We start from the raw sequence: 72,089 nt of genomic DNA, 5'->3' as shown, positions 1-72,089 counted from the left end.
CAAACAAGACACTCATGATAAGAGTACAGAAATTCTTTATATGTATTTGAAAGAATCTAAGATACTAGTGGAAAAAGTGTCTTGAGCACGCGACTACGGAGCACATTTCTTTTGAATATATGCCGAACATCCCACTTCGTCATATTCTAGTCAGTGATTTCCTTACTAGCGACAACTACTGTTATGTTTCTAGAATACGTCGATTTACGGATGATGTTCAATTATTCCACTCTCACATTCAACTCTTAGACAAGAAAATTCTAAATGAAGTTGTCTAATTTCTTGCCCTTTTACGAGTATGTACAATAACTTAAGCAACATCATCAATTAACTGTGTGTATTGACGGATGAAGGTACTTTAAAATTTAAAAAAATGTCTTGTGATTTTTTCATTCTATTGTGAATAGATGCCGTTTTCAAAATTTGAACCGTGTATAACGAACACGTGGGCTCTCACATCTTCTTTGCTACAGATAATTTTGTCTCTGGTGTAGTTGGAGGAAAAGGAACATAATGTCTACACTGGAGAAGAGTGGATTCATAGTTTATATTCATATTCTTTATCGAATGCTACGTATGATAAAGACAATCAAAATTTAATGAAGAATTAGAAAAAGATCTGAAACCTGTTGAAATCATAATAATACAATACAGTTGTCTGTAACGTCTTACAAATGCAATAGAGTAAATTATACTATTGTAACTACACCAAAACGAGCCAGCAATATACTAATCGAAGTTTTCAAGTTCAAAGCTTGTTTTAACATTTAACAATTTACATTCTAATACTGCCCTCATATTACCTCTCAACTTGCGTTCTAAAACCTACCGCGGGCAATATTTGTACCTTGAACAATAATATGAAAAACAACATTTGAAGCATAGTTCATAACGGAAGAATTTTTATATTTTTTTTATTTTTTTACAGGCTAGCCTGATGAGCTAGCTGCATTTCGGAGGGTTACGCCCTCTTTTAGGAACGAGATTGGCGGTTAACAATGGAATTAGTATGTTGTATGGGCTAAGTAATGTTAATCTTTATTAACAGCGAAATTGACATAAATATATAATTTTGAAGGTTGAGACTTAAGGAACATTAATCCTTTACATTAGGTGCAGGTATAAACACAAAGGAGAAAAGAATACAGTATATTTTAAACAAATAAACTATAACAAAGTGATAGCAGTGGTTAGGTATAACATTTATGATCTGTACAAGTATAGCAATGGGCGTGGCAGATGTGGTGACGCATAGACAGGACAACCCATGGGTGACGTTAATGAGTCAAAAGAGGATATCTTCAGCCTAGGGGCTACTCTAGGTAATGATGAAAACGAATGAGGCTCATGTTAGTAAATAATGGTAATCACTGTGCTGGAAATGATGGATGAATGAGAGAAAGATGTTCATGAAAGACGTAATCTGTGATGATAATTTGCTCGGGATCTAACGGTGGTAGAGTATAGTGATATAGTGTAAAGAGGTGCGAAAATGGAGGATCATAATAAGGGCGAGGTGTTGAGTGAAGTGCTAAATATCGCATTGTATCCTGTAGTAAATGATATCGTGATTCGAGGCGTTTGGTGATAAATGTTAGCCACAGCTTTTCAAGGTAATATTGTAAAGACGGAAAAGTGATTTTGCGGTATAAATTCTGTGTAGGACTAGGTAGCTTAATGCGGAACGCTTTACGGAAAGCATGGAGTTTTAGAATTAAAGTTTATTGTAGAATTTAGTTGGGACAGCTATCCAAGCAGTAAACCCGTAAGTAAGGAGAGGTCGTAAGGAAACCTTGTATGTATTTAGTATGGTGTGTGCTTTAAGGTCCAAGGTTGTACCAGGCAATCGTTTCAGGAGATAGAATCTATTATAAGCTTTAGTGGTAATGGTTGTCGGGTGTTGCGACCAAGTGTTATGGTGATCATAGGTAATTCCCACATATGTGACAGTGTTACTGATTTGAAGAGGCACCCCATCAACATACTTGGTGGGTTCCGGCGGATTGGGTGGGTGGTGAGAGATTGGGTGGGTTCCGGCGGACTTTGTAAGTTCTTCCAGGTGGTAAGAATACAATGGCTTGTGTTTTAGCTGCGTTAATAGTAAGCCGGCACTAAGCGCACCAGACGTAAAAGCGATCGATAGCTGTTTGTGAGATAATGTTAAGCTAGAGGATAGTTGTTCCAAGTGCGAGAAGCGCTGTGTCATCTGCATATTTGAAAGGGTGGACCTTAACTGGCAGTCGTGATATATCAGATACATACAGCAGGTATTGTAAAGGAGACAAGGTTGACCCTTGTGGTACTCTAGAGAACAGAAAGATAGGATGTGAGAAACAGCCTCGTACTGAGATTAAGGTGATACGATTTGTAACGAAATGGTAAAACAGACGAATGTAGGAGATAGGAAGCTGAAATTGCAGAAGTTTGTATTTGAGTCCATGGTGCCAGACTTTATCGAATGTTTTCTCCAAGTAAAATAATACTAAGTAGGAAGAATGAGCTTAATTATAATACTTAGTAATGAGCGCTGTGAGTCGAAGTAGTTCATCATATATAGAGAAGGCTGGCCGAAAACCTGCTTGTGTGACTGGAAGTAGGCTGTGATCTGATATTAAAATATGTAAATTTACCAGGATACGTTCCAGGATCTTACTGAATGTGTAAGTGAGTTGTATAGGCCTATAGGATGCAACATTCTGGAGATGAGTATGTGTTTTAGGAAACATTAGCGTCTTAGATGTTTTCCAAGCTAAGGGAAAGAAGCCAGTGCGCAAGATGAATGTATAGATATTCACAAGAAGAATTGATACTGAAATAGGTCATTCCTTGATGTGTTGATACGTCACGATATCTAGGCCAGATGCAGTATTTCTTTTATTATGGAGAACTTGAGATATTTTGTGAGTTGTGATTGGGGCGGATACAGCAACATTAGGGGGTAAAATATGAGTAGTATTTTGTTACAGTTGTGGTGATGAAATATTGAGTATTTTTTGGGATGAGGTGCTTTCTCAATTGGCTGTGTGGAAATTCCTTTTAGGTGATCTGCAAAAGCATTCGCTTTATTGCTATATGTACTAACAGGTATGCCACCCAATAAAAAAGGATAGGGTGTAGTTGAGAATTTGAAAGACAGCGCATTGAAGCGAGCACAGAATGTAGTAGCGTGCGATGTTTCAGACAGAGCGTTGCATGTCTTCAGCCAGCACCGGAGCTTATAAGCTTTGATGTAATTGTGCACTGTACGTTGAAGTTGATAGTGATGTCGGAGTGTTTCTGGGTTGCGAGTGTGGAGATAGTCTAGATAGAGCTGGCGTGAACGTTTGATCATTGCGAGATATTGTATCAGAAGTTTAGACTGATATGGAACCAATTGTGTTGTTGGAATATACAAGTTGCTGGCTTCCTGAATTGCGGATGTAATGCGATCTACAGTCTGGTGTAAATCTTCACTTGTGGCGGGTTCTCTTAAATCACTGGTAATATCGGAAATATGCGAACGATATTGATCCCATTTATCTTTATCGTAGCGCAACCTCACCCGAACGGGTTGTAGCGGAGTATGTTTTTTTTAGACAAGCTTGGTGGGTGCATGATCACTACCAAGAATATCTAGAATTTCTACAGTGCAATATGAAACAAGATTTGAGGAGGCAGTGACTATGTCAGGCTTGGTGTTTGAGATTGGGCGTGTAGCTTGTGGAAGATCTCCAAGTATCCCTGTAGTGTGGGTCGTTATAATGTTAATGAACTTTATCCGGTCACCATTGCTGCGGCTGTGCATACTGAAATCGGCAATAATGATGTATCTATTGAAAGTATTGGAAATATATTGAACTAACTGCTGAGGCAAAGGATGATTTAGTCTGATGTATATAGTTGCTAGGATGATGACGATATTTTTTAAATAAGCTATGGCAAGGGCATGTTCGGGAAGAGCTGTTGCAGCATACTGATGCTGGCTATTTGGCATGTCAGGGGAAATTCCTATATCTACTCCCCCATTGGCTAGAAGTGCAGGTACGTTGTTTGCAGGATGTAAAATGGTATATCATTGTAAACGGCAAGTACAAGAGTTTGTTAGAAATGTTTCATTGAGTAAGGAATGCAACATGTTCCTCAAGAAGAAGCTTTTCAAATAAAACTATATGTTTTGGTAGACATCGGATGTTCAGGAAGAGAAGAGTTAGAACTATGACGTTAAACAAGTGAACCAGCATGGGATTTATGAAAATGAATAGTATTGCCAGAATAGGTTGCAGTAAAAGTAACATGGAAAGTGGCTCTTGCTGCAACAATGATTTGTTGTAAGATATGAGGCCTAATGAAGGGATGGATGTTTTCCAAAGCTAGCGTTAGAAACGTCAATAGCTGGTCTAATGATACTGGAGCATCAATCGGATCTCGATTGGTTTGTGCTTGCGCCAGCGGTTGCAAAGGAACAAGGAACTCGGGATGATACTGAATACGTCCCGGCTTTGCCTTACAGTTGTAGCTGTAGGCAGGACGTTGTTCGTTACAAGTGGAGCATTTTTGGTGGCAATTGTAAGTCATTACAAGTCCGGGTATCATGTGGACCAGCACAGTAGAAACATTTACTTGAACTGTTACAATCGGACGTATGATGGGAATTCTAGACCTGGCAACGTTCAAAGCGGACTCGCTTTGGAATTGGTGTACGTAATGGTTCTACTCTGTGCTTGTGATTGTAAATGGATGCACCTGATGCTAGTAATTCATCAATGGTGTCTTGATAGTTTGTAGTAACACGGAATATATAGGTAGGCCCTTTATCATTTCGAATGCGTATTACCTTCGTAATGGTGTGGCCCTCTACCTTTAGCTCCTCTAGGACTTCTTCATCTGTATAAGATGGGTCAAATCCCCGAATAACGACAGATAGCAATGGTAATCGTTTCTGTGGTGTAGGCTGTAGAGGAATTGAGTGATTGAATTTTCGCATTTCGACCAAAAGTGTCAATAGGCACTTTGTTTATTATTGTAGCGAGCAGAGTTTGGTCCGGAGATTTTAAGATGTTTCCATTCCTCGTATGAACGATTTCTGAAATAGCTGCTCGAGAGACGTACTTGCGTAGATGTATGTCAAAACCTCGCATTGTTGAATTTTACGTCGAACTCAGTGTGCAACATGGAATGAACTGAAGGTGGAGTGGATCCGTCAGAATAATTTGAAGATGTAGTTATATCCATTGGAAATTGGTTTAGATCTGAATTAGAAGAGAGATGTCGCTTTGTCGTAGGTGGAGATTGCTGAAGATGTTCGGCATAATTGTCTGTATGTTCTGATGGATGTGGCGATCTGATGCGGACAGAACCAGAAGAGATTTACTGAAGTTGCAGAGGAAACTGAGGCTTGAGAACCCGCCGCTGCTGAGATTAGCTAATAGTGGAAGAAGTGCGGGTCCTACCTTTCGGGGTGCTCTCGGAGGGTCCAGGTAGAACTTCAGGAAACCCTGTATGTTTTTCTTTCATAGTTTTGCCTGATCCTAGCCGTGGTTACACCATCGAAAATACGCCCCTGGGCTGATACTCAAATGTAAATGCAAAGATGTGTGCCTATAGATGTGTGATGAATGATTTGGTGATACAAGGTGTAATGATGATGATAGTGTCACCCTCCAGCACTGAAAAGCGCTGTCAATCCTAGTGAGAGCGCATGCGTACTGGTCTTGATTCTGCGTGTGCTACACAATATCCTCGATGCACGTTAACATTTCCCAGGCTTTATACAAAAGACAGCTTGTGACCGTCTGCCCGGCCACAAAACTGTTTTTGGACGACCAGTGTTTTTTTAAACTTTTGTTCATGCAACGAAATTATTATTTTACTCATAGAAATGAAAAGCTATTTCTCTTCTGGTGAGAACTTCAATTCTTTCGGTTGTATGCAGGTGTTCTTCAGTCGTTATCGTTTCTCACGATGGAACAAAGAACTTGTTGTTTTCCAATGCAACTCTTATCGTCTAGACAGAGTGTTTCGTCGCAGCAAGCTTATTTTTTCTTTCCGTAAAATAGTTTCCAACTTATAGTCTTCGTCACTATGAGTGTTCCGCATATACTTTTTTCTTAACAACATTTATTAAGATTGGGAATATTTTTGGATACGAAGTTGTTATTGTGTGGGAATTACATTGTGTTTGTCGTGTTCTCACGCACTCCTATTACGTCATCCTTCCTGCCGTGAGAACAAGCGTTCATATCCTGCAGGAGTCGTAGGTGGAATGACTCATACACACAATTATCATCGTTCGCTCCTTTCCATTGAACTGTTCTATTTATAACAGTAGTGCATAAAAATCGTATAACCATGGAAAGAATTTTCGATTTAGACTGATACACTTTTTCCAGCTATTATTTACAAGCTTCTTTCCCACGGGATCAAATCAAATGTCGCCAGTGTTCTTTATTATAACATCTACCCATTGGCACTGCGTATGAATGCAGAATTTTTTTTAAAAAATTTTTTGATAAAGTGCATTGTAAACCCTAAGTGTTGGAAACAAGTTGTTCCCAATGGTGAGTAGAAGCGGGGAGTTAGCAAAAGAAGTTCGTTATAAGCGGAAGTGATAGTAAGAAGTCATAGTATGAAGAACTTGGTGCTACGTTAATTTATAGGATGTGAAGCCAAAGGACAAACAGATACCTTCAGGATCTGTAGCGTCCTTTTGGAGTCAAGATACTTTGTCCGACATTTCCCCTTTCCCCATGTCATTGTTAAAAAGTGAAAGTCTTGACTCAGTGCGAAGAGCCAACTTTTAGTGCAAGTGATGTTGAAACAAGGGCTATGTTTCTAGTGTTTGTAAATAGTGTGCGCATATCTACATTTACCATGCAGTGTTAAGAGTTTTATTCTCCACTAGCAGCGTTCACCCCGCTTCGCTGGGGTCACCCCGGAACGCAATAAACCTTGTTAATTAGATAATTTTTACTTTTTCGCTTTCAAGTGATATGATAAAAACCATAGTAGATTGCAGTAAATGTTAACATTATATCGCCTGTCATTTATGTTAACCCGCCGAGTGACACGGTCATGCGGGTTGCATATAAATACGTTTATTTTTACCTATGATGAACTAACAAAGGATTTGTACGTTATGGACACTTGAATGGTCAATTATCTCAAGACACTGGCAATTAAAAATTAAAGTGATATGATAAAAACCATCTAGGGTCCAAATCCTAATAACCCCCCAAAAATGAAAGAAATTGGTTCAGCCGTATTAGCGTGATGAGGGAACAAAGGATTTGTGCGTTCTCTTTTATATATAAGATTTTGCTTATTCGATTGCCGCAGCTCAATTTCTTCTGTTTGAGCATTTAGCTCTGTCAAGTGAGAATTTTGTGTGTTGTTAATATATATATATATTTTATTCCGTTCCGTACCCACATATATCCATACTCAATAAATAGGAATTTACCTAAGTAAATATCATCGTCTTCATTCATGTGTGTGTCAATTCCTGCGAGCAGACGACTTGCCAGTTGCGTATACGTATGCGTGTGCATACGCAAAAGTAAGTATAATACAACCTGAGTCTCAAAAGCACCAACGTGGCTCATGTCATATCTTCATATTATCAATCAGCTCCCAAACAAAGTATGAGCCTGGACCGGAATTGTTATCAGCTGTTTTCTTAGGGAGTTCTTCGGGATCCAGCACCCAAGGGAAACGGTAGGTAGCAAGCTTATGACGTTTGGTAAGTGAAGCTGATCGGAAAGTATGCCACGAAAGAGTTTTCATTATTGTTGTATTTGGAAAACAGAAAAAAGCTAGTTATGAACGGGAACTTAAATGTTATCGTCGTGTATCACTATCTTGCAAAGTTAATTTCAAAGAACGTGTGATTATTCACATCAAGCAAATAAAGTAAATAATTTTCCTCTTACTGTATTTTAATTTTCATGAATATTTTTCCTAATGTAAGTTACCAAACTTTGTTGACTATAACTTTGCACGTGTCTGTAACCGTACACAAAATTGAAGTATGAGCTATGTGGTGAAATATTCAACTATTGACGACAATTGGTAAAAAAATACTTTGTGACTAAGCGTTTCGCGTGCACGCCTATGACGTGGGAGGCCAAGAGGGAACGCATTTGGTTCGGATTTCACGTTAGTCAGTAAGGCTGCTGAAACGGACGTTAATCTCATAATCAACTCAAGACAATTTTGAAAAGTGTAGAGACATTACGATTTATAGCAGTGCTAAGTTTATTCTTCCATCCCACGTTTATATAAAAATGTACTATATATACCGACTACTCACTGCATTTCGCCCACTTTCCTAATAATACTTTGGTACACCTTTTGCTCGAAGCATCATCAGGACACGGCTGGTATGGTTTCTCCGAGTTGTGTATATGTTTCCACAGGGAACTGGCACCATATAAGTTTTATGACCTCCCACAATGAGCCCACAAATGTTAGTTCAGGATCATGGAGCAAAGAAACATTGCACAGTTTGACATAAATGTCCTATAGGAATAAGATCCAGTGAGTTATTGAGCAAATTAATTTGCTGTATCTCCATTGAATGTTCCTTAAACCAAGCAAATACAGTACTGGCTCGAAGGAAATGCGAATTGTCCTCCTGGAAAATACCGCCTGTGTGTAGGTAAAAGTGTTCCATTGTATGGGGTAAGTTATCAATAAACACGTGCAGATATACAAGAAATGCCCCACTGTAGTCCAAACAAGTCCAAACACTCAACTATGACAGCCCATACCAACGGAGGCTCTAAATAACACAGTTGCCTCAACTAGCCTGTAGGTTACCCATCTTCCACGAGGAATCCATAGCTTTGTGTCGTTGGAGCCAAACACGCACATTAACGTCCCAGTGGCGTAGCGCAAATCGTAATTCATTCTCTAACACACCCGTTTCCATTCATCCACTTTCCTATTAGAATGTATCTGTGTCCAAGCGTGAATAAGTCATGAGGCTTTGGTGATTAGTGGGTTGTCTGCTGTTGAACTTCATACGTGCCAGTGTATGCCACGTAGTTGCCTCAGATAAGATTTGTACATCCACTTTTTAGAGGTCTTGTAATTCTCGGACAGTGACGGTACATTTCGCTGTCATGAGCAAATTGAAATCACGCTGGCCCCGCGGCGAAACGTTCCTTTCACCCCCGCAGGCCGATCTGTTAGAAACCATGCGTCATTTTATCCAACTCTTTGCACACCTTCACTACAGTGGAACGGGTATTTCCGAGAATTGTTGCTACTTTGTTTATTTTCGCACCTGTTTTCTGGGCACCCCTAACCGCATCCTTTTGGAATGCTAATAAATCGTGCCCAATTCTCATCTTAACAGTGTGCTGCCAGCCAACAAGTAGCCTCTGTGTGGATTTCCTTGCAATACTCTTAGTGGGTTATGTCATTTTATCAGTGCGGTATCTGGTCACGCCTTCTTGTGTGTGAGAGGAGAGTAGCTATTCAGCGAACACTCAGTATATATAAGAAATGGTGTTAATATATATCCATACAACCATCTCTTATGCACTAGTTGCTAGCGCGTACCATATTGAGTAAACCTTCTCGTGTTTCATCCAGGAGTGAGGTTTGAAAGCTTTACGATTTTTTTTGAATTCCAACTTAAACTGCAGTCTATATTTTTATGAAGTTATTGTTGTAAAAATAATGTTAATCTACAATAAGAAAACAAACATCCATACTTTAATTTGTATTATGAATTATTATTCTGATTGTGTCTAACTGTACCACAATATTGTGTATCTTATACTTGCATGAAACGTTTTCTTCTTGCGTATAACTAATTTCAATTTATTTGTGATAATTTTTAATACAGAGCAAAGTGAGTTGCCATTAAATTTCAGTGTAACGTTTTCTCAGAAACGAGATCATATTGAACGCTCATTTACAGATTTAGGATGATTACAGACCAATGTAATGCTTTCAAATTTTAAATTCTAAACTGGTACCATGTGCAAGACCCAGCTCCCACTAGCCACTGGGAAGGAAGAAAGAGCTAATAATAGAAAAATACATATCTAATTTTTAATCAAATGTCATTGTATAATAGAAGAACTAAACGGGTTCACCATTTATCTAAATTTATATTCTCCAATTGTAAGATGTAAATTGTAATTACTTGATGAAAAATCATATCAAATAACAAACTATATTATAATGTTAATAATGAAATTGTTATACAAATTTATTCACACATGCGTTCAGTAAATTGATATTCATTTAATAATGCTACTAGCTACTATATGCAAAAAGCAACAATTATAAACCATACTTTTCGCAAAATGCTTAAAGCATGAAATATTTTTCAATGCTTCACATTTTAAGGTAATAATACTCACAAGATGCATTCACGAAGTATCCCTCTTTATTAATGTAAAATTGAATCAAATGCAGCTTAACGCTTCCTATTGTGCTATAAACGCTATTGTCGTATTAACACTAATATACTAATCTTAGCGGCGCCTTAATTGCCGCGTTACCATTCTTTAATTTGCATATTTATGACGGGAATAACCGGAATTCCATCATACACTACTATGACTTTCGGACACAAAATTGCTTTTAGAACATTTTACATACAACTGCACATCAATTTGGGCCTATGCAAAACAAGTTGGAAATGAAATGAAATCTTTAAGTTTTACCTCCCATGGATATGCCGGTTAGGCTAAAGGAGACGGTGATGATGACAGATGAGTGAAATGGTGGAATGAAGAAAGTGGGAGGAAACGGGAGAACCCCGAGAAAAGCCACGAGCAGGGTGTTTGTCCACGCAAAACAAATTGGATCAAGTACTGTTTCTTTGAAACTTGTTACTCACAATCGCCGCCATCTTGCTTCCTCCTTAATTAATTCAACTTTCGTTTTTTTGAAATAGGAATAGCTGCAAATGATACATCAAATTCATGTATAACTTGCTCAGAAATTCATTGGTGTATTGAATTTTGCGATAGCATTTACCGTATGCAAGGTAGTGTATGTTAAATGTCAGGCACTTCACGAATATTGAACAGAATTAAAAGTTGTGCAGGGCGCCGTGAGTAAATATAGTATTTTAAGTGATTTATCGTGGAAGCAATATTATCTCACCACACAACCCAGAATTGAATATAGAAATGGTAGATATTTACCTAAATCTGGTCGCATCTGCATTATTTTAGGTATTTTCACTATTGTAGAGTATTTCCTTGTTATAGTAACATGGAAGTAATAAAAATCACTCACAGAAATGTAACAAGGTAATGACGCCAATGTTGTAAAGAGTTTGTTTATTGCTACAGTATTTTTTTCAGTTTAAAATTGTTTTGATTTCTCAGCAACAAAATCGTAAGACTAACTGATATTACTCTGCAATGTCTATTCGGGAAGTGTCTGGAGGAATTAACCGTCAATACCTACGAATCGGTAGAAGCTATGGTAAATTTCACTACACCATTGAATTTCCGAGAATATTGTAGATGAATTTGTATCACTTGCACCTATTCCCACTTGAAAAACCGAAAGTTGAATCCAATGTGGCGGATACAAGATGGCCGCCAGGGTGGGTAACATGTGACAAAGAAGCAGTACTTGATCAATTTGTTTCGCGTATACATTCCAGTTACATTCAAAAAATAAAGTCAACTTTGTGTCAGAGTCTTTTTGTAATGTATGATTGAGTTTCGGATATATGAAGCCCATATGAAAATTACCAGTATGAACACCTAAAATTAGTACAAGATGCATTGGAATACGGAGAATTTTTTATTTGAATCAATTCTACAAAGGAGACACTTCGCGAATATACCTTATTAGACGCAATACATAAAGATGTATGTAGAATTTCTGCGCAAAATATAAGTGAATAAGCTGAGTAAGAGGATATGATTAAACCACTGGATTAGTGGATAACTAACTGTTTGAGTTTCTTTTTTCGACAATAAACACATAGTTGTCCGTTACATTCCTAAATTTTCACTAAAGTTCATACTATAATTTGCACTCTAAATCATACGTTTATAATATGTGGTAAGTATCAAAAGGAAGTGAGACTTACTTTACACAGCTTTACGACAATAAAACGCCTCAAAGTAGAAGTGCTTGCATTCTACTTACTTTCAAATTACATTATAGAGAACAACTCACACTTTTCTACTAACAAGGGATGTATGCAAACGGGTAGAGCTAGATATTTATGAAAATTTTTATGATCACTAATTGTTTATCGCTAAAAACCGTGGTGATAGTCACTCGTTGCGGAAATGCCTTGTTTACTTGCTACGTATAATACTTATACTAAGCAGTGACCGGGTGAGGCTGTGCTAAAGTTTGCCCCTAAAAACGCCGGAAAAGTCCGAAAATGAACAAAGTGTGTGCAGATAACCTAAAACATACGGAAGGGCGACACGTGACCAGGAACACGGCAGTAGAGTCATATAAGCATTGTTACTATCGCAACAAAAATTTGTAATTTTTCAAACTGAACTTTTAATATTTTATGGTATTAAAACAATTAGCATAAGACGTCAAAGAAAATAAGCAAACGTTGGGTCATCAGTGTTAGCAAAAGCGGAGATATGATCCTCTAAAGTTGGCAAATTATTTTGTCCGTACAATTTTATACATTATTACATAAGAAAAAGGTTCTAATCAGAACAATAAGCAATTGCAATTATGACCTCTAGAAAGAAACTCGCGAAATATAATTTTAATTATTTGATCAGCCCAGAGCAATAAAACATATGTACTTTGAATATTTACAAATTATAGAAGGTTCATCCGTCTATATATGTCCTATTTTAAATCCTAATGGCTGCTCACAGAATCGAGTGATTGAGATAGTAGATGGCCAGCGGTCTCTAACATGCATCACGTTCGTATCCCTGTTATGTGGGCATCATATTATTCAAGGTGAACAGATATTGGAAAAGCTAGATGGTTTAACTTTATGTGTTCTCTTTCGCTTTACACATTTAGAAACAGTGGCGGAAACGAGATGCACATTGAGGTGAATGCCTACTAGGGACATAAATAAATGATGTAAGCAAAATGACGTTGCAGCACTTCGAACACCAAGTAAGAGGAGTAGAAATCTACCGTGTAATATGATGAATATAGTTGTAGCTTTTAACTAAAGCTAAATGACCTGCAGGCGACGGTTCTACACAACATGTAATGCCAATACTATAGCACATGGCGACTGTTAACTTCAACCTACGTCCAAGTTAATCTCCGGATGGTGTTTGAAAGTCATTGGCATGTAATTACTATCGCCCACCGAAGGGATAGAAACAACCACTTTAGGAGCTTCTACAAATGACATCTATCTGAGTGAAAATTATGGTTCGTTGCTACACTGGATGACATATGGAATTAAAAATGATTGTGGTTAAATTGAAAAGTAACGTGCAAACTTAAATGTGCAAGAATCCCTCATGATTTCATCCATCAGTAGATAACATGATTCTGGAAACGATTTCTGGTTGGCGTTTGATCAGATAGATTCAAAATGTGATTAAAAACGCGAAGGAAACTCGTTATTTCATCAACAACATTCCCATTTGCATAGAATATTTAACTCGTCTGTATGGAAAAGCAATATATGAATACTGTGTACATATGTACAAGAAGTAATATCCTTCAGGTTCAAAAGAGACATTTCTGCATAGTTGACACTAGACACTGACATCGAGGCTGCTACTTTCTAAAAGTTTCCAGATACCTAAGGTGTAGTTGTTACTTATGTGGGTCAAGTGTCAAAGCTGGACAGATATAGGCGGATTAGTCTTGTCCATCTTGCCAGAAGCATAGATAACTATCATTTACATTCTTTTAGCCATGTGACCATTATTAAATTAGAATATGTGTATATGTTACAAACACACATTATATTACAATTTAAGGTTCGGTAAACGCACAAATAGCACCAAATCCATACATTAAATGCTTACGTTTCTGTAGTTATATTGCGACTTTAAAAATTTTGTATTCTTGTATAGTTCAAATTAATACCTTCAGTTAGTTACAGTTTCGTGATTGTACAACCATTTATTTACAGTTAAAAATAGAAAGGAACATTAATAACATTTACTTGTAACGCTACACTAAATTTGTTGCCACCATTTCAATATTTATACCACTAAACCAAAATTATTTACATATCAAAGGCAAGTTGTGACTTTTCATCATCTTTAGTAAATGGTTCCTTATCCAAACAAATTCCTTTTATCCCGTATCAAAATTAGTTCCTGCTCCATGCCGTGTGTGCACTATGTTAGCTCTAGATCCGCATGTTCTGTCCTCCGCAATATTTATCCACTGTTTTTTATGATCTTGTAGTATATAAAAAATGGTCGAATAATGAAAAAGTAAAATATTTCCCCGACGCTCATCAAACTGGCCCCGATGAAGAAACTGAATACTCCAGCTATAGAAACTGCAATGATTAAATATAAATATACAAAACTTAATTAGGTAATAGTAGCATGTATCTTATGCAGTATGATTAACTCAGCTGTATATTGTATGCCTATTTCGCAAATATAAATTAGTTAGAAATATAGAAAACTAAAATAAAAGATGCTATAGACATTGTAAATAAAGTTACAAGAAGATAAAAAAGTGCAACTTAGTTTGACTGAAACTGTTTGCACATCATATGCAAATAACTATATGACTCTTTATATGTTTATTTAAATTTACACCAATGTTTAGCAATGAATTCAGTTTATAATATATGCCTGATAGTAAAAGCGACAAGGTTATGTCCAAAATAATTATGTCACAATTAGTTGTCTTTCATGTACAGGGTTAGTATAAATGATTGATGCGATTTCGAAAAACTCACTGTAGCTCTATTAATTAAGATATTGTAACAGAACTCAACAGAACCATAGAAAAGATCAAAAAGTTTTTTTGTTGTTGTTGTTGCAGGTGTACTTATGATTTCTCCCATGAAATCGCAGCATTATGGAGTGAGGCAAGATTGTGACAGGCGCCAAGAAAGCATTTAATCTCATGGTCTTCGCGCTCTTCTGACCTAGCTTCATGAGAGTTTTTTGTGTGGGGTTATGTCAAAGGTTCAGTATTCACGTCTTTTTCACCAGAAAACGTGTCAAAACTGTAGGCACGCATGCGAACCTACATCAACAGTGCTTTTGAACTCATTGATAGGGTATGCTGCGCCGAGTGTGAGAAAGACTTGATTCTCAGCTTGATACCTGTCGAATAGCTAAAAGGTATATATCGAACATTTGTAATTGTAACCAAAACGTTTTCGAGTTTATCTATGTGTGTGAAAAAATATCGCAATATATACAGAAATACAGTTATTTTGAGCTATGAAATGAGATATTTTCATACAATGATTTAGGAGATATTTCTAAACGATCATAAAATTTTTAAACAAATCATCAATCTTTTGTAAAATTCTAGACGACATTGGTTAAAGTTTTGAAAGTAGAATAATCAATGTTAAATTAAGCAATTACATACACAGAACCACTTCCATACAATGCGTCGATTTCGAACTATATCGTACAGAAACTTTGTCAAAATGAGAGAAAATTGCCCATAAATAGTGATGTAATGGTCAGATTGTGAACCCGTATAATGTAAGAAATATATTGTTGTTGGACCTGTAGATTATACTAATGTAAATATCAATAAACTGAAGAGCGCAATTCCAAAAAGCCCCAGTCAAAAAGTCAGTATTTCAGGAGACGATTTTTTGTGTGTTTCCATCATTCTGTTTCTGTAAAAAAGAAAAGTAATCTGCATAAAAGAAAATTGAAATTGCTTAATTTTTGTAAGATAATGGTGAAATTACCATCTATAGCAAGTGTTATATAAGCGTTTATAGTCATGATTCAGAAAACAACTTCAGAGAATACTGTTGAGTAAGGACATTCTGGAAAACAACACTGTTTTCTTTTGCCTACAATTAATTTGATTTATGGATTTGTGGCATGAAATCCAGTTTAATATAGGGAGATGCTAAAATGGAACTTAATAGAACCAATATCTCAAAATTGAAAAAAAAATGACTTAGTCTCTTTTGGAATTAAACCCTTCAACTGGAGGCTTAAATACAACATGAAACGTATGTCAGTTGCAAAGAAACAGTAATTGTAGACAGATGCATTGATACATTGTTGCAGGACATTGCGAAGATAACATGGTGTGCAATAGCAAATTGATTTAGTTTAGCTTCAATACACGGAGGAAAACATCAGGATGCAATCACTCTTGAAATATACACGGAATGAGCCCTGGCGATATGGCTCGAGGAGCATAATTTCAGAGAAAAGAATAATGCTTGTTTCTTTAGCTTGTTTCAGTTTCTTCTAGTTTTGTAATGCTATTTTATATGTCAAGGTTTTGTACTTTTAATATGAGTGGTCAGTAAGAAGTAGCATGAGGTAAACGGAAATGATACTCGAAAGATTGTTAGTTAATTTAAAACTATCGAACTAATTTACTATTCAATTCAGTCCCCAGAATGACAAGACAAACGCTGATGTTATTCCGGGAGAATTAGTTGAATTATTTTACATCATGCATACATTCCAATAATCAGCTCAGCCTTGGGAGCGGGTCTGAATGTAATCGCCGTTGATTCCGCTCTCAATGACCACACTTCAACTACACGTGTACTACAGTAAACACCGATGTCTCTATCTCCCTATTGTAGAGATCCTGCAAGATTAGATGTAATTGCACCATTATTTTAGTAATTTATATTTCGATTTATTGTATTTGATTTGAGGTTAGTGCCTCTGACAGCAGGGAGGCTACATGAGACGTGTTTTTCCAGCTTAGTGTAAAGTAAAACCAAATGAACTCCAGACAGAAATTGAAGGTCTTGCACAACTGAAGACAGTTGTCAAACCTGGAAGCCCTGCAACAGGATTTTGAGTACTTGATGATTCATGTATAATTGCTGTATTTAAAATGAATGTATATTGTTTTGAAAATTTTACCTAATGACGAACATATAATAATAATATACTCACTTGTTTTCCGTAGAATATGTTATTTCCACATATACTGCATATGCACAGAGAAGAAAGGAACACTGGATATACATGAGTTACAAATTAATTGAAATCAACTCAACCATTAAATAAGTTACAAGTGAAGGAAAGAAGTTCAAAACTTTGTCTTCATTTATTGGCCTCTTCGAATTTATAATCATTTATAAATATAATTCGTCGTCCGAAGACAAAAGATATTGTTAATCACACTAAGTATAGATTCAAATTGAAATTTACGTACAATAAAAGCTCTTATGTGCCGTGATTAGTACCCAGCTATCCTTCGTAGAAATTAAATCCGATATATACTTATTTACGTCAATCAATTGGAACCTGCGCCAAAATAGTATTATCAATATAAACAAGTTACATGTAAAACCAGACACTAAGGTTACAATGATTAAATTGTCGAAGGAAAAGCAAGCAAAGAAGTTCAGCAATCACAGAACCAGAACCACATTTCTTTGCTTACACAAATTCTTCAGCAAAATTGTACTTACTCTTGTTTGGCATTGTTCAAATATTGCGAGGTTGCCGTGGCCCTCAATAGCGCAGTAGCCAACTCTCTCACCTTCGGTGCGAAGTGTACCGGGTTTGATTCCTCGTGGAACACTCGTTAGAAAAATGTAATAAGTTTTTTCAGGCTAACCATACTAAAGCATTTTTCCCTGGGTTTACCTAAGTTATAGGTCCCAGGCCGCTTCCTTCCTTCCCAAATTCTTTCTTACTTTCCTTTCCCCAGATAATGTGTTGGGTGATGGACGTCATCCCTCATATGTGACGTACAGAATACCCGTACATGCTGAAATTTCAGAAATCTAAATTCTCAATCCTAAAAATGCGAGGTTGCACTTAATGCATTTGTGGTTCGTTTTTCTATCACTTCTGGGTGGACACTTCTCGTATATTTTCCTTTTCTAGACTCGATCATCAGGTACGCATTCAACCTTGGAAGCTTCGTTGTTTCCCAGGATCATGTTGATATACTGTTTGAAGTCCCGTTGAAGATTACGCAGATCAGTTATCCTCTTAGGGAGATGAGGGGAAACAAACATCCAGATAAGACTCTTGGTTGAACCATCCGTGTCTTCTAGGTCAATTTTGTGTAGCATAAGTACACTATGTATGAGTTTATACTGTCCATATTTACGACTCTGTAGAAAACTATCTGCCACCTCTACTTTTCCTACATGATGAAAAAGGCACGCTTTATATAGAGTTGTTCGTCATCGGATTTTGTACTGTTGTAAAATGCACTGATTTTCGGCATTATCTTCTCCTCGGTTGTTTCGATTTTAAATGCACACTAGGTACGAGACAAGCAGGAGGAGTTTGTTCTTTTTGGGTTACACAGGGATGAGGTGTACATCATTTCTGAGACCATAGAGTGCAGATACTGCTCGTCAGTTATTATTAGGGAGGAACTCAATTTGTGTATAACGATTCAACTTTAAAACGGTGCCGAAGAACGTCAGCTTCCTTTCACAGAATTTTTCCACTGGGTCCAGTTTCGTAAACCAACTGTCAGTGGTCATTCTTCTGTTGGTTCCTTCAATTGTTTTACTCAGACAAATGACTGACTGTGTTGGTATACTTAGTACCCTTTCACCTTCGGTCATACGAACTCCATCATTTCCTTGTCCCGTGTTAATATAAGAAGGTTTGGTATAGGCCCAACTCATGACCTTTATGCCGTAACTCTTGAGTTTGTTCGGCATGTAAATATTTTTATCTAAATCGTCATCGAAATGGTATTAGCTTCTAATCAATGGTGAAGTAGGCTGAACGACAAAAAACAGTCTGTCTGTTACTGATGATTTTGTCAAAAATTTCTGAAATAGTTGCTGCTTTGTTATTTGTTTTTCTTTGTTCTCGTGTTAGTGCATCATCAAATCTCAGAGATGCCACTGGAGATTTATATCAATTCTGAGACATAGTAGCACGGAAAAGCAATCGGCTAAACTCGTCTTTTGTGAAAAGTTACTCCATTTTATCATCATTGGATTTTAGAATCAAGGATAATAGAAACAAACCAATTATTGCATTTACCATTTCAATACTCATGTTTCTGTAGTTGACTTTACTTTCCACAGGCTAAATTTTCCCACGAACAGATGCTAACATTACATTAGTGTTAGTAACTATTTTTGAAATAGTATTTACGTCAAAACAGTTGCCAAATGTCTGCTTTTAGTTTGATATCCTAAATATCTTTCAGCCCGTCTAAACCCTGGTAATCCTTATCTTAAAAGATTAAGGCCTGAGACAGTTACATTTCTAGGAGGATGTTTACTTGTCCTGGCATTCGGAGGACCGTGTTCATTTTTTTATCTTCTTAAGGAAATATGTAGCCATAGGAGCATCTTTAGCCACTGTACTTATCATATCAGTCTGCTGAACATAATGATATTCTATCATTGCCACGTCATCTGAACTGGAACTACTTGATTCTTTCGCACTTTCGCATATTACATAGTCAGGGTCAGCTACATAGTCATCGACATCAAATCAACATCGTCCACTTCTTCCTCACATTCTAACATTCTGCGTTCCATATCTTCAAAATCTGGATTGTTCACTGAGAAAGGTTTACTTACAGTAGGACGGTTCATTTCACGTTAAAAATATAAATAAATAAATACATAAAACGGCCGCTAACTGTGTACAGATTGTAAAGACTTTATAAATTAAATATGTGACTGTGAAACTATAAACTATCTACACAAAATGTATCTAACGATTTAGCACACTATATTATTTAGCACACTATGTGTACGCAAGGGGACACATAGGGTCTTATTGACAGTCAGCAAAATAACCATAAAGAACACACAAGGTATTTTTGACCTGCTTCTGGCGAAACTAATCAATATTTTCGTGGTGATAGAGGTAGGGGAGAGAAGGATGAACAGTGAGCAAGGAGCACCAAAATGCAGTAGTATTATAAATATCAGAACGTAAAAATTTCCATCGGTCGAATCGACCGATGTGTACTTATAAATATGCAGGAGAATGTTGATGAATGTCACGTATCTCATCAAAAAGTTAAGGTCAAGAATTGTCATTGCTAAAGAATGATTTAACAAGGAAATCATCATATTTAACTACAAGCTTTAATATTGGACTATGCGAGATAATAATCAAGGTTATATATCGAGTATTGAACTGTATCATTCAGAGATTTAGACATTGCGGGAGTTACATAAGAGGAATTTCCAAGTGTTGTGCTGGAGGAAGAGGGAGAAGATAAAATGAACAGAGAAAAAAAACTAAGATGTTCTAAAACAGCTAGGAGAAAAGAGGGCACTAACAGCCACTACCCTTCATAGGATTGGACACATCTGGCGAAAGAAATATCTTTTCTATACCGTCTTTGAAGGAAAGATGAGAAGAAGGCTAAAAATAGGAAGAAGGAGAGCACAATTGATCGATGATTTGAAAAGTAGAAGAAAATATGGTAATAAAAAAAGGAAGCTGGAAATCGACAAACTTGGAAGAAAGATTTCCATGTCCAAAATTAAAATTAAAAAGAAAACAAGACATTAGTTCTAGGAGTTGCAAAAAAGCTGGGGAATAATAATAATATTACGGAAACGACGAGATCCAGGACACTGGCTCTCTATCCTCAATTTCTTCTTATGTCATTGTCCATCATACCTTCAATTCTTAGCAAAAAACTGAGAAATGCCTGGTATATTTAATATGTTCATATGGGAGCATAACAATTGCATGTAGTCCTAGTTCCTACATTTTATTTAGCCATCACTTTTAACTTTGAAACTAAAAGAATCATAACGTTCAAATTTTGTATCATATAAATATCGACAAGATATTTGTCCGGCCTACTCAGAGGTACCGTGATGTTAACAGCATTTCTAACCAAACATGGAGTTACAAATTTTAAATGATACGACTTCAGGTTAGTTCATGTTTCAAAAATACGTGTGAAACAAAACTTAGAATATCATATCTACTATTCATCATATTTATTATTCAATCATGTGGACCCATCGACCCAACTTGTAGTTCTTCGCAAGTTGACGGAGGTGTTACCGAATGGTTTCATCAATCAAACTGGTTTGTAGTCTTAGTTCATCACATGTCTAAGAACTTTTCGCGTCAACTGCTGCATGAAGATCTTCATTTTTACATATGTTCGCCTTCTGGCACGTGGCGTGTCTTCAAGTGTTTCTACACCGTCCTTAAACTTGTTAAATTATCGCTTCATTTTACGCGTAGTCACGACACCCTCACCAAATGCCTGGCAATTCTTCCACCCCGTTGCAGCGCAGTGGCGTTTGATCCCAGTTTGATCTCGGAAAGTGTACACAACTTTATGACGCTATTTGGATTTCAAATGCTTACTCTGTAATTACTCATTTCGTGGTCTAACTGAACTGCTACAAGCAATAAGTATCTTGGATATACCCACATCATGAACTCACCTTCTCCTTATCTTCATTCGTACTCAACTCATGTGTGAGAGCCAATTGGACACAGGCCTTCTCAAAAAGCGACAGAACTATCTTAGTTACCTTTATATATACTACCGTATACACTTGCTTACATGTAGGCACTGGCGCAATATCCGGGCGATAACAACAACATATTCTCTCTAATCTTTAAACTTTGAAGACAGTCCTCAGAAATCCGATTTGATTTTTTTTTTTTTTTGCAGAAATGTGGTAATTTGTCTTCGACTGTCACAATGAAAAGTGAGATTAAATTGGTGCTCCTCAGAATAAACCTTGAATCTGCCCTACTTCAGGCACGTAGCCAGGATTTCGCACTAGGGGGGGTCCGTGACGAAATACTGTGGTTATCACACCAGGGGCTCGATCATTCTAAACTACTTTACTGGCAACATATATTCTTTCGTTTAGCCAGAATTTCGTAATGGGGGGGGGGGGGCGTGACATGAAATACTGTGGTTACACATCAGGGGATCAATCAATCTAAACTATTTTACTGGCAACATACCCATATTGGTTTGTTAGGACAATAAAATGAGGATATGTTAGTAAGTATTTTAATAAAAATAACTGAAGAAATCTTGAGTAAAAGAATATAAAAAGGTATGGAAGAAGATATATATACTCTTCCAAATTCATTCGAACTCGGTTCTACTTGTCTTATTTCTTCTTTTTCTTATCCTCGTTTAATGCCGTCAAGGATAGCAACGAGATCTATTTCGGGAGTAAAGAAATCCTATAAAATGGATTAGTGTCGTCGCGAAATTCAAAATGGCTCATATTATTGGTGATTCTGGGCATTTCTTAAGTTCTACCTGAGAGTCTATCTGATCGAACCGGTTTATCTATCGTCATTTGTAGTCCATGGGATTATCATGAAGCTATTTGAATTTGGAATGTTTCGTTACAATGATATCAATTTTCAACTTGACCTCTCCCCGTTTCCTATAATCAAAGCTCCTCATAAGAAAGAGTAACCAAACGCTCGCTGTAGCTTTCTATTTTTGACGCTGATTCATCTTTTTCTCGTTTCTCTTTGTTTCATCCTTCAGTAATATTTTTTATTTCTGGATCCGAAGGGGGGGGTCCGGACCCCCCGGACCCACCCCTTGGCTACGTGCCTGCCTACTTCCAATATTGACTCTGCTCCACAGATCTGCACAGCATTGTTTTTGAATTACATACATATTTTGAACGACGCTTAAAAATATATGGGAACTTTGTTACCTGTCGCTCCCAATGTTCAAGACAGGTTTCCACAGCTGATTGCAACTTACGTGTACGGTAAGAATTGGTTTTGTGTAAAATATTTGAATCACTTAAGGCCTTACAAAACGAATAGTAATGAACTTTTAATTTAACCGGATCATTACTCATTTCATGGATACATTATGAATATGGCTTTAATATATGTTGCTTAACCTTCTTACGTCCCTCGAGTCCATTAAGACCCAAAACTATTTTATAACTTGATTATCTTGGACACTATATGAGCTTTGATCATCATACTTCTTGACGTTTAGTTATTTTACCAAATATGTGTTTTGTAAACATTTCAAATCGAAATTCCTCCTATTACCTCACAGTAGAAAAAGTAACACATAAGTTCCTCGGGTCCATTTAGACCCATTAGTTCAATGAATATTTAAAGTAACTGAAACCTTCTTATTTATTTGATTTCTGATGATAAAACTTCCACAAAACAATGCAAAATTGGCATTATTATTGTTGTTGTTATAACTATTATTATTATTAATAATAATAATAATATTATTATTATTTGTTATTGGACTGTCCGAATATTATTAATTTTTTTCTAGTATAATGTGCTGGCAAAGTTGTTTAGTTTGTTCATATACCTTGTACTGGTAACATTGTATATTTTCATTCTTGATTAGTTTTTATTTGTAGCATGCTTTGTTTCTTCCTTTTGTAGTAGTTTGTCTATCTTGGTGTCCTTGACACCAGAAGAAATTCAAAATTTGCTGGATTTTTCTGACCATGAAGGAGTGACATCCGAAACGGAGGACCATTTATCTGAGCAGGATTATTTGTCTTCGTCTTCTCTGTCTGATGAAGAATCCGTAAGTAGTGGTACTGGGCATGTACAAGGGAACATTGAAATTTCAAAAGACAAAACCATTCAATGATGTGCAACACCACTGTCATCTGTAGGAAGGAGTACAGCTCGAAACATTGTTCATCGAACCCCATGTCCTACGAAGTATTCATTTTCACGTATTCATGATCAACATTCATCTTTCTTGTTTTTTTCCGCCATGTGTAAGTAAATACAAACAAAGAAGGTAGCCGTGTATATGGGAGTGCGTGAAAAGATTTAGATAGTCAGGATTTAGAAACATTTATAGGTTTGATGTTTTCTTCAGGTGTTTATAAATATCACAACGAGTCAACAGAAACTTTGTGGAACGATACAACAGGTCGTCAGATTTTTCGCGCCACCATGTCACTGAAAAAGTCAAAATATCAAGGGTGCTTCAATTTGATGATCGCCAGACACGACCTCAAAGACGTGAAACAGACAAATTAGCGGCATTTCGAGAACTGTGGCACAAGTGGATTGAAAATCTCCCAAAAATGTACAATCAAGATGTGTTTCCAACAGTGGATGAGCAACTCGTAGGATTTCGAGGAAATTGTCCTTTTCGAATATATATGCCAAGTAAACCTGCGAAATACGGCATAAAGTTTTGAGTATTATGCGGCAACAATACAAGTTATGTGTATAACATTCAATCTTGCACAGAAAAATCTCAAAGTAGCCCTGAAGGTAATCAAGCCTTGCGAGTAGTATTAGATCTTTCTGTTGGTCTAAAAGGCCACAACATTACATGTGACAACTTTTTTACATACTATGAACTGGCACAGTCGCTTCTAAAGAAGAATACGCTTGGAACAATGAGAAAAAATAAGTAATCCATTCCACCAACGCTAGTAGATGACAAAGGCCGCGTTCAGTACGATTCGAAGGTTTGCTTTCACCACAGATACAACCCTTGTATCTTATATTCCGAAAAAGAACAGATGTGTATTTCTGCAGAGCACAATATACAATGACAGTAAAATTAGTGAATCTGAGAAGAAAAAAACACAAATGATTCTTGACTACAATGCAACAAAAGGAGCACTGGATACACTAGATAAAATGGTATGCACTTACACGACGAAACGATAGACAAACAGATGGCCTGTAGCTGTATTCTGCAATATTTTGGTCATTTACGCTTGTAATGCTTACGTCCTCTTTACAAAGATGTTTCCAAACAGGCAAAAACAGAATCCGAGGAAGAGACGGATTTTTCTGGAGAATATTGGAAAAGCTCTGATTGAAAACTACATCTAACAAAGGAAAAATATGTCAAGAACAAGTGGACCCAAAGAAATCGTACATTCGCTCCGTGGAGAGACACATGGGGAGTGTGTGCATCCAACGACGAGTAGCCATGATGTGCCGAGGAAAAAAGAGGTAGATGCCATATTTGCCAGGGGACAGACAACAAGAGTACGATCAAATGCATTTTGTGTATCAAATTTATCTGTAAAAGACATTCCAGTTAGATTTGTGAGCAATGTCAGAAGCAGTAAGATGTTCAGATGTAAGCAGTCACATGATTGGAGTAAGGTAGAAAACGATTTTGTAGTGATCACTTACGTGGATTTTGTTCTCAGAGGTTTTCAATAAAAGACAACAGGAATGTATGGCCTAACCTAACTAAAACTAACCTAAATAAAACCAGCATGTAGCAGAACATTTTACATACACATGCATGTACATATAGCACATAAAGGAAAACAAAAGGTGCCTAAGTGCTGTTTATATATATATATATATATATATATATATATATATATATATATATATATATATATATATATATATATATATGTGTGTGTGTGTGTGTGTGTGTGAGAGAGAGAGAGAGAGAAAGAGAAATGCTTCAGTGTTCTGATACATGGTTGCCTCTGGCATTTTACATTTCGGGAAATAATAAAACAATTGTAAAACTATTTGTAAATATTTGAGGACGACAAGTGATATCTCATGTATTTCAAACATATTGGAGTACATGTTCCCAGCCAGAGATACCCATATAAAGGTTTGGCATTTAGTGTTGAGTTCAGAACATATTTCCCTGGGGGACTGTCAGTGCACGGAGGGGGGAACGTATAAAATTCGTGTTTTATAGAAATTTCTGCGAAAATCTCAGGCGCTCGGCGGTGAATTTCGTTGCTATGGGGGAGGATTTCCCCAGGGCCAGGCCCAGAAATCATCACTGTTGGCCCAACGTTTGTGATATATGACAAAAACCAGTCAGAACACACAACACTACCTGGCACTGCGTGTGCAAATGCGGTGTAAACTTAAATTGCCACATTAAAAAATGAATGAGTCCATTTTGACCCAGAGGAACTTATCTGTTGGTAAAAATTGAGGGACGTACAAGGGTTATTATTTTTATGCATCGCCTTCTTTTCTACCCAGTAAAAAACAATTGAACTGAACTTTACTTCAAAGTATAAGTGCATGTCATTAATCATCTTCAAAATCCGATAAATCTGCACTTAGAGGCTTGGCACTAGTATTGGACGTTTTTGAATATGTTTATGTAAAACTCTCATCGGGTTTTCCCTAATTACCGAAAATTTAGTGAAATGTAAATAGCATTAGCGCTCTACGAGTTAACTTTGAAAAATAGTGTTACGTGTTTTATACCTCGCTCTTTCATTTACTCGGAAATGTGCTAAAATAGGTCGAACTTTGACCAAGTTCTATTAACATAAGAAGAGAATAAAAGTAGTTGGACCTAGGGGAAGAACATGGGTAACATTCTTAAACACTTTTGTATACATATACAGGGTGAGTAAAAGTAAATGCTATAAGCCAATATCTCGCGAACTGTACGGCAAAAAGGAAAAATATTAAGAGCCAAAGTTCAATAGAGAGGGGCCTAAAAACGAGTCAAACTCGAGGTCGGCCCGTCCTCAATTTTGGGGGGCGGTGTAGTATATAAAATTTTCAAATGGGAACATAGGTCTACTGATACCTCGTTCGAAATAGCTTTGAAAAGGAACAATTTTAAGAAACAATTTTTGATATGGGGCACCGTTTTCAAAATTGTTCCCAAAAATTGTCCTGTATCAGATAAAATTTCCAGTACTTATAAATCAGAAACGGCTGAGTAGAAACAGATGAAACGCAAAATTCAAAAGGAAAACTACTTAATCAACGTGGAATGGTGTTGTCACGGTGTCCTCGGGGCCCCCATCATTGGACCAACTTGAAAATTTCAAATGGTAATAAAGATAGCGTACTATCTTGTTTGATAGATCGTGGAAAGCAAAACAGCTTAATACAAAATTTGTATTGATTTCGGGGAAGCCTATTTCAAAATGTCCACCGAAAATTTTTCCCCATTCACTTACGAAACGAAGTGTTCAAATTGAGTGTTACAAGCTAATATCCCGCAAACTATGCATCAAGTAAGAGAAGTGTTATGGGTCAATGTACAATACAGACGGCCTATTATATGGGTTAAACACTAGATTACCCCGTCCCTCATTTTGTAGGGAGGGGTGTGTATGCTTAATTTTAAATTGCAACATAGGACGAGTGATATCTTCTTTGATAGATCGTGAAATACCAAAAGATTAGTACAAAATCAGGAAATCATGTTTGACAAATTTTTCGGGACCTATCTGTATTGTATATTAACTCAACATATTTCTAATTTGACGCATAGTTCACTTGATATTGGCTTGTAACACTTATTTTGAATCATTTTATATATATATATGTTTGTGTGTGTGTGTGGATGTGTTTAGAATGTGAAGTTCAAAGACGCTGTAAAATGAATGTTTTTCAGGACAATATATTTATTTATCATGTTTCATCTTCCTAAGTTGCCAGGATTATGAAATACTAAATTTCCGACAAAAGAATTATATCTAACTCATTTAATTATCAATAATAAACAACAAATATTAAAAACCTAAATTGGGCAATGTGGCAATTCTGCATCATAAATCTCCAAAAATTTTGAATAGTCTTGGAGGAGTAATATCCCTAATTATACCGTTATACCGAATAAAATTCGTTACAAGTTGCGCCCATTGTCTCTTTTCAACATGAAGTTCAAACACCACTGCTACGTACGTCCTGTTATTAAACATGAAGAAGTTATATACAAAGTATAATTTGTCTAAGCCGAAAAGGTTTAAATGTACATAATGTTATGCATGTAATTTGAGCACTTTTTCTTACATTATGATACATGGTTGAATCAATATAATATAATAAATATCAGGATTTGTTGTATATTGTTTCAAATAAAGAAAATATAAAACTGTTTTATGTTAATACGTTAAGAGGATTGCAAGAAGGGGTGGAAAATGGGCAAAATAGGATATTGTTAATAGGATAAAACATTACATGCACACATACAGACACATACGCATACACACACAGACACATACACACACATATAATATATATATGTGGAATGTGCATTACTTGCATTCATAAGTATAACATATGATTCTTTCACTTGAAAATAGGGTGAATGTTCAAATATTCATGTAGAGGAAATTACGTAGCTTTAAGTTACTATTGTTTCAAATAGTGAAAAGAATAGTGGCTTTTCAAGATCTACTAGCAACATTACAAATAATGATAAATAGAATGTATACAATAACCTGTTATTTCCGCAAGTCCTCGTATTACTCTCATTCTTCTTTCCGTTCTTCCAAGTTTTACATTGTATATTTGATGAGAATAGGTACCTGGTGCGAAATCTTCTATTGCACTGGAAACATTAATTTAAGCATGAAACAAATTATCTTACAAATTTTTGAATTGAATACTAGGAATAATAAAATATAAGGCACAGTTGATGTATAAGACATATAAGAATTTTAAACCCACATATTTTAACTTACTGTAAGAAGATAAACAGTTAAGGGAGATTTTTATCTTTCAGGTTATCTCAAGTAAAAGTTATAACAATGGTGTCACAACTGCTTTAATTGTTGTATTTTGGCGTGCGTAGTCCACTGATATAATTAAGTAACAATAAGTGTATAAATATAAAAACAAAATGGTGTGTAAATCTTACCTGGATATGAGTCTCGCAACTGTCTTAGTCGATGTCGCTTCCAATGTCAAGCCGATACATATTCTTATTTTACAGTCTATTTACTCTAAAACAGTATGAATTGCCAAAAGCGACTTTAATGTCTAAGATACTGAGGGGAGGAAGGAAACTCGAAACAATCAATTCATTGTTATTTGGTTTACTGACCGCAGGAAGGGAACATGAAAAAAGAAGTCAAACAAGAGCACAAATTTATGATAGAAATATGGAATGTATGTTGCATGATACAGTCAGGGAATATTGAAGAAAAACGTAACGAAATACTTTATACTTCGTAGTAGTTTGTAAAGTTAGGTGAGAACATAGTGCGGAGGTCAACAGCGAAGGGTTTGCAATGTATGGGAAGTTTGGAAAAAACATTCTTGATAAGCATTTAAAAGAGAATATAGTGATAGCACGAGTACTTGATTTGAGACTTGAAGCGTAGGAGACGTATCTAGTGGCGATAAAGGGATAAACACTGACGACATTGTACGGCATATAACTGAAGAACTAGAAAAAATATCTGATAATAGAAGAAATCATAATTTTAATGAGAAATTTAATGGAGTTGTGGGATGAATATAATATTGTAAGTAAATATTGTTAAGGCTAAAGAAGTAAATATTGAGAATGATTGGTAAATTATGTTGAGATAATTCAGTAGTAATTGATAACTCTTGCGCAAGCACATAAAAAGAAGATATACGTATACGGTAATCCTCAATATAGGACCCAGGATATGAAGTACGCTATATTATGGCTCAGAACAGGTATTGAAATAGTCTCAGGAGCGCGGAAACTCTTCCCGAATCCTATATTTCTCTGATCCTAACATTGTGCTTCCCAAAGTACATGTGAAACGTAAAACCTTTACGCATAGGAAATGTCAGCAGCAAGATATTGAACACTGAAAAGTTAAAAAAAACTAAGAAGTAAGAAATGTTTTCCTTGAGAAAAATGCGGAAAAATAATCAGAGAAGCTAAACAGACAGTCTTGAATTCAGACTTTTGTACAAGAGCGGTCAATAAATATTTAAGGGAGGAGATCAGTGCAAGATTGCAATAGAACAACATGAATATTTCGCAACAAAAATCACGACGTATTATTGTCTGGTCGGTTGTAATAAGCAATATATTGCCACTTTTTCCTAACTAACGTTGTAAAGCGTTCGTATGCGTCAGTATCTAATTTCCAAATTTTCATTTAACTTCAACTTCCGTAAAAATAAACAAAACAAAACCAATATTTCAATGCGTGTGTAATTATAGATATTGTTGGGGAGGGCATATGTGTTGTAGGGCGGGTCAGGCCCCCTTTTGAATGTGCCTGAATTCAACACTCAGTACATATAGCATGAGACGGTGGGACCGTACTAAACGTTCCATTCAGCAGGCTACAGAAGTAATATTAGGTTACAGCGAATATAAAACGACTAAGGAACTGCGAGATACATAACAGATGTTGCAGGGAATAGAGGAGAGATATGAGTGGTACATTTTGATCCAGAAGAGAGCAGAATAATTCACATGAAACTATACAACGAATTCGGAAAATCAACTAAAGAAGGAGGGCAGACTTTCACAAAAAAAGATATCAGATAATATAATAATTAGAAGAACGTTGAGAAATATGACGAAATGTATACGGAGGTGAAATAAATGGATCTTCGATGGAAACAAGAGGTATACGAAATCAGTGGAAAACAAAACTGAATGGGAACTAAATCAGTGAGAAAATGAATCCTTAGGAAGATGGAAACAGAACGCTGAGGGCTTATATGAGAGTAGGATTTAACCGTGTGGAGTGAATGTTGAAGTATAAAATGAAGTACAAGATGATAAACTTTTCTGTATTCTTCCCGTGAGTATGAAAAACCACCACTCAATATTAAGAATGGAAAACTAAGAGGATAAATTAAAATACAAACAAAATTCATTAAAAGTATGTGAGATTAGAGCAAGATAGAATTGTTCCGATCCTCCAATTAAACAGAAGTGCGACCAGAAAAGTATTGAATACGATCATGATACTGATAGCTAGTAAATCGACACAAGCGAGAGGTGAAGATTCCGAATTATTTTTCACATATTGCATGCGAGCAAAACATTTGTTTCGTATTCTCAACAGAGGATTCTAGGAAGAACTAATAAAAAGGCCCAAGACGTAGAGTTCGGGTTAAGAGAAAGTAAACGGAGAATATATATAATTGGATTGTTGGTAGCAGTCAATGTAAGGTTTATGTAAAATGAAATAGAGCATGCTGTATTTATTGATCTAGAAAACGCTTTTGACCGCTTGAATTAGGATTCCTTTTGGGAATTATAAGGAATATTGGGTTGGAATATGATAATAGGAGACCCATAAGATATGTATATATAAACCAACAAGTAAATGATAAAATAGAGCAAAAACTGAGAGAGGAGAGTCTAATTGGAAGAAGAGTTCGACTGTAATGTGTTTTTCCTCGACATTATTTCATATTTAATTAGAATAAATAGTAAAAAGGAACCTTTATATCGAAGAGCGCACTCTTTTACAACGTAGAAGTGTTAAGAGTGTATAGTTTCCAGATATTATGACGCTTGTTGGAGAATCTGACCACAAAATAAAAACGATGTTTTAAAAAACTTGATGAAAGGATGTGAAGAATATGGAATGAAGATACATGTTAAGAAGGGAGATGCCAAGCCTACTGGAAAGACGTGATCGTTGTCAAAATAGTAGTATGATGGAAGCAAACAAAACAGTTTGATTAGTTATCGACAGCTAGGTAGTTTTAATAGTGGAGATTCCAGTGGAAACGATATATAAAAGCAACAATTTGTACGGGAGAAAGGCCTTTCAGAGGAAAAGAGATTTATTTAGTTTAAATTTGGATTAAGACTTCAGAAAAAAGGACTCATAATATTGCGTGTGGAGTATTATATTGCATTTAGCAGATTCATGGGCAGTAAACGTATGTTAATAAAAACGATTGGATGCTTTCGAAATCTGAGTTTGAAGAAGGATAGAGTTAATTCGATTAATCCAGCGGAATATTAATGAGAAAGGGAGAAAATAACAACATTAGATTTTATGCAGAATTGGATGAAAAGTAGGTAGGATATTTGGTACAAAGAAGCTCTACTATTATGGACGACGTAGAGAGTATGGTGCCAGAGAAGAAAAAGAGGACGTAGGCTATGTTTTTTGAGATTATAAGATGTTAAAGTACGGAAGAATCTCTGTTGAACACCTATTGAGATGAATATTATGATGATATCTTAAGCTGTATTTGGTTTAAAACTCTCGAAGACTTTTGGCTCGCTGACTAGATCAAAAGAAAGTTACATCAACAGTTTCGCAAATACCTCTATCGTTCTACTTTTCAATATCCGGTCAATAGATTTTAGGTAAGTTAGTTTTTATCCTTTATATTGTATAATAGTATGCATGTAAAATTAACTAAGGTTTCTTGATCCCCGACTTAGTCAAAATAAAGTAATAGCAATTGTCTCTTTAGTATCTTAATGCATTTTATGAGTAATGTGCACTCGAGTTATTGACTTAAAACAATGTTCAATTTATGTATTTTAATCACTGTTCGAGTCAAAAGTATCCTGACACATCTTGCACTCGCTAGATAACCGAAAATTATAATAATAGTATCTATTTCATCTCAGTGGATATTTCTTGCAATATGTAGTACATTGACATCATAATTTAATTAAATTTACAACTTACATATTTTGAAGCAATATGGGCTGTAAAAAATCCGGTGACTTGTACCCTCTGTTTAGATCACAGAGAACATTAAAAATATTGACGTAACTATGCCTATCGACCTCCTTGGGTTTTTAAAATTAATCGACATACTAAACTTTCAATCAATATATATTGAAAGTAATATTTTACTCAACGTTGTTTGCATTCTCCAGTGGCTCTTCTAATACGAAATTAATGATTTCATTATTCACGTTAATATTAAAATTATATAGCTACATTGCTAATTTTGGTTAGATTATTATTATTATTATTATTATTATCATTAATATCAGACATTTATCAATAGAACAATGCATCCATTTCACACATAAATAATACCATTGTCATTAACAATCTTGTTATATAACACTTTTAAACATCATGTTATGATTTATACCCCAACTAAAACTATATTATTATGACGCAATTTTACCTTTGTAATTAAACTAAAACATATACCTAGTTAAAATAATTTATCAATATAGTTCATATAGATTTTTAAATTCTAAATACTTTGAGGAAATATTAAACAAAATAGTTCAAACATTTTAATCTCAAAGTAATATGTTGTTTTGACAACGTATATGGTTAAATAGTTTACACTTGAATTTGAACAGCATAAAGTTTTCCTTCATGTATATGCAGTAATTTGCTAATTTCATTTTTTAAAAAAATTCGTTTACTAGATTTGGTTATTTCTTTACTGTGATGAGGAACATATGCTTTGCTTGTCTTCAACATTGTCTACTTATCTACCTCAAACATACAAAATACCTAAGTGCAATTGCGGCTGAATACATACGTTGTTGCTACGGATAATCCTGCCACAAATTATAAAGTAAAAAGCATCTATACATTTCATTATAACTACATCACTCGGAATAAGTGGTAGCTTCATTAGTTTTGAGAACGATTTTCTATGATTCATGCCACCCTGCGATTAACGGAGAACCACAAGTTTTCCTAGCATACTGTCCCTGAAACTTTGCTGTTCTATGAGAAATAGTAGAGACGGGACACTTGGGGGTGTGTTCTTCCTACTGCCCATGCGCAAACAGGCCACGGCCACTTCACGCTGATTGGCTGGAGCCGGTCACGTGACACCACCCACTTGACCACGCCCACTTTGTCCCCGAAGCCGGCCACGCCCACTTGGCCCCACACCCGGCCACGCATACTTGGCCCTTTGAACATAGCAGATAACACATAAGACTACGTAACATAGCAGGGATAGCAGAAATTACAAAAAAGACTACGAACACCCTGAACCGTAAAGCCATGGTCTTTTACGTCCTCCATTTTAGGAGTATGAGCATTTTCTAGGGGTGACCTCGTTCCCATTTACGATCACTTTTTCCACCCCTTTTTTTACCACAGGAGAGAATACGGAACACATAACAGAACAGATACTACGTAACATAGCAGGGATGTATTCGTTTCAACCCCTATTTGAACATTTTACCATAGCAGAGACTACGAAAACATAGCAGAGCCGATAATACATAAGAGTACGTAACACCCTGAGCCGCCCAACGACACATAGCAGAGCAGAATATTCGAAACATCGCAGGGGTGTATTCATTCCCTTTTGTGAGCATTTTTTCAACCCCTATAAACATAGCAGACTATGAATACCTATATATACGAACACACAACAATTTAACATAGTAGGGCGGTATTCGTTTCACTAGTAAAAGAGCAGAAATTACACTGAGACTACGAACACATAGCACAGCAGAGAATACATAAGGTTCATTCCCATTTAAGAGGATTTTTTCATCCCCTATAAACATAGCAGACAATGAATACCTATACACATAGCAAAGACGCTGTACATAAGATTACGAATACTCAACTATTTAACATAGTAGGGCTGTATTCGTTCCACTAATAAAAGAGTATGGCTTATTTTCCAACTCCTATTTTAACATAGCAGAAATTACACTGAGACTACGAGCATAGCGGAGAATACGTAAGATTCACTCCCTTTTATGAGTCACTTTTCCACTCTTATTTTACTGTCGACCACCCTCAAATAGGGGTGTACTCGTCCCCTTTTATGAGCACTTTTCTCAACTCACATTTTAACATAGCAGAAATTACAAAGAGACTACGAAAACCTATTTTAACAGCACTCCTATGTAATACGAGAGGTGTACTCGTCCCCATTCATCAACCCTGTGTAACGTAACATTCGTCAATTACTGCATGTCCCAAAATTACTGAGCATCGTGGTCAAAACCAGAATAGCTCGTAAATGCATCCACATATCGAGGTGCAGTTTCCATATTTAGTAATAGGTCATCAACTACTACATGTCCCAAAACTAGTTATCATCGATGTCAAAGATCAAATATTAAAACGCGAATAATTCGTAAACGGAGCAACGGAAAAATTTTGTGCCAAGCAGAAAAGAGTGAATAAGTAATACATTTTAGTGCCTTGTTAACTTTTGTATTAACGAGAAAAATTAAAAACACCATTTTTCCTACCTCAGAATTTCTGAACCTTTTTGGGTTATTCAAATAAACGAAAAAAATTAATTGGGATACAGTATTTAAACTAACCAAAAAACGAAAAAGACCATTTTGTACTATTTAAACAAACGAAGGGATAACTTTTGAGTGAGCTTTTCAATTTTTAGCAAGAAGAACCAAATGGAAGAAGAACGATTTTCTAACTATTTCAGAATTTCCTATCATTTTGTAATACTCAAATAAATTTGGATGTGGTATTTAGCGTTGGACGAACCAGAAAAAAGTGGAGAATGCCCATTTTAACTAGTTCAATATTTCTGTACAATTTTGGACTACCAAAATAAACGAAAGAATAAATTTGAATAATCTATTTTATTTTTATACCAATCAGAAGAAAATCAAAGAAGGGTCATTTTAACTAGCTCAGCATTTTATACCTTTTTGTGCTATTCAAATAATAGAGGGGACAAATTTTAGTGGTTTATTTTATTTTTGTTCCAATCAAAAGAAAAACAAAGAAGGTTTGTTTTAACGAGCTCAGCATTTTATTCCTTTCTGTGCCATTAAAAAGAACTCAAGGTAACTTGAGTAGTATAAGTTTTTGTACCCATTCGAAGAAAAGCAAAGAAGAACCAATTTAAGTAGTTCAGTTTTCTATACCTTTTTTGCCATAAAGTGTCCTATTTCATTTTCTACACCTTGTCTCAAAAAGGTTGAGCGCATTCTTTATTGGTGTTTTGAGGCAAAAATTTTCTAAGTCCAGCTTCCGGTATCTTCGGAAAAAAGTAAACCTGGTTAGATCCTACAAGCCAGTGTTTGCAATCGGGAAAAACTTTGCAGATGTGTTTCTCTTATTTTAAATATAATAAGACTTGTTACCAAGTATAGAAAAAAAGCAACATTGATTGAAATACTTAATGATACAATATTTCAAAACCTTGTATTAATGTCAGCACATTCTTGTTTGTCATTTAGCTCTCCATACATAATGGAACATTTAGATACGTTAAAGAAGATTTCCATATTAAAAGAATGCTCAAAGTTAAGACGTAGAACATAATTATCGCCTGAGTACTAAAATAAAAGTCAAAGTAGAACAAAAACAGCGTTTGTACTGGATATGAATGTCATAATTATCTTGAGAAACATTATACATGTTTCGCTAGAAGCATGTTTCCGTAAATCCTTGTGTTAGCTCACTGGTAAGGTGCCGGATTTCAAATCTTAAAGTTACGGGTTCGATTCCCATCGGGGTCAGTGATTTTTTTTGACATTGTATTTTCCGCAATGCATGAAAAATTATATAAAATAATTACATTAAAATACCTCAGTTATATATATATCACATAATCATTGCAGAATATAGAAATTATTATGTTTAAAGTATAACATCTGAGATAGGTAGGTGTTCACAGTAGGTCGGTATTATATATGAGAATGTTAAATACAAGTTAGGAAAATCGTTCAATAGCAATAAATAAATTATGTAGTGTATTCATTTGCAGCTATTTGTCATACAAATGTAACTTCTCAATATTGTCATTACAGCATGTTTTTACATTCGTGAAATACAGTATATTCCTACGGAAATAGAAAGTGTAAAAAAACAGAGCATCCAAAGTCGGATCCTGCTTGAAGACACATGGTTTTTCCCGATCCCCTTAACGTCACGGGAAGAAACACAAATTCTCATTAGAATGGAATGTCGTTACTTAGAGTCTCATTCGAATACGTTGAATATGCTTTTGTATATTCATCTCTCTCTCCCTCTCTGTCTCTCTCTCTCTTTCTCTCGCTTTGTTTAGGTATGTGTGTATGTTGCGGAATATCCCAAGTTGAATACACCATTTGCAAAGTATATGAGCATCATTGTCATCGAATACCAGAAATTGAAAACTGTGTTTGGGTTGCGTGTTCATGTTAGCTCACTGGTAGAGTACGGGCTTGGTAATGAAGAGGTCTTGAGTTCAAAGGCTGCAGTGATTTATCGTTTTTTTTCTTAGTAGAATTGCACTGAAATCGGATACAAGGAGAGGTTTACTTCTAGAAATATTTTCAGAAGCGTTTAGGTAGTCCTAAAAAGGCTGTTTTCGGGAGTTAAGGCGAGGACATTAATATTGTGTCCAAGGCCCTTCTGAATTTACTACAAGCTCCATTCTTCTGGGCATGGAATCTATTAAATGTGTGACAAATATATCTCTTTCCCCTACCTCCAGCCATGATCCGGAAACAAGATGCCACAGGTCATCCTGAGTTCTTGGTGGATCTGCCTCAGGCCAACTGTCCCTTAGAGTACGCTTCACTTCTGCCCACATATTTTCTATGGGAATGAGGTCTGCTCCACGAGGCGGCCAGTCAATTAAATCAATCTCAGGCTGCCCTGCGAACCATTCCTGAACCACACGGGAAGTATGTATTGACAACTGGTCTTGCTGGAACTGAATTACACCATCAGGCTGAAATACTAGTACAGATGGCACCATGATATTACTCATAAAGTCTAAGTACTGAACACTGTCCAGATGTCCTTCAATTCTGTGAAGCTATCCTGCTCCGCGACTGGAAACCCATCCCCAACATGAAATAGATACATGGCCACTGCAATTGCAAGCAGCCATATATCCAGGGTCATATCGGGTGCTTCACTGACGATACACAAAAAGGCGTCCCTCATTTGAAGTTGTGAATATGGATTCATCTGAGAAAACTACGTTTTCCCAATTCCGACCCACATTCGCCTGTGCAAACGCGAGACGGTAAATTTTGTGGTCGTCTGAGAGTTTTTCCTTCACGGCAGGAACACAGCCACGTAACCCAGCATGACGAAGCTTTCGCAGAGCTGTATGCTTACTACCAGGAAAGAGAGAAGCTTCCCTTAGCTGTCTAGACGTCCTTAGTTGGTCTAACCGGGCTTCGTTTACTATTCTCGCATCTTCGGCTTCGGTTGACACACTGAGCGGACGACCAGGAGATCGTAAATTACCAGTCTGACCTGTAGCACCATATTTCCGAAACCATCGCCTTCCTGTAGAGGCCAGGACACCTACTCGCCTGCTAGCTGCAGTTGCAGAATAGCCTTCCAACTCCCATAAAGCAATTACAGCTGTACATCTATCCATAGTTACCAATTTTCTGAGCTATGTGCAGGAAGCAACATGTAAAAGCTAGTACCTGACGTGTGATTGGTTACTTGCACGACACGCCTATTGTGCGGAACGACTTAGTCAACGACTCGCAAAAGAAATCTGAAAATAGTGCGCCGTAATAATAATATTAAAAACAGTTTTTATAAAGGAATATTAATACATACGAAAAGCTGTTTAACCCTCGAGAAGTCGCGCTGAAAAAGTAACGCAAGTAGTCTTGCGCGGTCAAAAGGACCGCACGAACATAATGTGTTCCAAATATCGTTTTAAACATTTTTCTTGGATTAGAAACTTAATTTTGTATTTTTTTTAATTAAGAGAAAATAACATTTTTATTATTATAATAAGTTTTATAGTAATAACTATTAGAGGAACCTATAATTAGACATGTATTGCTTTTTATATTTCTTATTTGGAACAAAATTTTTTTTCGTTACATATTCCTTTAGATAGATAGCTACGCACTGATTTTATTGAAAATTCTAAATTTGATGACGATCTTTTGTTTTTGTCAACTCTTCGGTTCGTCTAAAATTAGTAATGCAATAGTAAATTAGTTAAAAATATACTATATAAAGATAACACTAAAACAAGGCTTCACAGCGCATTTTACATTCAATTAGAGTTCACCCGTAGCTAAGCAGTTAGCATACAAACCTTTGCCGTGAGACTTCCGGGTTCGATTCCAGGTGTTAGTTCATGTGATTCGGATCCCACGTTAAGCAGTAGATCCACGCCTTACATAGCCTTGATGCTGAAAAGGGCGCTAAATTGAAATCAAATCAAATTTACATTGAAGTATTTTACTGTCCTGTAATTTTGAAACTTCACCTATAGAGCACTACATTGAATTATTTTAGGTTATCTTCAAATTTACACTGTTCTACACTTCGTCGTCGCTTATTTCGTCCTCTCCTGCTCTGACTATATTCGGGGAATCGCTGGTCATTTCTGGGTTTAAGATCCTCAGATTCGCTCGCAGACTCCTCACTTCACCTTTCGTGTTCACTCAGTCTCATTATATATATATATATATATATATATATATATATATATATATATATATATATATATATTTGTTATGATTTTCCTCAGACAAAGCTTCCACGAGATCATCTCGGCTGATTTATCCAAATAGTCCATTCCTAACTTTTCCCTCCGTTGTTTTAAGCAGTTCATTTCTAATTTTCTCTTTATTCACACTTACTATCAGTTTGTTAACTCTGTCGATCTCTCTTCCGTCCATTAAAATAATATTTATGTTTATAAAGCTTAAAACATCTCCAAAGCAAAGTTCTCGTGCAGAGCGAAACACTGAGAAAAAACATTACACGGTTAGTCGCGCGCGGTGGAAAGCACCGCAGAATCACTAAACAATCACTAGTAGTTAAACTAAACAACGGATAACGGAGTGATTGAGCGGGAATGTTCGGGAAGGTGAGGGGAAAGATTAGCTAGACGGAGGAGTCTGTCCGACAAACAGAATGGACACACGATCAAAAATAATTTCCCTGCGATGCTTTTGACCGCGGCGCGACTAATCGAAGGTTAAAGAATAAATTGTTATACTGACTTTATACGTATAAAAACATATACCATATACAAAACAGATTGAGCGATATGATGATAGCTGTTTTGAGACGAACACTTTCGAAGTCCAACTTGGAGTATCTTCGGAAAACAGTAAACTAAAGCTGCTGGTTCTAACCTCCAAGTCAACCTTAGCAATCGGGGAAAAATGTAGAGATATGTTTTTCCTTCTGTTAAATATAATAAGACATGTTGAAATGGTATTAATTGTAGATAAAAAGAACATTGATTGAAATACGTAATGATACTATATTTCGAAACTATGTATTCACACTCTTGTTTCGTCATTGTGATTTCCATACGGAAAAGAGCATTTACGTATGAGCTCAGTTATATTTCAGAAGCATATTCCGAAAAGCGGTAATGTTAGCTCAGTGGTACACTCCGAGCGTTTAAATCGTGAGTTCGATACCCGTTCAGGTGAGATTCTTTTATGACATTCTACTTTCCTCAATGCATGAAAATTATGTAAAATAGTTACAATTCATCAGTTGTATATATATATATATATATATATTATATATATATTCATATCATTTCACGACATAATTAATACTGATCTTTAAAATATAACATCTGAGGTATTGACAGAACGTCCGTATGTTATATGTGAATCATCATCATCATAGGTATTCTGCCTTTATTAGCAGGTCACTTGCCGCAGCTCCACGGTCCTCCGCTAAACTTTTCGTCTTCGTGTATGATCTTTCTGTTTTAATATAATCCATTAATTGTAGTCTCCTTCGCCCCCTCACTCTCTTTCCCGCCACCATACCCTCTAGGACGTCCCCCATGATACAATCTCTTCTTAGGCAATTTCCCAACCAGTTTCTCTTCCTCTTCCTAATAATATCTATAAGTGTTCTTTTCTCATCCACCATTTCTAACACTCTCTCATCGTTTTCCGCTCGACCCAACTATTTTTTTCATTCTTCTCCACACCCACATTTCGAAGGCTTCCAGTCGATTTTCGTCACCTTTACGTAATGTCCACGTTTCCGCCCCATACAGTACAACACTCCACACGAAGGATTTTATGAGTCTTTTTCTCAACTCTTTATTCAAGTTCCCACAAAACAGACTTTTCTTTCTCCTAAAGGTTTCTTTCGCCATTCCTATCTTTGCTTTTATTTCATGTTCGCACTTCATGTCATTACTAAGAATACTACCGAGGTATGGAAAACTATTCGCTTGTTCTATTTTCTCCCCTCCTACTTTTATATTTGACACAGACTCCTTCGTTCCAATCACCATGGCTTTTGTCTTTCTAACATTTATTTTCAACCCATATTCTTCAAAACCCTTTCTTATTTTTTCTAACATTTTATTGATTTTCTTTTGAGATTCTTCAAGAAGCGTCATATCGTCTGCAAATCTTATGCATTTAATCATTCTACCTACTACCGAAATGCCATCACCATCATGTAGGCTCTTTCTCACTATCTCTTCTAGATAGACATTAAATAGTGTTTGGCGAGAGGCAGCATCCTTGTCGAACTCCCTTTTAATTGCACTCTCTTCCGTCAATTCTTCCCCTATCCTAACACTTACTTGTTGGTTCATGTATAAGTTTCTTATGAGTCTTCTATCTTTCCATTCCAACCCTATCTTTGTTAGAACTCCCAACAACAATTCCCAATTCACGCTTTCAAAAGCCTTTTCTAGATCAATAAATACAACATACACCTCTTTCCCTTTTTCTATAAATCTTTCACCGATCGCCCTTAATAACCCAACAGCATCTCTTGTGCCCTTGCCTCTTTAAAATATAACAATTAAGGTATTGAGAGAACGTCGGTATGTTATATGTGAATATTAAATACAAATTAAGAAAATCGTGTAATAGCAATAAATAAGTTATGTAATATATTTATTTGCAGCTATTTTCATACGCAGGTAACTTCTCAATATTCGCATTACAGCATTTAGGTAGAGCATATCGAAAATCGGATCGTGGTTCAAGACAAAAAACTAGCTAGCCCCAAACTGTCACGTAAGAAATTTACAAAAGTAAAGTGAAGAGATTGAGAGCTGTAATACCTTAATCACTCTCTCTCAGTCCTCTTTTATCTGTACTTATACATACAAACGAGTATGTATGTATGTTCCAACATAACTCATGTATGCCTAGAGCAGGGTTTCTCAACCTGGGAGTCGCGGCCCCAAGGGAGTCGCGAAGATAAGCGGAAGAGATAAATATAGTTATAACCTAATACCGGAAATTATTTTTAAATATTATTTTGAATTTTGTTCTGATAGGAATACTTTTATTTTTATACATAGGCCTACTGTAAAGCACAATAAAAATAAGTCTACTGAACATTTTCAAAGGGTGCTGAGTTGATAAAAAATGAATTTAAATGAAAGGGGTATGATATGAAACTATTGATATTTGTATATAGAAATGTTAGAAAAATACACAAATATACCTACACAAGGAACAAAACCTGCACATTGGAATACAATTAAAATTGAAACCAAATGATATACCTAAGCATGGTGTAATTTCACTATTACATCAATGTCCGGTTCAATCTTCGTGACGAACATTATCAAGCCATTTTCAACTGATAAGCGATTTCTTGTCTTTGTTTTAATGTTTACCATGAAATAAAACACACAAACCCACTTTCGCACAGGTTCGAAATAGCAAATGGAATTATTACTTTAAAGCAGCAGATACCAGACCAGGATATTCTTTTTTCCTCATCAGGCAGAACTTGTCCAAGTCTTCGTTACAGAAAACTAGTTGCAAAGACTTGTCGCATGAACATTCGATTATTTGGTCAAGAATTTGTGGGCTTAGATCAAATACGTTAATGACCTCTTCAATGAAGGAGTTTAACATCCATCTTGAACCAACACCTTCGTCGTTGAGAATATAGATATTACAGTTACTGAATCCACTGTCAGTGCCGGGCGCCGAAAAAAGGGGGACAAATTTCGGAGGAAGTGTGTTACTCATGTTGGAAACGTGCATGTGAACATGTATAAAATAGAAGGGAAAAGTAATAAAATGTGCTCACAATCAAGGAAATGCAGGGTTTACTTTTGAAAATTGTATTGTGGTTCGTACCAACCATGGTGGTGCTTCGCAGTTAGTCTGTCGACCTCACTCATATGTACGGAGACATCGTCATATACTCTCGTCCCGAGCGCTGATTTTCCATGCCACAGCTCTGTTCACTATAAACAAGAAATTGATTCTACTATTATAGAAATAGGTATGTTAAAAATCCCATACAAGCTTATTATAAAACACAAATTATAAAAGGGTCGCTGGCAAGAGGATGTGATAAAAGGGGATCGCGATAGGAATTACATTGAGAACCACTGGCCTAGAGTAATTTTAACAACATTTCTTATAGTCTGAAAAAGAGTGCTGTTGTGTTACCTATGGTGAATGGGAGGGTGATACATATAAAAGAATGATAAAAAATGATCGATATTAGTGTCGAATTCATAGTTTTCGGGGTCGCTTAGAGAAATAGTGTGACTCTCGATTTCGCTTAACTCCGATTAGCTCTCATTAGTTGGAATGGGCACAAGCGACTTTTTTTTGAAACTCGATTGACTCGAAACAGAAAACTTTGAGGTCTACTCTAGGACTCGGCGCGAAAAATTTCCTCCAACTCGACTCGGATTAGAGTCGAGTCGAACCAAAACGAGTCAAATCCTGTGTGTAGTCCTACCGTGACAATATAATTATTATATTATCAATTATACTACTATTACTACAAATAATAATAATAATATAATAATAATAACTATAAAGTCATGAAGTCTACAAGGCAAAGACATCGTTCATTACTCTAAGCTGTAAGCGTCGGTGGACTACAGATGGTCAACTATTGACCTCTCGCCAAAAATTGGTGGTCCGGCAGTGACGATCAGCTGTGGCACCAGTTTCATTTTGAAAACTTTACTGTCAATGGCAGAGACGCGATGAAACGCCGAAGAACCACAAAATTACTCTCCCAAAATATGTTAAATTGCCTATATCTGTGATTTGTTTATACTTAGGTGAGTCAAAAAAACACTACACAAATACCCCGGGGTGGACGCTATCAATATTACGATTACTAGGCATGGGTTCTTCTGACTTCCCCACGGAAACGATCATAAAAAGCTTGCTTGTTGAAGGACAAATTATTGAGGTCTTAATTTAGCCAATCAGACAAACCCCTACATCTCGAGTTCTAGGAGGTTGTACCGTGAACCATTTCAGATTTATTGCTTTCTGGTGGGGTACTATCTATGTGCAAAATTTGAGCATAATAGCCTACATACATCTTCTGTGCCTCTTCTCTTTAGTACAATTTTAACCAGAGATGGTGTGGGTCAATGAAAATTTGATCCACGACCCACCATGACCTACTATCACCCAACACCCAAATGACCGATTGATCCACTCTGACCCATCATCCATCGTGATCCACTGTGACCTACCACCAACTATGAACTACTCTGAACCATTGCAACCAACTCCGACAGACCAAAACCCATCGTCATCAACTCTGACCCATGATCCACGTCCCTCTCTCCATTGACTAAAGAGGTCACACTTGTAATAAAACAAGACTATGCAATTATCACTTATTGGAGTTTGAATTTCTACCGTCAATGGCTCATTGCACCTCTCTATTACAATATTCGTGGATTTGACCTTTAAGATATACAATGGTAAAGTGTTTCTCATCTTCCGAATTAAAATGCATTTAAATTTATAAATATAATTATTTCTTGGTTGCCTTACCTACACATTTCAGTAGAAAATAGGATGAAATTTAAAAGTCTCCAATCAAGGGAAACTAGACGAACGTAAAAAAGAAAGAAAAACTAATTTTCTATATAATTAAGCATGCCGTACTAATTGAAAATGCCCATGTAATTAAGTTCAGAATACCAATTTTAAGGCCATTTTCTCTCAACTTTATGGCATGATCGCCTTATGTTCTGGACGCTCCATATATTTAACACCAGCTTGTGCAATTATAAATAGAAAGCAGTGGGTATAAAATTCGAAGAACTGTAGTTTTCATTACTCACTTTCTTTCTCAACTAATATCAAATGTTTTCGATTATTTTTACAAATCAACGCACTACCAATTTTCAATATTGTTGGGCAGAAAGTGTTTACAAATGTGATGCTGGCGGTTACCAAGTAAATGAGAGTTAACCTGTGCAAATAAAGATTAGATGTTATAGATTTATGACAGTTTGGTTGAAGATGGATTATGTTTTAAGATTATAGAGATATAAAGAAGTATTTGTTAAGAGATTGATTTGAAATATAAATGTGAGTTCAAGGAAGATTAGGTGTTATTGAATAAGAAGAATGATACGGTGAAGATTAAGAATAAAAGGATATATAAGATATTGAGTTTTTTGAAATTGTAGAAGGCTGTCTTGGTAGTAGTAACATCTTTTGTGATATTACGATTATTTTAGAAACTAACATTGGCGCAGTCGGTAGGATAGGTTTTGAGAACTTAGGATTAACCAAAGATCTAAGTAACATTATGGCAGCGATTCCAAACTTCCCAATTTTAAATGCTGAAACTGATAAGTTACAGACTTATTTGGATAGATTTGAGCATTTGTGTATTGCGTCGCAGATTCCTGAAGAAAGAAAAGTTTCAACCTTATTTACCGTAATGGGAGCTGAAGCTTATGATCAGTTGTGTAATATATGTTGGCCCATTTCTCCTTCCGAAAAATCATATTCTGAAATTAAGGAAGAGATGAAAAAGTATTATGCCACCAAAGTAAATATAATTTCTGAACGTTATCTGTTTCGCACACTGAAGCAGAAGGCTTATCAAACACTTACTAATTTTGTGTTGGACTTGAAAAGGCAATCATCTTACTGCGATTTCAACTGCTGTCTTGACGATAATTTGCGAGACCAATTTGTTTTTGGAATTGCAGATGAATCAATTCGCCGAAAGCTGTTAAATACTAAAGAATTAACTTTTCAAAAAGCGACTGAAATTGCGTTGAACATGGAAAGCACGGAACATCAATTGAGATTATACAAGCACTATTCTAACAGTAACATACATGTGGTGCAATCTTCCAGAAATAGGTTCTCCAAACCAAACAAAGGGAAGGAGTCACATTCCAGTTCCAGTTCTTTGTCATCCCAAACATAACCAAATCGGTGTAGTTATTGTAAATTGCATCATAAAAGAGGAGAGTGTCCTCCATGGGGAAAGCAATGTTTAAAGTGTGGACGAATGAACCATTTCGCATTAGCGATTCGTTATAATACTTATAAGGCTCAGATATATGATCAACAGGTTATGATGAGTGAAGACGGACAGAAACAGGAATTGGTGGATAATCACACAGAACAGGAAGAGTTATTAGATTTGGCAAGAATAGTTCATTTAGATACAATATCCTATGGGGTGGATGAGGATCAATCATCTTCGAATAAGACGTCGGAGGATGGAATGTTTGATTTATTATTCACTGATCAGAGAGATAAGCAAAAAACTAGGTATATGGAAGAAAAGAACGTGTTGGCGAATCTAAATGAAGCTACCGATCCAGTTTCAGCAGAAGGTGATCTTGCATCGAATTATATTTCCCAGGAAGAAAAGTTTGAGATTATATCAGCCAGGAGTCAATGGGAAGGTAACTTTGAAAACAAATCAACAGGTTCAACTAAGGGAGACAAGCGGGGTTGGACTCATTGGTTTGATAAACTGAAAAACAGAATGCCAAGGAAGTGCAGTCTTGATAAGGATACAACGTTTCAGGATTCAGCGAAGTTGATGGAATCTATTCGGTATAAATCGGGACGACAAACAGATGAAGTTAGAAGAGGTCTGATGGAGAATCAGAAACACCGAAATACCTCTTTACCGGATCAAGGTCAAGTGAACAATGAACTAATTGTGCGGTTGATAGAGCAGCAAAAGAATATGCAGGCGCAAAATGATTTTCTGATGGCCAAATGGAATGAGAAGCAGAGAAGCCGAAAGTCTGAGAGATGTCATGTAACCGATTATTATTCTGATTCTTAGATTTGGAATTGTAAAGGATATGTTTGAGGATTTTCTTTTGTAAAGGGGGGAGAATGTTGGGCAGAAAGTGTTTACAAATGTGATACTGGCGGTTACGAAGTAAATGAGAGTTAACCTGTGCAAATAAAGATTAGATGTTATAGATTTATGACAGTTTGGTTGAAGATGGATTATGTTTTAAGATTATAATGATATAAAGAAGTATTTGTTAAGAGAATGATTTGAAATATAAATGTGAGTTCAAGGAAGATTAGGTGTTATTGAATTAGAAGAATGATACGGTGAAGATTAAGAATAAAAGGATATATAAGATATTGAGTTTTTTTGAAATTGTAGAAGGCTGTCTTGGTAGTAGTAACATCTTTTGTGTGTGTCTTGGTAGTAGTATTACGATTATTTTAGAAACTAACAAATATATAGAAAATGCCCCCCCCCCGCTCATAAAAAAATAAAAAATGTCAGGACATATGCTGTTTATTTTTAATAAAGAGTTGTATGCTGAATTTCAGCTCTTAGTTCAACGACTTGTGAGATATTCAATTTTTCGCAAAAATTCGGACTTCTACTCCCTCAGATGATATGTATTATAATTGTTAGGTTTGTTTTTTTTGGTACCTCCAGTGAAGCAAAGTTTTACTTTAATTAACTTCTCAAATCTAGTAGAGTTTACAAATGAATTATACCATTTTCTTTTCACTGCCAACCTTTAATTGACTTACACCAATACACTCAATTAAACAGGAGCCTTTCTGAATCCTAAAAACTATAACAATAACTATGATCCCACTTGGCGTTACCATAAGCCAATAAAATATCAAAAGCCACTCTTGGCTCATCAACCTACCATAACGGTGTTCACTCTCGGCTCTCCGACCTTATTATCAACAGCAAAGCTTGGCTCATAAACCCTAAAATATCAATTGCCACACTGGCTCTAACTTTCCTTAACATAAAAAACACTTCGGCCACTTATATGGCTCCATTTCTACATCAACACGATTACACATTATTTATTTCTACATAGTAACATCCTTCATTTGTTGTTTCTATTTTCCAAAACTTTGTCCGATTATTCAAAATCAACACCATGTCCGGCTAACTAATATAACCGAATACTCTCTCGTGTATTGCCAAAAACAAATTGTCAAAAGCACAGGCTCGTCCCAATATTCTCCCGGGGATTACCGAAATAAAACCGCAAAATAATTCAAGGTCTACTTAACTACAACAGAAGATGATCTCTAATTCACGGCTACACATACGCACTTTTGCTCTCGTCGTCCCCAATAACTTCGTATTTCTCCGCCCCTTCATCCCTAACTTAAAAATAAAACTTAATTCGAATATGCTTAATTAGTGAATTTATTACAATTAAATACCACTCACTAGATGCTATCGAAATATTGTATCATAAAGTATTTCAATCAATGTTGCTTTTTTTCTACACTTAGTAACAAGTCTTATTATATTTAAAAGAAGAAAAAAACATCTGCAAACTTTTTCCCGATTGCAAGGTGGCTTGGAGGTTCGAACCTAGTTTACTTTTTCCGAAGATACCCGAAGCTGGACTTAGAAAATTTTTACCTCAAAACACCAATAAAGAATGCGCTCAACCTTTTTGAGACAAGCTGTACCAACGAGAACCATTTGTAACAGGCTTACATTCTTATGCTTTTTGGAATATCTAAACAAACGAAGTGTTAAATTTGTACCAAACAGAAAAAAGTTACACAAAAATACAAAGGAATAAATTTGTAATAACCACAAAAAAAGCCCAGCTCAGCTTGATATTCCATTTCAGCTACTCAAACACATTTGAGTTACCTATTGAATTTTGTAACAACGAGAAATCTCATTTGTAGCTAGCTCAGAACATCCAGGCCATGTTTTACTATTTAAACAACGAAGGAATAAATTTGAGAAAGCGAACACTGACCATTTTAACTAAATCAGAATTTGATACCAAACAGAATAAAGCAACACAAATAAACAAAATAATCAATTTGTACTAACCAGAAAAGGCTAAAGTATACCATTTTTTTACTAGCTCAGAATTTCTAGACCATGTTGTACTATTTCAACAAAAAAGAGATAAATTTGTGTGGTTTATTTAATTTTGTACAAACGAGACATGGCATTTTAACTAACTCAGAATTTTGTAATACTCAAATAAACGAAGAAATAAATTTGGATGGAGTATTAGGTTTTGTGCCAAGCAGATGAAGGAAAGAATTAGTGAAGTTAACAAAACGTCTAAAGTGAGCTGTTTATTCTTGGTGTCATCCTACTCCTCAATGTATTCTTTCCATCTACTTTAAACTCAATTAACTCAATTCACTCATTAAACACTCATTTCTATCTTTAGTTTATATATTGTCAAAGTAGTTGTCCCTTGCTGCCCTCTTAATTCGCAGATAAACTTTCTATACATCCTGTCCTCCCCATATCCAGTCTCCCTTCGTCATGGAAACCAATTGTTGCTGGTTAAGCAATGAAAAACTTTATGTTCCTGCAGCATATACTACTTTGACTAACCAAGAAGCGCAACTTTAAAAATAAATAATAAATAAATAAAATCCTTCTTTCAAAGTGATATACGTCAGGCGGAAATTCTATTCACGTTATCCTAATGTTTAAGAACAGGCATAATTTTAATTTGTTCTGCCTATATTTTTAGTTCTTCTACATAGATCTAAATACTTTCAGCATTGATCCATTTATCTCGTACTCAGAATATTTGGGGACGCGTCCCCTCTTTACGCCGCCTGAGATGCGCGTGAAGTCAATAGACGTTGATACTAGCACCAATTATTATATTAACAATAGTTATTTCTGTTTGATGGATTTGTAGAGCGATGCTAATGCTCCAAATTAATATGTGATGTCGCCACATAGTGAAATTTTAATTCCCCATACCAGCTGAGGGAGGTCCCGCAGAGCATTTCATCATATAAGATTTTCCCTTTATTTTGACATGCACAATAGTGTATGTAGTGTGTGGGCACCATTTTTAGAACATCCGATATACTATATACAAAAATAACCGATAGTAGTTTCGAATCCATAACTTTCGGGTTCGCTGAGACGAAGAGTGACACTTCCGATGCTGTTTAAATATTCTAAGCCCAGCTCCCATTAGTGCTCTTAGAGGGGATGGTGACTTAAAAATAATTGAAAATGATCGATATTAGTGCCGAAATCATAGTTGATTGGTGACAACATTTTTGCCCTATATCTCCAAAATGAAACTTATTCTCCCCGTATAAAGAACGTGCATTCCGGTAGCGAACAATAAATGAGAAATTGTAAAATTTATATTTCCTATCATTCAAATACATTCTTGTTGCTATCTACTGTGTTATCTGCTAGGATATTGAATAACTCGGATTCAGCAGGACGAAAATTAACTATAGTATTGAAGTTGACTGTGAAGAGTCTGTGCATAGCAGGTACTGAGGTTATATGATAAGATCTGTTGCTTAAAGTGAAATTTGGATCAGCTACCGGAAGCAACGGCAAAGAGTTCTAAAGGCGATAATTCCAGCAATGCATTACCTACTTATGGTCTACTTATTCAAAGACCTGTGACCTTTTATTTTCCCGAGAACAGATTCCTTTATCAGCTAACGCTATTGAATCTGCAGAACTGTTCTTCACAAAGTTCCACAAGTTTTTAAGCTTCTCAATATTAATGCACTTTAAATAAAATACGAACTAGTTACCTAACATTTTTATTGCTATTATAGTGAGGGCCCTAAGGTACAGTGTATTAAGAGCAAATTTGTTTGTTACATAACATACAGTACTTTTCTACGGTAAAACAAATACGGTTCGTTTTAACTAACTTCCCACTTTTTACCTTTTAGCGCCATTTAAAAATGAATAAATAAATACGGGTGTTCTATTTACTTTTGTACCAACGAGAACCATTTTTAACTAGCTTAGAATTTTACACCTTTTTGTAATATTTAAACAAACGAAGGGTTAAATTTCTGTGACCTATTTCGTTTTGTAAAGAAACAAACAGAGAAAATCTACTCAAGAAATCAATTTGTACTAACCAGAAAAAGCGAGGAAATGCCATTTTTAACTAGCTCCGAATTTCTAGACCATGTTGTGCTATTTAAACAAACTAAGGGATAAATTTGAGTGGTTATCCAATTCTGTAGCAAGAAGGGTTATTTTAACAAACTCAGAACTTTATATAAATTTTGTAATGCTCAAATAAACGAAGAAATAAATTTGGATGGATTATTTGGTTTTGTTCCAAGCAGAAAAATAATGAATTAACCAAGTAAAACAAAGGAATAAATTTGTACTGACCAGAAAAGGCGAAAAAGGATCATTTTTTATACCTTTTTGTGCTATTCAAATAATCGAAGGAATAAATTTGAGTGGTCTATTTTATTTTTGTACCAATCAAAAGAAAAACAAAAAAGGTTCATTTTAACAAGCTCAGCATTTATACCTTTTTGTGCCATTTAAAGTCCTAAGGTTCTCACGGAAAATTTTTTATAGAGGGGCGACTCCAAAGTTTCCCGATCACTAACTACATATTTGAATGTAAGATTTTACCAACCAGAACTGCCATTGGTTACAGATGAAAGTTGCGTCATAATTCAATTTTAACTTAATTGTGTAGAACAGACTCCATAGCAATTAGCGTTATTAAGGGATGAAGACTTTCTAAAGAAAAGTAATGAATGACGACGAATCAAGGCAATTAATAAAGAAAGAAGAAACAGCATACTTGACCATTTTGATAGAGGAAAAGGCAGAAGGAAAACTAGACGAACAAGAGATCATGGAGTTTTGAAAGTTCCATGTTGCACACCATCTATAGAAAAGTGCTGAATTATAAGCTGTGAACAGTTTTATTCAACTCAAAAACTATAATTCTTTCTGTTGCTGAAGATGTTTAAGCTACTCAATATTAATGCACTTTAGAAAAATATTAACCAGTTACCTAACATTTGTATTGTTGGGCACCTTTCTATTGTGGAAGGCAAACGGCTATTGACATTATTTTTACTGTAATTTCAAAGGTCTTTATATAGCTCATTTTTACGTGACGGGAAAGGCAATTAAAATTTATTTAGAAATGCTACTTTAAAATTAACCTTTCTCTGGGTGACGAAAGAATATACAAAATACTACCACAAAAAATAGATCACTCAAATATATTCCTTCCTTTATTTTGTTTTTCTTCTGATTGCCACAATATTGAATAGATCACTCAAATTTATCCGTTTGTTTGCTTAAATAGTACAAAAAGGTAGAGACATTCTGAGCTAGTTAAAATGAACCTTTTTTTGATTTTCTTCTGATTGGTACAAAAATGAAATATATTACCCAAACTTATTCCTTCGTTTATTTGAGTAGTACAAAATGGTACAGAAATATTGAGCTAGTTAATATGTACCTTTTTCGCTTTTTTCGTGGTTGGTCAAACGAGTAGATCACACAAATTTATTCCTTCGTTTATTTGATTAGTAGGAAATGTTATTACCTTCATTTTTCTGCTTGCTACAAAACTGAATAAGTCACACAAATTTATACCTTCGTTTATTTGAGTATTACAAAATGATATAAAATTTTAAGTTAGTTAAAATGAAACTTCCTCGAATTTTCTTGTCAGTGCAAATTTATTCCCTTGTTTGTTTAAATAGTACAACATGGTCTAGAAATTCTGAGCTAGTTAAAAATGGCATTTCTCGTTAATACAAAATTGAATAGACAACCCAAATGTATCCCTTCGTTTATTTAAGTAGTACAGCATGGTCTAGAAATTCTGTGATAGTTAATAATAGCATTTCTTTGCTTTTACTGGTTAGTATAAATTGATACCATTGTTTATTTCTGGAGCACAAAAATTATTAGCTAGTTAAATGGCATCTTTTGCTCCTTCTGCTTGGTACAAGGTTGTCCCTTCGTTTGTTTAAATGTTACAAAAAGGTATAAAATCCTAAGCCAGATAAAAAGGTTCTCGTTGCTACAAAAGGAAATAGGACATCCTTATGCATATATTCATTTCTTTAAATGGCATAAAAAGGTATAAAATGCTGAATTTGTTAAAATGATGCGTTTTGTTTTTCCGTAGTAAGGTGCCCTATGTTATATAAGAAAAAATTAGCGCTCAATACACCGTACCTTAGGACCCTCACTATACCAACAATACAAATTTCAGGTAACTCGTTCGTATTTTATTTAAAGTGCATTAATATGGAGAAGTTTAAACATCTGCAGCTACAGAAAGAATTATAGTTTTTGAGTTGAATAAAACTGTTCACAGCTAATAATTCAGCACTTTTCTATAGATGGTGTGGAACATGAAACATTCAAAACTTTTCTTTTCCTTGGTGAGCTGATTTTTACTTTGATATGATCTCTTGTTCGTCTAGCTTTCCTTCTGCCTTTTCCTCTATCAAAATGGTCAAGTATGCTGTTTCTTCTTTCTTTATTAATTGCCATGATTCGTCGTCATTCATCAGTTTTCTTTAGAACGTCTTCATCCCTTAATAACGCTAATTGCTATGGAGTCTGTTCTACACAATTAAGTTAAAATTGAATTATGACGCAACTTTCGTCTGTAACCAATGGCAGCTCTAGTTGTAAAAATCTTACATTCAAATATGTAGTTAGTGATCGGGAAGCTTTGGACTTTAGAGTCGCCCCTCTATACAAATTTTTCCGTGAGTACCTTAGGACTTTAAATGGCACAAAAAGGTATAAAATGCTGCGCTTGTTAAAATGAACCTTCTTTGTTTTTCTTTCGATTGGTACAAAAATAAAATAGACCACTCAAATTTATTCCTTCGATTATTTAAATAGCATAAAAACTTATAAAAAATGATACTTCTTCGCCTTTTCTGGTCAGTACAAATTTATTCCTTTGTTTTGCTTGGTTAATTCATTATTTTTCTGCTTGGCACAAAACAAAATAATCCATCCAAATTTATTTCTTCGTTTATTTGAGTATTACAAAATGTATATAAAATTTTGATTTTGTTAAAATGGCCCTTCTTTCTACCAAATTGGATAACCACTCAAATTTATCCCTTAGTTTGTTTAAATAGTACAACATGGTCTACGGTTTTTTCTACCGGAAGAATAAGTTTAAATTTGGAGATATAGGGCAAAAATAATGTCACCAATCAACTATGAATTCGACACTAATATCGATCATTTTCAATTATTTTTAAGTCACCATCCCCTTTAAGAGCACTAATGGGAGCTGAACTTCTCACTGTTCGTTTCGTCTCACGGAAGTGTCACTGTTCGTCTCAGCGAACCTGAAAATTATGGATTCAAAACTACTATCGGTTATGTTTATATATAATATATTGGATGTCCTAAAAATGGCACCCACAAACTACAGACTATTGTGCATGTAAAAATAAAGGGAAAATCTTATACGATGGAATACTCTCCGGAGCCTCCCACAGCTGGTATGGGGAATTAAAATTTCACTATGTGGCGACATCACATACTAATTTGGAGCATTAGCATGGCTCTACAAATCGCCCAAACAGTTATAACGATTGTTAATATAATAATTGGTGCTAGTATCAACGTCTATTGACTTCACGCGCGTCTCTGTCGGCCTAAAGAGGGGACGCGTCTCCAAACATTCTGAGTACGAGAAAAATGGATCAATGCTGAAAGTATTTAGATCTATGTGGAAGAACTAAAAATATAGGAAGGATAAATTAAAATTATGCCTGTTCTTAAACATTAGGATAACGTGAATATAATTTCCGCCTGACGTATGTCACTTTCAAAGAAGGATATAGAAAGTTTATCTGCGAATTAAGAAAGGCAGCAAAGGACAACTATTATGACAATATATAAACTAAAGATAGAAATGTGTGTTTAATAAGTGAATTGAATTTGAAGAAGATGGAAGAATACATTGAGGAGTCAGGTGACACCAAGAATAAACAGTACATTTTAAACGTTTTGTTTACTTGATTAATTCTTTCTTTTTCTGTTTGGCACAATACCTAATACTCCATCCAAATTTATTTCTTCGTTTATTGGAGTACTACAGAATTCTGAGTTATTTTAAAATGCCATTCCTCGTTGGTACAAAATTGAGTAGACCACTCAAATTTATCTCTTCGTTTGTTTAAATAGTACAGCATGGTCTAGAAATTCTGAGCAAGTTAAAAATGGTATTTCTTCGTCTTTTCTGGTTAGTACAAATTAATTGCTTTGTTTATATGTTTAGCTTTTTTCTCTTTGGTATAAAATTCTGAGTTAGCTAAAATGGTCCATGTTCGCTTTCTCAAATGGATCCCTTTGTTGCTTAAATAGTAAACCATGGCCTGGAAATTCTGAGCTAGTTACAAATAAGATTTCTCGTTGGTACAAAATTCAATTTGCCACTCAAATGTGTTTGAGTAGTTCAAATGGAATATCAAGATGAGCTTCGCTTTTTGTGGTTATTACAACTTTATTCCTTTGTTTATTTGTGTAGCTTTTTTCCGTTTGGTACAAATTTAACCCTTTGTTTGTTTAAATATTATAAAAGGGCATACAAATCTAAGTCTCGTTGGTACAAAAGGAAATAGGACACCCATATTTATGGCAAAAAAGGTATAAGAAGCTGAGATACTTAAACTGGTTCTACTTTGCTTTTCTTCGAATAAGTGCAAAAAATTAGACTACTAAAGTTACCCTCAGTTTTTTAATGGCACAAAAATTTATAAAATGCAGAGATTGTTAAAATAAACCTTCTTTGTTTTTCTTTTGATTGGAACAAAAATAAAATAGATCACTGAAATTTGACCCTCTATTATTTGGATAGCACGAAAAGGTATAAAATGCTGAGCTACTTAAAATGACCCTTCTTTGATTTTCTTCTGATTGGTACAAAAATAAAATAGATTATCCAAATTTATTCTTTCGTTTATTTTGGTAGTACAAAATTGTACAGAAGTATTAAAGTAGTTAAAATGGGCATTCTTCCCTTTTTTCTGGTTCGTCCAACGCTAAATACTCCATCCAAATTTATTTGAGTATTACAAAATGATAGGAAATTCTGAGTTAGTTAGAAAATTGTTCTTCTTAATTTTGTTTCTTCTTGCTAAAACATTGAAAAGCTCACTCAAAAGTTATCCCTTCGTTCGTTTAAATAGTACAAAATGGTCCTTTTCTTCGCTTTTTCTGGTTAGTTTAAATACTGTATCCAAATTCATTTTTTCTTTTATTTGAATAACTTAAAAAGGATCAGAAATTCTGAGGTAGTTAAAATGATGTTTTTTTTTAATTTTTTCTAATTAATACAAAAGTTAATAAGATTTATTACTTAATAACTTTTTCTGCTTGGTACAAAATTTTTCCGTTGCTCCGTTTACGAATTATTCGGTTTAAATATTTGATCTTTGACATCGATGGTAAGTAGTTTTGGGACATGTAGTAGTTGACGACCTATTACTAAATGTGGAAACTGCACCTCGATATTTGGATGCGTTTGCGAGTTATTCTGGTTTTGACCACGATGCTCGATAATTTTGGACATGCAGTAATTGACGAATGTTATGCTACACATGGTTGATAAATGGGGACGAGTACACCCCTCGTATTACTTAGGAGTGCTGTTAAAATGGGTTTTCGTAGTCTCTTTGTAATTTCTGCTATGTTAAAATGTGGGTTGAGAAAAGTGCTCATAAAAGGGGACGAGTACACCCCTATTTGAGGGTGTTCGATTGTAAAATAAGGGTCGAAAAAGTGACACATAAAACGGAGTGAATCTTATGTATTCTCCGCTATGCTCGAAGTCTCAGTGCAATTTCTGCTATGTTAAAATATTGGTTTTAAAATAAGCCATGCTCTTTTACTAGTGGAACGAATACAGCCCTACTATGTTAAATAGTTGTGTGTTCGTAATCTTATGTACACCGTCTTTGCTTTGTTATATTGGTATTCATTGTCTGCTATGTTTATAGGGGTTGAAAAAAGTGTTCATAAGAGGGAATGAATCTTATGTATTCTCGACTCTGCCTTGTTTTCGTAGTCTCAGTGTAATTTCTGCTCTTTTACTAGTGGAACGAATACCGCCCTACTATGTTAAATAGTTGTGTGTTTTTATATATAGATATTCGTTCTCTGCTATGTTTATAGGGGTTGAAAAAATGCTCAAAAAGGGAATGAATACACCCTTGCGATGTTTCGTATTCTCTGCTCTGCTATGTGTCGTTGGCCGGCTCAGGATTTTACGTACTCTTATTTATTATCGGCTCTGCTATGTGTTCGTAGTATCTGCTATGGTAAAATGTTCAAATAGGAGTTCAAACAAATACATCCCTGCTATGTTACGTAGTATCTGCTCTGCTATGTGTTCGGTATTCTCTACTATGGTAAAATAAGGGGTGGAAAAGTGATCATAAAAGGGAACGAGTACTCCCCTAAAAAGTGCTCATAAAATGGAACAAACACACTCCTAAAAGGGAGGTCGTAAAAGACCATAGCTTTACGGTTCAGGGTGTCCGTAGTTTTATGTAATTTCTCCTATCCCTGATATGTTACGTAATCTTATGTATTATCTTATGTTCAAAGCGCCAAGTGGGCGTGGCCGGGGCGGTGGGCGGGGCTACGCGTGGTCAGGGCCAAGTGGCGAGGTCATGTGGCCGGCTCCAGCTAATCAGCGTGAAAGGGTGTGGGGTCATATGACCGGCGCTAGCCAATCAGCGTGAAGGGGACGTGGCTTGTTTGCGCATGCGCAGTAGGAAACAACACCCCCAAGTGTCCCATCTCTATTGAAATACTTGTGGATCATATTAGTTGCTTAAAACAGGAATTCTCTCTTTTCTGCTTAATTTTCCTACATATTATCTTCGTAGCAGATCGAATTGATTCTCAAATGCTTGTAGAGACGATGCTCTGTCATCAGATTCTCTAATCGTGGTATCTAATGTGCAGTATAATGAATCCGTACTAAGACAAACCTGCAGTTTCTAATACTCTATTTGGTCACGTTAACAGAACGAAATGGTGGTGGTTCACAATATTCGTTTCTTTTGTTTTTGATATGAAACTGTCTCTGTAATTGCCTAATCATTACTTGCAATGCTCATGTTATGTAATCAAAGCATAAGCTTTTCTTTCAAATCAGTGCTATCACTCTTATGACGTTTGACGCCAATTTGTTTTTCACAATGTAATCTCAATTTGTTTAAAATTTATGTATGAATGGTATCAAAAGGTTGGTCCAGTCTACTAGAAGAAATTCATTCTGTAGATCTTTGATATAATAAAGTTATTATATATCAATGTAGTTATTGTGCTTAGCAATATATTTTTGCCAGTGATTATTCTTTCTTCGTAAGTAATTTTTGAAAATGTCTCCAACTGGGCCTCGAAACCACAGATGAGCATAAGAAATAACGTGATCTCTACTGTAAAAATGGAGAAACTAAATTGACGCATTAATTCTGGGAAGAGAAAAAAAGTCATGAGGTGCTAGATCCGATGAGTGTTAGTATGAGGCAGCATTTCATATACTAATTCTACTGTCATCATCATGAAGGAATGATATGCTTCAATTTCTTCAGACACCAGCTCCCCCCTTTGGCCAATCCAGTACATTTCTTTTCCAGTTCTCCTTTCAATTTAATCAGGAAATGGGAATAATGGAGACTAATTATAGTTTATCCCTGTGGAAAGTAATCTTGCATGACAATCAATTCTCAGTTCTAGAAGACAGAAAGCACCACTTTCGTGGCAAACTTCTGCACTCACGGCTTTTTAGGAGAGGAGGGGTGTTTCACGGAATTGTTCTCTTCATCCGCCACCAGTAATATTAAATTTCTCTTTAAGTCTTCTCGCGATTTCGTTTCTGGAAGGAAGTGAGCGGTCGTAAAAAGCACCGTGCTGACACTTTCATATGATGCAGCAGCGAGTGATCGACGAAACATAAAACTTACAATTATCATTCTCCTGTCTATTCATTATGATATTATCGACTTCCTTTTGGTATTATTGTAAAAATGGTTCTTCTATATCTACATGAGTCCTGTGTGATCATGTGTCCAGTTTGCAATTGCCGTTTTCAATTCGATACCTCCTCATAGGATGGCTTATCATCCCTATAAACAACTTTCGTCTCTTTGTGTCTTCGATTTTCTGATTTCCATTGAATATGCAGGAACACAATGACGCCATGTACCTCATGTTTGTCAAACATCGCTCATTTAGTGATTTAGTTTGAAAAGGAAGAGTTGTTCTAACCAGCTCCGCATTTTTATTATCATCGGAAAAGGTTTTAGATATATAATACATCTTCGAGAGGCTCGTAGTTCGTCTGTTTCTAGATGATGCCACGAACATTTTGATACTCCTTGTATATGTACCTGTGCTAAGCTGAACACAAAATCATATAGAGAGTTTTTTCTTGTATACAATGCCAATATGTTATCGTCACATTTCAGTTCTACAATTTTCATATTTATCACGTATCTTTATCACGTATTATATTTATGACATATCTTCAGATTTCAAGTGTTTAAAATTAATTTTTTGTTATATTATCTTTCTGAATTCAAAGATAATTTTCCTGCAGTCTCTGGTAGGAATTCGCAGAAACATATATAGAAGAAACTAGTTATCACCTCGATTTGACTGGGTACATTCAAACGATAACGTTTTTTCGTTCAGCATCATATTTTTGTCATATCAACATGCATGTCTTATTCACCATACACAAGCATGATCGGAAAGCACTGTTCTAGCCTGTAACTACTTTTCTCAACTAAGTTATTTCCTACTGTTTTACAGAAATAAGAGTTAATAAACAACATTTTCTGTTTCATGCAGTCTTCTAACATGAAAATGGAAGGTGACATGTATGTCTGTTTTTGGATTACCATTGAAGAATAATAATAAGACGCATTGGAACCTAGATAAGAAATTAGAATTGGAGTTTCTACAAGTGGAAAACGTCACAGAATCAAAGTTTTGACAAAATATGTATTCTATTGGTTTAATGTTGATACGTAATCTTTAATCTGTAATTGACAAAATAACTACCAAATACGCTATGCATTTTTTTGTATTACTGAAGTTGTAAATGATGACGGTCTGACATACCTTTTGGTGTGTAAAATTATATTATCATTCCGGAGGCACGAAAGATGGCATTTGCAGTTGAGACCTTTCTCTTTAGGTTCAAATGTGTTCACCGGCACCAGTTGATCTGGAGAAAAAAAAGTGATGTAAATTAATTAAGTTTGATAAGAGTTTATAAAATCACAATATATAACCAATGTGTATTTCTACAGATTTGTGTAGTTTAGTAAATATGTAGAAAAAGAAGAAAACATAATAACTGTCACTATACACTACATTTTATGTTACTGCTTTTATACATATATAGTTACTGAGGTGGTCTATGCAAACAGACTTACGGAACACGCATTATATATAAAGCGTGTTCCGTAAGTCTGTTTGCATAGACCACCTTAGTAACTATTGAAGTTACGAAAAAATGATAAGAGAGCAATGTTGTTGGAAAGTATGTGTTTTCCATCTAAAATGTTGGAATGTTCAGAGTTGGATCAAGCGATTGGGTACTACACGGGTATAGAGGCCAATCGTAAATTAAAATGGAACGTTGCCACGTTTCTGTTGGTAAACGTGAAGATAAGTTATTGTGGTTTGACGTGCCCAGGACCAAGGAGAATAGGAGGGACAACCAAAATGAAAGGATACGAAGAAATGTCACAAGCAACGTTAATACAAGGCAGTAGCCATCACGAATGGTGGGGCAGGTACGAAAAAGAAATTGAATTGACTTTGCTCATTTGAAACTGGTATTAATTGCTTAATAATGTCAAAGGTATGATACAAGAGAACAATCTAATAAAGTTAGGAATGGCCTAAGTATCACGAAAAGTAATAAAAATTTTGTGTCTCGAGAAATAATAAAAATTTATTATGACTCAATCCTAGGGGAACTCTGAACTATGCTGTTAAAGTTTGGGCTCACAGATAGTTAGAAAATAATACGTTAGAACAGAAAGTAGAAAGACCTCAAAAAATATAATGGTCAGACTAAGTGGGGCATTTGGTACTAGTCCCCACTATGCACTGGTTGTACTGAAGGAGTTAAAACCGATTCATTTATTATTAGTCCAACGGGCGGCAACATGTAGCTTCAAAATAGGGGTCAAAATAGAGTAAAAGACCTAATTGGCAGAGAAGTGAACAGCATACAAGATATAGAAAATGGAATATTAGAAATGTAACAACGAGAATAGAATATTTAAGAAAAGGTAAGAATATATAATTTAATCTGAAATATAAGTTAAAGACTTAAATGGTATCACTTTGACCAATCTGCTGCCTTTGTACACGTTCCCTCGGGATACGGCCTTTATGGCCAATACCTTCAAAGATTTGGATTAAAAGATAATGGAAATTGTGCTTGCGGCGAGTTTGGCTATCCGGAACATTACATAATGTGGTTTCCTCAAATTGATAATCGAATGAATGATAGGAATATCATAAGATCAAGAAGATTGGAAGATGTTATCTCCGATGAGAGTGACTTCAAACTGCTAAATAAAAAACTACAGATTTTTTTTTCCGAACGGAGTACAAAACAATATGAGGAAAGGAATTTAGCAGACAGGAGACAATAGGGAAACAACAGATATGAAGCTAAAAGAAACGGAGTGCGTGAACGTATGCGTGTGTAGTTCTTTGCGGACCAGAGGACACCTTTAGAAACACTGGTGTTCCGCGTGCCCCGGAAAGAAACGTTTGAGTGAATTTGGGTTTGACACATCCCCAGCACAGACCGGATTGGAAATCGGGATGTGTCCAGCCACAGTGAATTCTGCATTTCGGTGGCGGGGCGTCGTGTTTCTTCAATAAGCAAATATATAAAAATCTCATGGAACTAAATAACGATTCGAATTAATAAAAAAGATAACACTATGATCGTCCGCGACTCAGTGTCATAGACGCAACCGCCCGTTACAGTGTGACCGTATTGGGTCAAAACTTACAAGGAACCACATTAAGTGCTCCGAGTGGGTCCTGCACCCCAAGCCTTTGTTCGGGTGATCGAGGATGTACAAAACCATCGATGATCATAAATTAGAAAAGAAAGATCGAACATGAGATAAACAAGGGATTAGAATAGAATGCACGATAGGGATGTAGTGACCGTAATGTGTGTAGCGGAATAGTGTAAAGCTGTGTGAATGTGATAGTGTGGTAATGTTAAAGTTACAAATCAGTGTGGAGTGATGCTTAATAGTGATAAGCAATGTGTGTGATTGATGATTTAGTTGGAGAATGAGGTAAATTCCCACACAAAACAGACTCAAGTACAGGCGAAAATCAAACCAAATCATACAAGGGAAAACATGTAGATATATGTTTAATAGTGGTAAGCAATCAGCCTCAATGATGATTTAGTTGGAGAATGTGTTAAATTGTAGTGAAATATAAAGAGGGTTAACTTGACAATGGGCAATTGCTGTCAATGGAGGGAGGGTTGCTGTCTGGCCAATACACGTAGTTATGTCTGTTAACAGTTCCATTAAGATAGAATGTGGAAAATCATGTTAGCTGCAGGGTCGAGTTCTTTATATTGTTTTCCTGTAACCCATTCACAGAATTCGCTTTGTCGGTCGCCATAATATCCATACAACTCCTGCACAATCTGTAACTTCACGGGATGAAAACGATGGTTGCGCAGAATTATTAGGACAAACATGTGGCTAATATTACTCTCTTGGTCCATCTTTCGTATAAATTGCGTTTGACTGCACGTAACTTTAGCCACGATTTCAACGAGTGCGCCATTGAACGTTAGGGATTGCGGTCTGCCAGAGCGAGGTCAGATCGAAACACTGTCAGTATTTTTGAAGCATGTCTACAACTTGCCAATCATTGTATGTGATGACAATGAAAGCTGTGAATGACGATGATAAGACTGTTCCGCGGCCTGCTTATATACTCAAACCGGATGCGTAAGGTCCATTCCCGCTCTCTTTGAAAGTGAATACGTAGTAACAATTCTTCATACACGTAGGCGTACAGACGCCAGTCAACATACCACTAGAATGCAACACAAAATTTTCACTCCATCTCAACACATAACGACAAAAACAGAACTAAACGGGAAATGAAAGATAAGTAACGTTGCTCGTGATTGATAAAATGAGACTCTGCCAGTCAAGTAAACTAAGTGTATCATTGCAGTATGGAGGCGCTTTCTGCAATATTTGACGGTTTTCTCTCTCCTGCTTCTGTCTACCTTCAACTCAATTTCCCACCAAATAACACATTCAAACAGATACTGTGTCCAATTCAGGTATCTTTTCATTCCCTTTTCCTTTTTTATTTATTTCGTTTCCACTTTTCCCAGTTGCTATACAGTTCGTCTTAGCTCAGTGGGTAGCACGTCTCACTAATATACAATTCGTGCGGTCATAGTTCAATTCTGTTTCAGAACATTTGTTCATATTTAAGCTCTCTCATGTCTGGCGACAATGAGATAAATTCATCCTCCTATTAAATTGCTTAACAGTGTTTTTTAACCAGTACACTTTTTAAGTTCTTTCATTCATTTCAGAAGTAAAAGAAGAGCACCAATACATCTTCCATAACTTGCATTCTCTTGATGTCATTGATTTGTAAAAGGAAGAAGTATGTGGTGAAATTGTCGACCATCAGGTGAATGTTTCGATGATACATTTCAAAGATCTGGCTTCTATATTTTGTAATTGCTTACCAATGACAAAAGTAGTCACGAGATAGAAAAACCTTCTCGTATCTTCTATCGTTTCGAAAACCCATATGCAACACTAGACAATGATTGAACGAAGTGAGATGGGGCAGCAAGTTTACGAGCCGAGCCGACTCCTGCAAATGAATAATGATCCTCACAAGCAGAGAATCGTTACTTATTTGTTCAATTAAATGACATAAGATGATATCGGGACTCCACTCGAAGATCGCACCGGCTCTTTAGGTGATTATAGGACTGGAAAAGGAAGTAGTCCTGGCCTGAGAGGAATGAACATCCTGGCATGCATCCGGGGGTACTGAAGAAATCCAAGATAAACATTAGTCAGTATGGCCCGTCGGAGAAGGTTTCGTGCCATGTCCGACCTACGCAAATGTAGTGTGGCAATCAGGCACGCTACAAATACACGAACGACTGAGGAAAAGATAATTAATCTGTGTTCTTTGAACGCTTCTTTAAACTGGAGATTCTGTTTCTAAACGAGACAACAATTGAATAATGAAACAGGATCTAAGTGCCGCAATAACAAGAATTAAATTGTATCAGTGAAGGTAGTCTTAGTACCAAGCAGAATACATTCTAAGGAGTTTATAACTTCAAAGTTATTGTTTTTGTTTTAAAATATACATATGGACGACGTACCCGTTTAATTTGTATTTCGATAACTCATGTTTATCGACTTTTCTCTGGGTTTTGAGTTCTGGCACTTAGGCCCTTTGCAATTTCGTGTAATTGTCCTCTTGTTCCATCTCTTTGACGTCACCAAGCAAGTTTGCCTTGAGTAGATTCAATTAAATTTATTTTCTCTACCTGCCCTCTTCATTTCTGATGATGACGCCACTGCCTAGGGTTGACATTGCATGTGATCCTTCTTCATATCTTTCATTATGACCTTCAATTCTATTCTCTTTGATAAAGGATACTTCAAACCAAACTCATTTACCGTCATTGTAGTCCAACAAAGACATGGCAACGTTTTTTTCTTTATCTCTGGGTCCTATACCAGTTTAGAGACCAAACGCTTGATCCAATTCCGAAAATTTATACATTTTACATTGAAAACACATACTTTGCAACAGAATTCCACTCTTATCATTTTTACGTATCATTAATAGTTATCGAGATGTCCTATGTAAATAAACTTATATTTACGAGGGAGGCTGGAAAGTTCATGAATCACCAACAAGAAATTTACCTGGAAGAACCATTTTAATACACTATCAACGTATTTCCCGCCGAAGCTCAATACACTTTTCACAACACTGTAGAACTGCCTTTGAGTTTTTTTTTTAGATATGGGCAGAGGTGATAGTCGGAGGTGACAGATTATGTGAGTAGGGTGGGTAAGGTACAAAGGAGAAGCCCAGATCCACCAGTAATTGCATGGTTTGATTAGCCTTGTAGGAGGGTGCATTGTGTTGGAGAAACTGAACACCACTGCTCACTTTTCCCAAAGCTTTTTCTTCACAGCCTCCTGGGGCTCAACCAAACAGTAGCAATAAACCCCGGGTTTGAAGGTTTCACCCTTTTTAAGATATTTGATAGGGATGACACCGTTCTTATCCCAAAACACAAAAGCATGACCCAGAAGAGAAGGATTACTCGTTAGTCTCTGGATCATACGAGTGCACCCATGATTTATTTTCTGTCACCGGACTGCTCAATAACTCAGCAGGGTTTTGAAACTGCAAAATTTCCTGTGACATCTGCACCCGTGTTCTCTTCTGAGCAGCATTCAAACATTTTGGGATCAATTTGGCACTGACCTTCCGCATGTCCAAATATTCTGCTATTATGACACCCACGCAGCGCCTTATCCACTCACACGCAGCAATGCTTTTGATCGAAATGCGCCTATCCTCCATGATCGTGTTTGTCGGCGTTTTCCATGGTCACTGCACTTGGAGGCGTGCCTGAGTGAGGTTAGTTTCAGTCTCACGATGACCAGTCATAAAACGCCTCACCCAGTTCTCCACTGTTGTATATCTAGTAGCGTGTTCCCCCAAAGTATCCTGCAAAGTTTTATGAATTTTCATAGAGGATTTATCTTGCAGCACAAAAGAATTGACGAGACTGCGAAGATAATTCTTTTCGAATTTCCATAGATAATCTTATCACAGAATCTTTAACAAAGGAAATAATAATGATAAGATGTTCACATACGGGATGAGAGTTTCAAAATATATGACAATTCTAATGACGACAATGATATTTTTCAATTCTTGTTTCCTTTTGGTGATCTCATGAATGTTCGAGCCCGCATCGTATAAGTGGTTCTGCTAGATGCCAATTCACATAATATTTGACAACTTCATTTAAGTATTTGCAATTTGAAAGGTATTGTACCCAACAAATCTACAATCTGTTTATTTGTTAGTGTCCCATTTATGAATACATGGATGTCATCCTCATAATATAAAATCAATATACGATTGATTTGCTTTAATTTAGAACGCGGTCTTAGATCCTTCTAAAACAGGACATTCAGTATGATCAAGATTGTTACTATCATAAAACATGTTCATTACAAATCTAAATTAAACGGGGTCTCAGTATATTGGTTTCGGTATTTTTCAATAATTTGTCAATAATAAATCAATAATTTGTTCTAACTAGGATAAAATTAATTTCTATAGCTAATTCTTAAGTTAATAATCTTTTTTTCTTGGATACCGATGTTGATTCAATTGTGAAATCATAAGCAGACAGTGTAGAAAACGGGAAGAGAGAGAGAGAGAGAGTGAGAAATTCATTTTGAACACAAATATACTTAGGAAGTAAACCCCATTTTTAGCGATATAATTAAATGCATTCCACTTCGTTTTTCCTTTCGCTATATGTAGCATATGTAGCAATTTCTATTTATGAACATGCTACTATTGGTTTAATTCAATAATGGAATGATATTCAGAATGCTGAATAAACTATTTATTTTTTAGAGTTTTGCAAAAGAAAGAAGACTTATAGGTAAAACACTAAGTGAATGAAGCATTTTTTAAAATATTAACGTGCTCATATAAATGTAAGAAAACGCACGTTCTCCCTGAAATCTGACATATATGGCAATTGCTTGGGAATGAACAGGCAATAAATCAACAGACCGAAAATCTCACCCGCTCTCTGAATATGCATTGTTTGAACAAGATTTTTGTATTCTGAATACAATATGTGATCCCTTGTTAGTAGCCTCCTTTTTGCTTTCAGTTATAATTGCATTTGAATAATTCAATTGTGTCAAAATATAGACAACGTAGTAAAAACTCCCTGATATGCAATCTCATTATTTTAATTCGTGTGGTCCAGATAAATACTGTGATGAACATGCTAATGCATGTTAAGTATGAGTCTAGGCGTTTACTAAAGTGGTTATTTTGTGAGAACACCCATTCTCTGCGTAACATTGTTTAGCTACGCACGGATAAATTAGCCCAGGAAATAAAGGATTTTTGTAGGGAAAAATTCGACAAGTTGGATTTCTGCGAGTTGTTAGGGCCTAACTAGAGGTGTATTTTCGCAAAACTCCCCTCCCCGCCCCATTGTACTTTCCGGTCCTCCCATTAATATCCAATTTGGAAGGCTTTCGATTCTTGTTCATATTTCCGTTATTATTAATCCAATCTTCAAGGTATTTTTATAGTATTTTTCTTTCAACCACAAACTGAAAAAAGTCATTCTTAACAATTTTCTGTAGATCTAATACTTTAATAGATATTCATTAAAATATGTAGAATTTTACATTTTATTTATAGATTTATTTCTTCGTGTTTATATCTTAACTTTTGTGTATTCGATAATTTATAGAAACTCTTCAAATTAAAGTAATAGAGAACGTCTTTAGCTCTAAAACTATGTGGATTTATTAATATACTTAGAGGTATGGGAACGTGCAAAATGCACCTTAAGAGAGCGAAGTGCACGTTCAGCATTATTACAAAATTCTCATCGTTGCCGCGCCTTCCCTCGACTCGTTTAGGATGAATGCTGATATTAAATACATATTTACTAATTTTGTAGAATATGTTACTCATATTTTGACAATTGCGCATATCTTTTTTGTGAGTCTTTATTCGGGGAGGGGCTTTTCCCACTAAACCAGGTAATAGAGGGTGGTTCTATTATCCACCTCCTATGGACCTGCCTTGTCCAGTAGTGACAAATGCAGCTGTGAATTAATTGACACTATTACATATTAAAAATGATCATTGCCATCACGGACCTCCCACCCATCGCTAGCTAATGTTACAATTTTTGTGTTTCTTTTACACATTCTCTTCATTATCCATTTCTTGACTTTTTTACAGATCATCCTATCAATAATTCAGATTTACAATTCCTTACACCAAAATACAAATGCTGAGCAATGATATTTTTCAAATCAATTACGTGTTGATCTTAATTCATGTTTGCTGCGCTGTCATCATAGACATTACAGTGTACGCACATAGCGCAATACTTCATGTCTAACTACCAATATTTACAATGATCACCACAATCAGTTTTGCTAAACTTAACACAACACTCACCTCGTGCAAAATGCTTCCAAGAGTTAAGCAAGCCTTAAGTTACATTCACCTAACGGACTCTAGCTTCTATCTCCATTCAGTAGCTGAAAATACTCCCCTAAATATCTCTGTGCTTGCAAATATAACCATAGTAAGTACTGTTCACATTATTCTGTTCTTTTAGGTAATTTAGCTAAATCAAAATTCGATCTCAAATTTGACTTTCTAGTAAGCATTGTGAATTTCAAGTATTGTGCTTCATTCAAGTTTTAGTATCTTCTCTAAGCAGTCAGTGCATGAGTTAATAAGAAACTTTCTTCTAATATCTTTGTTTTGTTCAACAAACATTTGAATCTTATAAATTATTTTGTTTACAAAATGCGTTTGTTTTCTCTTCTTTCCCATGAGTAAAGACCAATAAAAGGCCCAATAAGTCGGTATCAAAACCTACAACAAATATCATATACTCATTATGCCTAATTCTGATGCTGCTTTCTGTAGCATTGTGTTTTGTTTTATCCTCAAAGTATATTTTAATGAAGGTTTATTTGCAGATCTTCTGTTTAGTTCATCTTGTTTAGTTGTCGAATATTCTGGCTATCATTAAAAATTATAGTAGCATTTTCTCCATAGTTACATAATACATAGTCACAAAAATGTTTAACTATTTCTCCATATGTGGAATCACTCGGCCATCTCACACAATGAATCAGAAACACTCAATGGACTGCAAATGTCGCATCACTTACATTAATATCGTCTTGGAAACCAACTCGGAATATCTTTAGCAATAACACCGTTTCAATCAATGCCGGAGTGACACATCATCAAACAGAGACGGATTTCTAGTTCCTAGCTCAAACGGTAGGTATTCTTTTAATTTGTTTGGATTGTCACAAACATACAATATCTTGTTGAGGATTGACTGTCACTTCTTTTGTCCGAACATTTACTTCTTTGATTTGGTTTGATTTTTTTCCATTTCCCTTATATAAAGCTAAAAATTGTTAAATTTTTCTCTTTCATTTCCTCTATCTCTGCCACTCCTATTTTCATAAGCCTCGTCAAAGTTGATAGAATCATCAGACACAGATCCAGATGATAAAGAGACAACATTTCCGGATAACTTAATGAACGGATTGGGTTCTGTAAGCCATGTTGTGAACTTTTCCAAATCTATCTGGTGCTCTTTCTTGTTTCTTTAATCTCCACATGTTAAGAAATGTTATAAAAAATCCTTGGATAATTCAATGGCTTCGCGAATCTTTAAAACATAAGGAGTTCTCAACATCCATTCGGAGAACGTGCTTTCAATTATGTCTCTATCGTGCTTCAAACCACCAACATATTTCATTATGCGCATGAACCATTGCTCAATACACATATCGTTTCAGGTACGTGACCAAAATTTACCACTCCGTCTCACTGTGAACATTCCTTTCTTTGTTAACAGCTCAAATTCTCTCTGTGTCAGTTTACAGTCGATATTCATCATTTGTTGGGCATACAAATGACCAGACTTTTCATTTGGTAAATGCCCAGCAGATGGGAGAAACGGAATCATTTTTGTCGTCGTAGCCAATGGTTATCGCAGTTCCCTGTTATTTCTGCATAAATGAATTGCAATATAAAATCTATGCATTTCAGAAAATGTATCCAAAGTGTTACAGTTCTATTTGTTGATTCTAAAGTGAACTAGACGTTCCGCACGAAGCAGCTGTACGGTGCCAAGTTTATGTGTGGTACCGGTGGGCACGAAAGTCGCTGCCTTAAGAGCATGATTTGATAAAGGTAATACAAAACTAAACATTTTTCGTTTTGCTTGGTTTTCATAAGTGAAAGTAGATAGTGAAATGCAACTTACCATAACAGTAGACAATGTTACTTTACAACAGAAAATATGGACCTGAGGATTTTCAATGTAGCCAGAATAAAATTTTCCCCAAATTCTATGATAAGGCAGCGACTAGAAGAACGAACTTAACTGCATTTGATTACGTATCATGTTGTTTTGGAATCCTGTGAAGTACCTCTTAAATAGTAGTTTTATCTAGTTTGTAAAAAACTGAATAGTTTTAACATACACTTATTAAAATTAAATAATAATACTATTTAGAAAGTAGCTCACAGGACACTAAAACAACATAATATGTAATCAAATACAGTTGACTTCGTTCCTCTAGTTGCTGTATTAACTAAAACTTTGGGGAACTGTTATTCTAGAAACACTGTCATTTCTATAGATATAAACACGGAAAATTCTTCAGGTTCATATTTTCTGTTGTAGAATACATTATCTATAATTGTGGTAAGTTGCGTTTCATTATGCCCTTTCATTTATAAAATGAGGCAAAAGAAAATTGATAATTTTGTGTTATTTTTAGTAATTCATAACCTTTTCTATTCAAAATCACATTGAAAAATGTATGTCTTACTAAGATACTCCAAAACATTTTTTATAAAGGGAGTTTGGCTACCGGAATATAATTTAAAGCACTTGCCAATTATCTCTACATAAACTGTTACGAAAGTACCATAGGATTCTCAAACTTGGTTATTTAAATAGCGCACGTACCCGTTCCTAAGTGAAGTCTTGACATGACTACGGTAGGTCGCATAGTTTCGGAGCTATGAACTTCTAAAATTCATTTTACCATGTTTTCGGCAGCGTACAACTCAGAAAGGAAGCGTTTGTGTACCCAGGTTTGTATATACAACATGTATAGCTGTTCCACGATTCGTGTAATTTTCTACAGCACTGGAAGAAGATGAAGTTTTCACACTATTAATGTGCAATAATATTTTATTCTCTTTGAAAAATATCATATTTCTTTTTAAATTTTAACACTAAATGAGAGAAACTCATTCTTTAGGAGCGAAGAATAGCATAAGCAAACAAAAAGTACCATACTGGTTGAATATGCACTGGGGTAACTGGGTGTAAACACAAAAGTTCATTTTTCTTGTGCGATATTCACTGTTACATTTTTGAATCAATTTTCTGCAATGATTATTTTAAGGCCCACATGAGTATTATTTGCTACAAAATACAATAACACTAATCCGCAATGCTAGTATAGTCATTTGGAACATTATATTTGAAAATGCTCCTCTTTTGGCGGGCAAGGAGTGTAAAAAGGTGGTGGGTGGAATGTTATCAAAATCCCAAGTATTATTCTAGAAATGCCAGTGAGCGTCAGATTAAGGATAAATTTTACAGAATTAATATTCCGATGTTTCTTGCATGTGTCAGTGACTGATATGGGGTTACCGTTCCCACAAAATTCACATAAAATTTGGGAATAAATATCAATCGTAGTGCCACACGAGAAGAATTTTTTTGGTCAATTCATGTGAAAATTGGCGTTATTGTAGTAACAAAGGTATGTGCTTTTAAAATGTGGAATGCTATTTATGTAATAGAGAGAAATATATTATGATAAATCTTTATAAAACAAAATTAAAAATGTTATTTTGGAAAAGGTAATGAGCGTCATATTAATCACAAATATCATAGAATAAACACTACGATGCTCCTTGTTTGTACCAGTGACTACGGTAAGGCTACATCCTATCTCCTACAAACACATGGACAATTTACCATAAATATCCTTAGTAGGGAATGCCAGAAGGAGGTATTTTGGGATAAATTAATTTGGTTTTTGGTGCTATCGTACTAAGAAGCTGTGAGTTTTTCAATTCATTCGGAATAATATATTTGTAACGCGCAACCTTATAGTGGCACAAGGAGTGTGATTTTTAATATAAAAGTGCCAAATTTTATTCTAAAAATAAAATGTTTTTCAGGTTAATTACATACGTCACAGAATTATTATTCTGATGTTTACTGCATGTACATGACTGATATTAGGCTACGCTCCTTATTCCAAAAGTTACACTAAAATGCACAATAAATGTTCTTAGTATGGATATACGAGAACAATGTAGATGCCTTAGACATTTTTCATTATTACGGACAAATTTCGTGATTTTTCTCTAAAAGTCTCAAATCTACTGTAAATCATTATCTTCTATACTGTAAGAAATTTTATAGCTTTGTTGTTAAAAATCTATTGTCACTCTTGTTATAGCACGAAAGTCACCAACGAATTTTCTGCACTTTGCTGAAAAACATGCTCGAAATCGAACATAAAATGGCAATGGAAATTGTCGCAGG

General features: G+C 35.6%; 1 protein-coding gene across 1 annotated transcript; it reads left to right on the top strand.

Moving 5' to 3' along the window:
- The first annotated feature begins 45,136 nt into the window (after positions 1–45,136).
- LOC145682061 (uncharacterized) lies at positions 45,137–45,769 on the top strand. The gene has a single exon (XM_081753659.1). It carries the CDS (start codon positions 45,137–45,139, stop codon positions 45,767–45,769), a length of 633 nt encoding a protein of 210 aa, XP_081609785.1.
- The last annotated feature ends 26,320 nt before the right edge of the window (positions 45,770–72,089 follow it).

Source organism: Thermobia domestica, chromosome 1 (genome assembly GCF_964235325.1).
Source record: "Thermobia domestica chromosome 1, izTheDome1.hap1.1, whole genome shotgun sequence".
NCBI classification, from domain to species: domain Eukaryota; kingdom Metazoa; phylum Arthropoda; class Insecta; order Zygentoma; family Lepismatidae; genus Thermobia; species Thermobia domestica.
Note: the sequence above shows the minus strand (reverse complement) of the source record. Positions and strands in the feature narration are given on the sequence as shown.

Excerpts from the sequence above, each read along its gene's own strand:
- LOC145682061 (XM_081753659.1), top strand. The coding sequence starts at position 45,137 with ATGGCAGCGATTCCAAACTTCCCAATTTTAAATGCTGAAACTGATAAG.